This window comes from Cervus canadensis, chromosome 28 (genome assembly GCF_019320065.1).
Source record: "Cervus canadensis isolate Bull #8, Minnesota chromosome 28, ASM1932006v1, whole genome shotgun sequence".
NCBI classification, from domain to species: domain Eukaryota; kingdom Metazoa; phylum Chordata; class Mammalia; order Artiodactyla; family Cervidae; genus Cervus; species Cervus canadensis.
Window position 1 is genome coordinate 25,925,994 of NC_057413.1, and position 72,089 is coordinate 25,998,082.

At 39.3% G+C, this 72,089-nt stretch overlaps 2 protein-coding genes and 1 pseudogene across 2 annotated transcripts in view; all 3 read right to left on the reverse strand.

The window, feature by feature from the left end:
* Positions 1-7,498: 7,498 nt before the first annotated feature.
* LOC122429978 (DLA class II histocompatibility antigen, DR-1 beta chain-like) lies at positions 7,499-23,751 on the reverse strand. Its single transcript, XM_043450722.1, has 6 exons — positions 23,634-23,751; positions 14,736-15,005; positions 12,416-12,697; positions 10,528-10,638; positions 10,044-10,067; positions 7,499-9,732 (listed from the first exon to the last, which is right to left on the reverse strand). Exons 1-6 carry the CDS (start codon positions 23,698-23,700, stop codon positions 9,719-9,721), a joined length of 768 nt encoding a protein of 255 aa, XP_043306657.1. The 5' UTR covers positions 23,701-23,751; the 3' UTR covers positions 7,499-9,718.
* An 11,240-nt stretch (positions 23,752-34,991) lies between these two features.
* Positions 34,992-44,867, reverse strand: LOC122429979 (annotated as a pseudogene).
* Positions 44,868-60,188: 15,321 nt separating this feature from the next.
* The window catches only part of LOC122429977 (DLA class II histocompatibility antigen, DR-1 beta chain-like), a 12,412-nt gene continuing 511 nt past the window's right edge, over positions 60,189-72,089 (reverse strand). The window contains exons 2-6 of the mRNA XM_043450721.1: positions 65,200-65,469; positions 62,758-63,039; positions 61,885-61,995; positions 61,383-61,406; positions 60,189-61,072 (exon numbers count right to left, since the gene is read on the reverse strand). Of these exons, the coding sequence (XP_043306656.1) occupies positions 61,059-61,072; positions 61,383-61,406; positions 61,885-61,995; positions 62,758-63,039; positions 65,200-65,469 (701 nt within the window). The 3' untranslated portion in view covers positions 60,189-61,058. The remainder of the gene's footprint in view (positions 61,073-61,382; positions 61,407-61,884; positions 61,996-62,757; positions 63,040-65,199; positions 65,470-72,089) is intronic.

Here is a 72,089-nt window from a genome sequence, read left to right on the forward strand (position 1 = left end):
ACACGTTTTATCTGGGCCCATATTGAGAGCCAGCTGTGCTCCGTATTTGAGCCTAAACAGCATTCATCTCTCTTGCTTGAGGATATAGATATTTCAACAAAAATACGTGTGAGTGTGTTTGGGAGCTGAAGTGCTAAAGAGCAGATGATTGCAATTTAGGAGAACTTTAATCTGATCCTTTTTGCACTTGTTGTAGATTTGGGGAAATTACAGTTGACATGAAGGTACTGTGACCTTTCTCAATACTGAAAAATGCTATGATTTTGTGGACGCTTTAAGGAACACCATCCCCTGGTAACTGGTGATGTGACAGAATTACAGCTGCTGATTAGAGTATAGTCTGTACTTCCTGACAGGAAACGATGTCTTTCATAAACTAAAGGAAATGGAAATTTAGTCAGTAACTTAACTCGAGTGAAAAAATTTCCCAGGTTTGTCTCCTGATGCTGTCCAAGTTTAGTGGCACCTCCAAAATATTCATAGAAAAAGAGGTTTAGAGTAGGTGATCTGTGTGGAATGGAGGATCTTGAAGGTATCTCTGTAGCATTTAATCTAAGAATATGCTAAGGCCAACTGTCCTGATCAAAGTTTGCAAGAGGCTGAAAGATCAATAAAAGTCAAAGTCAGCTGTTGGTGCACTTTTGCTTTAGAAGAATTAATAGAGAATAGAATCACCATGTTAGGCGCTCAACCATGTCCTACTCTTTGCCACCACATGGACTATAGCCCACCAGGCTCCTCTGTTCATGGAATTCCCCAGGCAAGATTACTGAAGTGGGTAGCCATTCCCTTCTCCAGGGGATCTTCCTGACCCAGGGATCAAACCCATGACTCCTGCATTGCAGGCAAATCCTTTACCATCTGAGCCACCAAGAAAGCCTGTTAATGTTTTATGTAAAAACAAAAAACAAACACAAAAAAATGTGTTCAATTCCTTATTCCTGGCTCCCATTAGGATTTTTCTTATTTTATTGGGAACACGTCCTCTTATTATTCACCTTCTCTTGCTTTATACCAAGAAAATATATAAGAATATGTTGCTAATTAGTAAATAGAATCCTATGAAAAAACTATCAGTTATATCCTTTGATGTAGTCATAAAATAATCCATGGGGTTGCAAAGAGTCAGACACGACGGAGAAACTAACACTTTCATTTTACACAGCAGAAGTTGAACAGGACTACTTCTCCCTTTGTCTTTAGAGCGGAAAAGCCCTAGACTCTGGCCTCCCACCCCCACCCTCTTCCTCCCCTCTCCATAGCAACAGGTCCTGTGACTCAGGAGATCCCCACGCTCCATTCAGAAGTGCCCCAGGTGACATCGCTAGCGACATTGGCAGCAGCGAGGCACCAGTGACCCAGGAGGTACAGATGGCCAACACTTCTGACAGACGCAGTAAAGTTGCCAAATCTCAGATACAACTAGAGGTAGCGCAGGTAAACGAAACCAAAAAGCTGCGATATAGCGCCACCTACTGGAATACACAGAAAGAACTCTAATTTCTAAAGGGAGAATCATTAGAATTAAGGTTTTAAATTTTTTTGAAGTTTTACCTAAAGAAGAAACGTGTTACTTCAGATTCACCAGTAAAGGAACAACCCATCAACCACCATGAGGAACCACTGTTACATGTTATCACAGAGAGAAAATGACAGTTCTTCAGGAACCAAACTTAAAGTCATGGACTATTGTGATCTGATAAGAGAATTCAAAATAGCAAGCTACAAGAAAACCCAGAAAGCCAGTTCGGCGAGCTCAGGAGTGAAATTAATGAACAGAAGGAATATTTACAAAAGAGGTAGAAACTCTCAAAAAAAAAAAAAAGAGAGAGAGATAAACTGAAATTCTAGAGCTGAAGAAATCAATAAATTAGGTGAAGAAAGCATTAGAAGCATTGGAAATAGAGCAGAGCACATGGAAGAGGGAATTAGTTTAAAGAGCGAAATCTAGAAATAATACAAGTGGAAGAGGAAAGAGAATCAAGATCTAAAAACAAATGAGGAAATTCTATAAGAACTATCTGACTCTTTTGCAAGGGAATAATTAGGATAGTGGGTATCACAGAAAAAGAAAAGTGGCGGGGGGGAAAGTAGAGAATTTGCTCAAAGAAATAATAGCTGAGAAATTCCAACTTGGGAAAGGAACTGGATATGCAGGTCCACAAAGCTAAGAACAAATTTAATTATTTCAATGTGAAATCACACATTATATTAAGCCTCCCAAAAATTAATGACAAAGAGAGAATTTTAAAGGAGGCCAAGGAAAAAGGACGGCATATGCCAAAGGAACCCTCATTAGACTCTCAGCAGATTTCTCAGCAGATACTCCACAGAAAGGTGAAATGACAAACTCAAAATTCTGAAAGGTAAAAACTGTCAGTCAAGAATAGTCTAACCAGCAACGTTATCATTCAAGTAAGAAGGAGAAATAAAGGCCTTCCGAGACAAACAAAAGCTGAAGGGGGCCCAACATAATCCTTATACGAGATGTTAAAAGTGCCCTTCTACCTGAGACAAAAAAGGCAAAAATACACAAAACTTTAAGGAAATGATATATTTACAGACAGAATCAGAAAATTGCAACTCTTTATCACACAGATTTTTAAACAGTTATAGTATGAAGGGGAAATGGAGAAAAAAGGCAGTAAAAATAGCTATAGCTGCCTCAATTTGGTAACAAGTTCACCACTTGGAAAGGGACATTTTGAGATAAGAGAAACATAAGAGAGGATGAGGAGAAGGATGGAACCTGTATGGACAAATGGAGATACAATGATATCAGCAGAAAAAGGACTATTTTATCTGTAAGACATTTTATATAAACCTCATGGTAACCATATGATGTAAATCTAGAGCAGAGATATGAAACAAAAAAGAGGAAACTGAGAAAAACAGTATGCAAAACCAACAAGCTAAAATGGCAGACAGAAGCACCAGGAAAAGGAAGTATAGAGCAGCCAGAAAAGATAAAATGTTGGTACTGTGCTCAGTCACTCAGGCGTGTCCGACTCTGTGCGACCCCACGGACTGGAGCCCACCAGGCTCCTCTGTCCATGGGATTCTCCAGGAACAATTCACTAAGAAGACATAACAGTTAATGATATATATGCACATAACATTGTTGTTTTCTAGTCACTAAGCCGCATCTGACTCTTTTGTGACCCCATGGATTGTAGCCCACCAGGCTCCTCTGTCCACGGGCTTTCCTAGGCAAGAATACTGAAGTTGGCTCCATTTCCTTCTCCAGGGGATCTTCCCGACGCAGGGATTGAACCCATGTCTTCTGCATTGGCATCTGGATTCTTTACCACTGAGCCACCAGGAAAGCCCACACAGTAACACAGAAGTACCAAAATACAGAAACCAAATATTAACCTATCTAAAGGAAGGGATTGACAGCAATACAATAACAGTAGGGGACTTTAACACCCCACTTATATCAATGGATAGATCATCTAGACAGAAAGTCAACAAAGAAACAGTGGCTTTAAACAAAATATTAGGCTAGATGTAAAGACATTTCATCCAAATGCAGTAGAATACACATTCTTCTCAAGTGCACATGGAAAATTTTCAAGAATAGACCATATGTTGAGACTAAAAAAAGTCTCAATAAATTTAAGAAGATTCAAATTATAGCACATATGGGGCTTTCCAGGTGACACTAGTGGTAAAGAACCCACCTGCCAATTCAGAAGAGGTAAGAGACACTGGTTCTATCCCTGGGTCAGGAAGATTCCCTGGAGGAAAGCATAGCAACCCACTCCAGTATTCTTGCCTGGAGAATCCCATGGGCAGAGGAGCCTGGAGAGCTATACAGTCTATAGTGGGGCATAGAGTCGGAACTGACTGAAGTGACTTAACGATGGTATGAAAATAGAAATCAATTACAAGAAGAAATCTGGAGAAGTCATTAATATGCAGAGACTGAACAACATGCTGATAATAGCAGATGGGTCACTGAAATCAAAGAAGAAATTTTAAAAATACCTAAAAATAAATGAAAATTTTAAAATGAAATACCAAAATCTTTGGATGCAGTTAGAGAAATACTGAGGGATACTTATAACATTATAGGCCTAACTCAAGAAACAAGAAAAATCTCAACTAAACAATCTAACATTACACTTAAAGGAACTAGAAAAAGGACTTCCCTGGTGGTCCCGTGGTTAAGACTCTGTGCTCCCAATGCAGGAGGCCAAGGTTCAATTCTTGGTCATGGAACTAGATCCCACATGCCACAACTAAGATCGTGTGCAGTCAAATAAATAAATAAATATTCTTTTTTTTTTTTTTTTAAGGAACTAGAAAAAAGAACAAATGAATCCCAAAGACAATAGGAAGCAAATACTAAAGATCTGAGCGGAAATAAATGAAGTAGAGACTAAAAAGGCAATAGAAAGGATTAATGAAACTGAGAGCTGGTTCACTGAAAAGATAAATAAAATTGACAAATCTTTTTTGGTAATTGACAAATCTTTAGCTAGACTTACTAAGAAAAAAAAAAGGAAAGGATCTTATACATAATATCCAAAATGAAGGAGGAGAAATAACATCAGATATCACAGAAATACAAAGGATTATAATAGAATACTATGAACATTGTACGCCAACAAATTGGACAACCTTGAAAATAAATTCCTAGACTCATGCGACTTTCCAAGATTGAATCATGGAGAAATAGAAAATCTGACAGACCAACTACTAGGATTAGAGATTGAAAGAGTAATTAAAAACTTCTCAGAAAACAAATATCTAAGACCAGATGGCTACACAGGTGAATTCTACCAAACATTCAATGATTTAATACCTATTCTTCTCAAATTATTCTAAAACATTGAAGAGTAAAGAATGCCTCCAACTCATTATATGACCCGACATTACCCTGAGAGAAAAACCAGATATGATACACACAAAACACACACACACACACACACACACACACAATTATAGGCCAATTTCTGTGATGAGCATACAAGTAAAAATCCTCCACAAAACATTAACAAATCAAATACAACAATACATTAAAAGGATCATACAGCATGATGTGGGATTTATTGCAGGGATACAAGGATGTTTCAACATCTGCAGATCAATCAATGCAATACACCACGTTAAAAACTGAAGGATAAAACTTATGTGGTCATTTAAAGAATTACATGAAAAGCACTTGACCAGATTCAACACTGTTTTATGATGGGTCTAGAAGGAACAGAGCTGAGCATAATAAAGGTTGTATATATGGCACATTCACAGTTTACCTTATATTCAACTGGAAAATTTCTAGTAATTTTATAAATATGTGCAAATACCACCACAATCCAGTTTTAGAACATTTCTAACACCTCCAAAGGTTTCCTGTTTATAGGTAGTTTTCACTCCATTCCAAGCTCTAGAGACCCACTGACTTGCTTTCAGTCTGGCAGTTCAGTTCAGTCACTCAGTCATGTCTGACTCTTTACAGTCCCATGAACCACAGCATGTGAGGCCTTCCAGTCCAACACCAACTCCCAGAGCCCACCCAAACTCATGTCCATTGAGTCGGTGATGCCATCCAACCATCTCATCTTCTGTCGCCCCCTTCTCCTCCTGCCTTCAATCTTTCCCAGCATCAGGGTCTTTTCAAATGAGTCAGCTCTTCGCATCATGTGGCCAAAGTATTGGAGTTTCAGCTTCAACATCAAACCCTCCAATGAACACTCAGGACTGATCTCCTTTAGGATGGACTGGTTGAATCTCCTTGCAGTCCAAGGGACTCTCAAGAGTCTTCTCCAACACTACAGTTCAGAAGCATCAATTCTTCAGCACTCTGCTTTCCAACTCTCACATCCAAACTTGACCACTGGAAAAACCATAGCCTTGACTAGACAGATTTGCCTTTTATAGACGGCTTGTGTACAATCCTATGACAATTAGTCTTTTGTGTTTGACTTATTTCCCTGATAATAGTTCAGTTGGTAAAGAATCCTCCTGCAATGCAGGAGACCCTGGTTTGATTCCTGGGTCAGGAAGATCCCCTGGACAAAGGAAAGGCTACCCACTCCAGTATCCTGGCCTGGAGAATTCCATGGACTATACACTCCATGGGGTCACAAAGAGTTGGACACAACTGAGCAACATTCACTTATTTCCCTTAGGATATTTTTGAAGGTCATCCATTTTGCAGCATGTATCATAAATTCTTTTAGATGTTTTTCACTTCTTCTTTTTTTATTGCTAAATAGTTTTCCATTGCATAGATACAGTGCAATTTCTAAGATTGTTTCCAGTTTTGTGTTATAACTACTAATATTGCTATGAACAATTTCATGTGTGTGTGTGTGTGTAAAGTATCCATTTTGTTTGAAGGAATGAGTTTGGGTTATTCTTGACAAACAACTTGAAACTCTCTGTATTAATCTAAACCTCAAATGTCCAGGGATCTAATTCTGGACTCATATAACAAATAATAGGGCTTCCAAGGTGGCACAGTGGTAAAGAATCTGCCTACCAATGCAGGAGATGCAAGAGATTGGTGTTCGATCTCTGAATCCTCCTCAAAAAGATCCCCTGGAGTAGGAAATGGCAACCCACTCCAGTACTCTTGCTTGGAAAATTCCGTGGACAGAGTAGCCTGGTGGACTAGAGTCCCTGGGGTCACAAAGAATCAGACATGACTGAGCAACTGAGCACACACGCATAACAAATAATAAATCAATGCAAAAAAGTGCTTAATAAAATAAATGTATAATAGATTTTAGCATTTTAAAAAGTAATTCCTCATTACGTGTCCTTTAAAAAAAAATTCTCCCAAAAATATAGTTTTCCTCATAAAATTAAGAGCCAGCATATACTCTAAAATCAAACAAGCAATCCTGCTTATTTGCTTTTGGGGTGGAAGGAAGTGGCTTATGGCTGGTACTTAAGTCTCAGTGCTAAAAAAAAAAAAAATTCCTGAAATGACACTGTTATTTAAATACCTATCATCCTTCATGAGGCAGTTACAAAAAATACAGTCGAATAGTACCAGACATTGTATTTCCATACGGTAAAACCATCCTCCTCACCTCATGGAACATTTCTTTCTCTTAAAAAAGAAAGATAATTTTAAACGTCTCCTTCCCTTGTGCATCAGAGGAGGCAGACCCACGTCACAAAGGGTGAGACGTGATTTATGTGAGCTGCCATCGTCATCCATGATCCTCCTAATGTATGAGGAAGTGGGTCTGCTGGGAACACTAAGGGAAAAGTTTGGTTGCTTCTTATAAAACCACATGAGAAGCAACAGTTCTCTTTTCCTGGCTTTCAGATCATTGTTGATGCCATTGGCCTGATAAATTGACCAATTCTGGAAATTCCCTACCTTGGTCTATCCGTTATGTGAGATAATAAGTTAAAGTAAAGTAAAGTTAATTAGATTGGATTCTTCTGCTACTAGTAGCAGAAAGTGTCTTCATAGATATATTCATACTATAGACTTTAGTTCTACCTTGTAATTTCACACAACAGGTCTCAAACAAAATGAAACACTTATTTATTCAAATCAGAGAACAAAATGACAATAAAGTTGCAACCTTGGGATCAAATAAAATTTATCCCAACTGTATGCATATGGCAGACATGATTTATCAAATCTCTGCAGGATGATAACCTGTTTCACACAAATAATACATAGTGTAATTAACATACTCAAAACAAACTTTGAATTTGCCTGAAAATAATAGATGTGCAAGACTGTGAAGAATTCAACAATTACTTTGAAATAAACTTCTGAATCTATTACCTACTGTTTTGATTTAATTTGAGTTTGAAATTGACTCTTCAGATGGAATGGGCTTCCCTGATGGCTCAATGGGTAAAGAACCCACCTGCAAGGCAGGAGACACAGGAGACGTGGGTTTAATCCCTGGATCTGGAAGATCCACTGGAGGAGGAAATGGCAACCCGCTCCAGTATTCTTGCCTGGAAAACATGGACAGAGGAGCCTGGCAGGCTGCAGTCCATGGGGTCACAAAGAGTTGGATACGAGTGAGCATACACATTGACTTCAGATGGAATACAATAGCAGAACCCACCATCTTCTTAAGCAATTTAATTGCCTAAGCCTGAGCTAGGAGAAAGGCCTTAATTCCTTCTATCATGGTGATTCCTTGAGCTAGGAGAAACCCCCATGGTTTCTGGGCTTATCCAACTCTTTTATATTATTAAAGTCTTTGGAACTTAAAACTATATACTTACTTACAATTATAGTTCAACAATCTTTCATGCAAGGGTCAAAAAATTTTTTATTTACTTTTCTAGCTTGCTTTCTATCATATACTTTTGGTCAAATCTGTTTGAATCATTCCAGTTTGCTTTTAGTTTTTAAGTAGCACTTTGTTAAACTTTTAATTTAAGCTTATTTTTATTACATAGAATATTTGAAAGTTCCTCTCGTTAAAACTATTAAACGAAATAAATTTTAAAAAGTCTGACTTTCATATTTGTCCCCTTTAATCTATTCTCTCATTTGCCCAAAAGATAGTAATTTTTTAAAAAAGTTCTGCCATTGTTTCTATTTACAAATGTAAGTAGATGATAGATAGATATTCTCTTCCTCTATCTTAATTTTTAAAATGTTATATACTGTACAAATCTCCTAAACCTACTGAAAGTACATTTTGGGAATTATTCTAGAGTAGGGAGTCTCATTTTTCTTCCAGTTGTAGGATATGTTGTTGTTTGGGTGAACATCCCTGTATTCATAAATTTTCTTTTGTTTTTCAGAATTGTCTCTGATTTCTGCTAAGATAAGATCCATACTGGATTTTCCTGTAACAGGCAACAATTTATCACACACTCTGGGAGGACTCAGAAATGCATATTTTCCACTAGAGTTGTGGCTTTGTCTTAGTGACCTTCTGAAACCTACTTACAGGGAAGAATGCACCCCAGCCAAAGCATCAGCATGTCACTGATGTTTATCTGAGAGATAGAAAAAGATTTAAATATTAAAGCCCACTATTAGTCTAATTAAAGAGGAGTTCAAGGAGTGAACTAACCCAGGATTAGATACTTTGTTTAAAAATCATGGCAAAGGAGAAAGAAAGCACTAATATACATTTTGTAACTTTTAAATAATAGCAGATTACTATAAAGTGTGTTTATCTTTGAGGTTGCAAAGATGTAGGAAACCACCATGATAGAGGGAATTAAGGCCTTTCTTCTAGCTCAAGAAAACATGCCTAATGACAGAATGCAGAAAACTCAAGGAAAAAACAGGGAAGGGAGCAAGGAAACCTCCAGATCCACAAATGACCAAATTTAGGAATACATAGGAAACAATAACCATTATTGTTTCGTGATGCCACCCTCCACTTCTGTTTTCTTTCTACTTCTTTCCTTGAAACTGTATAAAGCAGATGATTGCCAGTTCATATTTATTTGAGATAAAAAGTTATATAATCATATGGACAGGAGATGAGATCATAGACACAGGAGGCACTAAAGGTTGAAAACAAAGGGGACCAGGAAAGAATGAAGATAAGGTATGGTGATCAATACTGAGAACGTCCAGGTCAAACATGGGGGCCACGGAAACCAGCAAGAAGGACATTTTCGGCAGGGTCACTCAACCAGGAGCACACAAGATCCTGAGAAGCGCTCTTGTTGTGGAGGAATAGGAGACAAGCAGGAGACCTTTTCAGGTTGTGAAGAAGCTGGAAGAGAAGATTCTTCTTTGAGTGTCACCATCTTCACTTCAGCTCAGGGGTCCTGCAGGAAACAGAGGACAGTGTCATTTCCAGTCTTACTTTACAAGCAACTTTCCCCCTTGTCTCTGCCTCTCAGAGCCTCCTGTTAAAGCATCGCCGTAAGAAAGGGAAAAATTCTTAAGTCTCCTCAAGCCAAAGCCACTTTAGAGTTCAAGCCTTCTGTTTAGTGGACAGAAGAAGCTTCAGTGTAAACTGCGTGGTCAGAAGTCAGATCCACAGTCTTTCTCATTATTTCTGTCTCTTCTCTTGTCACCTCTGCCATCTGCTCTAGGAGACTAAATATGATTCTAAAAGAGAGTTAAAGAGCATTACCTGCAGGCTGAAGTGCAGAGTGTCCTGGGAAAGAGGAAGAAAGTCATATACTTAAAAGATGTGGAGGTAAATCCATCCCCATACACAATGTTCTTGGACCCAGAACACTTTCTAAGATTTCTCTCACACCACGGCCCACATCACAGGATGCCAGGATAGAGAAGAGAGGAGACACGAAGGGCATGAAGCTTCTCTCACACAAACCCAGTGTAATTTCATCAGCCTTAGTGTCTCTTCCTGCATTTGCCCCAGGATCTCCACCCCAAATTTCATGTATGTTAACCTTTTTCTTATCTTTATAGGCCATCACCTTTCATGTTTCAACCATGGCTAACCATGGACTGTCAATTTCTGGATTTTCAGGAAATTTGAGGTCAACTAGGTAATGAGAGACTTCATACAGGGTCACTGAACTACCCAAGCAAAGTCATATTTCTTCTCCCAAAAGCCTGTGAGGAGTATCATCTGCCAACTGGCTCCTCACCTTTCTTACTCCTAAAGTTGATGGACAGCCCCACACCAAGGAAGAGCAGACCCAGAGCAAAGCCTCCGATTCCACTCATCAGCTTCCTCTGAGCAGAGTCAGACTGTGCTCCTGAGAAAAGAGGCTAATTTTAGTCATTTTTATCCCAAATACAACTTCTCTATTTCAATCTCTAAGACTGAGAATTTTTTAATGTATTTTTTTTTAGCTGAAGGGTGATTGCTTTACAGAATTGTGATGGTTTCTAACAAATGTCAACATAAATCAGTCATAGGTATACATATGTCCCCTCCCCATTGAACCTCTGGCCTGTCTCCCTCCCCATCCCACCCCTCTAGGTTACAGAGCCCCTGTTGAGTTCCCTGAGTGGTACAGCTATCTGTTTTACATGTGGTAATATAAGTTTCCATGTTACTCTCTCCATACATCTCACCCTGTCCTTCCTTTCCCCGTTTCGTGTCCATGCAAGTCTGTTCTCTATGTATGTGTCTCTACTGCTGCCCTGCAGAAACTTTCATCAGTACCATCTTTCTAGATTCCATATATATGTGTTAGTGTACGATATTTATATTTTCTTTCTGACCTACTTCACTCTGTATACTAGGTTCTAGGTTTATCACCGCATTAGAACTGACTCAAAGGTGTTACTTTATATGATTGAGTTATTGTATATATGTACCGCAGCTTTTTTATCCATTCATCTTGCTTCCATATTCTAGCTATTGTAAATAGTGCTGCAATGAACACTGGGGTACATGTGTCTTTTTAATTTTTGTTTCTTCAGGGTTATATGCCTAGCAGTGGGATTGCTCGGTCATATGGTGGTTTTATTTCTAGTTTTTTAAGGAATCTCCATACCACCTTCCAAAGTGGCTGCATAAGATTGAAAATTTTTTTATTAAACTTTTTATTTTGTATTGGAGTATGGCCAATTAACAATATTGTGACGGTTTCAGGCAGACAGCAAAGGAACTAAGCCAGACATATACATGCATCCATTCTCCCCCAAGGGAGAAGGAAATGACACCCCATTCCAGTATTCTTATCTGGGAAACCCCATGGATAGAGGAGCCTGGTGGGCTACAGTCCATGGGGCCGCAAAGAGTTGGACATGAGTTAGCGACTAAACAATAACAATTCTCCCCTAAACTCCCTCCCATCCAGGCTGCTACATAACATTGAGCAGACCTACTAAAATACCGAGAGTTTTGAGAAGGGGGAAAGAAGGCTGCCCTGGAAGAACTAGAATAACTAGCAATTCCTACAAAAATTTGTTTTAAAAATCACAGAATAGCTTCAAGATTCAGGCACTGAACTCATTTAAACATTGTAGTGCTGATATAAGGCCACAGGACTTCAATATTTGATAGGTGAGGAACCTGGAACTGAATGAGGTTAAACAGCTTGTATATGGTGACAGAGATAATAAAGGGCATAGCTGAGGTTGAACTCCACTCATGTCAGGAAGGTTTCTACACTGTAAAGGATGCACCTCTTCTCAGATCACAGTGAACAACTCAGAGCAACAGTGTCCGAAGCATAAGCCCAGCCTGAGGGAAGAGACTAGTACCCAGGTCACAGGGTAACCATGACTTGAGATTCATGGAGGTTCAGAATAGGGACATCTCTTTTCTCCCTGTCAGGCAGAAGTGCCTCCTGAGCAGGGTGGGGCATGTAGGTATTTGGAGAAAATATCCCAGGATATCTGTAAACTATCAGAGGATTTCTATCACAGGATAAAGGACTCCCCCAATAACCTCAGCTGAAGGACAGGAGAACAAGGAGCAAATGAACCCATGGTGTAGGAAGAGAGGACACCTGGCACTCAGGAGTAAGCAAGCTCCCTCCTTGGCGGGTGAGGAACTTATGAAATCAGAAAGCTTCTCACTCCATTCCACTGTGATAGGGCTCTTCTGGCTGGGGTGCTCCACTTGGCAGGTGTAGACCTCTCCACTCTGAGGAACTGTTTCAAGCATCACCATGGTCTGGAAGGTCCAGTCTCCATGAGGGATCAGGCCTGTGGAGATCACCCCAACCTCCTCTTCATGGCCGTCCCGGAACCACCTGACTTCAATGTGTCCTGGGTAGAAACCGCTCACAGAGCAGACCAGGAGGTTGTGGTGCTGCAAGGACTGGGTCTTTGCAGGATACACAGTCACTGTAGGCTCCACTAGGAGAGAAAAGGTGGAGGGAATTAGTAAGCAAGACAAAGGGAGTCTCCTTGATTGGCTGCCTTTCTAAACCAATCACCTGAGCAGACTGCAGTCTCAGGTAGGCCAGACTGGCCATTTGGCCCAACTTTAGGAGCTAGTACTGTGAGCCTTGACTTTAATCCTTACAGCATTGGCCCATTAGATTTGAAAGATGGTGAAAAAATATGTGTGTGTGTTTCACAGTGTGAATAGTAATTCATTGTTGGACTGAAGCATTTACAAATCTTTCAAGGCATACAGTGTATTGATTAAAAGCATGATTTCTGAAGCCAGACAGCCTGGGTTCACATCCAGGCTCTTCCTTTCAGTGATTGGGAGAATTTTTACATTTCTATGTGCCTTGGCTTTCTATCTATAAAAGGGGATAATTATCCTAATTTACCTCTCAGTGCTATGTGAGGATTAATGCATGTAAGGTATATAAAACAATAACTGGAATTTAGTCTTCAATATATGTCAGCTATTATTATCCTTGTTAACTGAAGAGAAAATATGAGTCAAAGTGTTGATAAATTAGGGAACAGCAGTGGGGTAAGTGTGGATATAGAGCATGAAGTCTTGGGAAAGCTGTTTCCAGGCACTCACACCTTAGAACACCTCAAAACGGTTCCACCCTGGGAAGAAGGAAAGACACAGGTGATTCTCTAAGTCTATGAGTTGAATCCCAAGAAAAACTTGAGTCCTGAAGGAAAGGTAAAGCAGGAAGGAAAGTCACTAATTAAAAAAAAAAAATTCTTCAACTTTCCTGGGGGTCCAGTGGTTAAGAATCTACCTGCCAATGCAGGGACACAAATTCAATTCCTGATCTGGGAAGATCTCACATGCTTCAAGGAAGCTAAACCCCTGCCAAAACTACTGAGCCCACATGCTGCAACTATTGAAGATCTCACACCCTAGAACCCATGCCCTGCAACAAGAGAAGCCACTGCAATGAGAAGCCCATGCACTGCAACTAGAAAGTAGTCTTTGTTCGCTGCAACTAGAGAAATCTTGCATGCAGTAAGGAAAACCCAGCACAGTCAAAAGTTAATTAATCTTAAAAGAGTAAAAAACTTAAAATTTCTTACAATTGTGTAACCCCAGAACCAGCTCCAAACTGGCCTTATTCTGTTTCAAGCAAGATACTGAGTTTCGTTTCAGAGATGAAAGAACAAAACCATGAGTCGTGCAGCTGAAGCATTAACAAAGGTGAGAATTTGAACCCAGAACCAAAGTTTCTCCCTGACCACAGAAGCAAAAGACTCAGACATGAAGCAAAGGGTCCATCATCCAGGAAGATGAGGTGCTGAAGCTCCCGTACCACAGCTTACCATGAATGTCCAAGTTCCAGAGCCCTTTGTTGGGTAGCACAGTCGCAGACACTTCAATGCCCTCCCCTCCTCTCTAACCACCTACAGTGTTAGTCATTCAGTCATGTCCAACTTTTTGTGACCCCATGAACTGTAGCCTGCCAGGCTTCTCTGTCCGTGGAATTCTACAGGCAAGTATACTCGAGTGAGTGAGGAACCATTCTCTTCTCCAGGGGATCTTCCCCAGCCAGGGATCAAACCCAGGTCTCCTGCATTGCAGGCAGATTCTTTATGTCTGAGCCACGAGGAAAGCCTAACCACCCATCCCAGTCAGCATTCCTCCATATCCCCTTCCCCTTTCTGCCACCTCACTTCTCCCACAGTCTGCTACCATCTTTCCTTCCTGCATCCCCTTTCCAGTCCTCTCAGACCCCCGGGCCCTCCCCCCACCACATGCTCCTTCCCCTCTCACAATCACACACTGACAAAATCACACACTGTCTCCCGACAGCGGGTGAGACTCCCAGTCTCATCCTCTCACAGCAACTTTCCTAACTTGAACTTTCTCACAATCCAACACTCACCTGGACTCAGCCTCTGTCTCTGTCTGTCTCTTTCTCTCACACACACAACCCTGCACACACGCATGCACGCACACACACACATACACACAACCTCCCCGAGGCCACCCACCTGCCTCTCTCACCTCGGCGCTGCCTCATGAAGCTACCAATGCCCAAGTAGTTGGATCTGCACACCGTGTCCACCTTGGCCCGCATCTGCTCCATGAAGTCCTTTTGCTGGTTCCAGTACTCGGCGTCCAGCCTCCCCAGCTCCGTCATGGCCGTGAACTCCCCCACATCGCTGTCGAAGTGCACATCCTCCTCCGTGTTGTAGATGTATCTGGCAAAGAATCGCATCCTCTCCAACCCGTTGGAGAAACGACACTCACACTTAAACTGATGCATGAAAAACGCTGTGAAGACGAGAAAGATCTGATCACTGGGCGAGCTCCTAGAAATGACTGACAGCAACACCTACCAATGGGCGGGGGAGAAGGGGGTCGCTAGGAGAGGAGGGAGCACTAGTAACTCCTTCCTTGGCTCCACTGGCAGCCCCAACTACCAGCACTCATGGTTCATCTTTTTTTTTTTTTTTAATTCTAAAAGATAATTTGTTTATTAATGTCTCTTTGTTTGTTTGTTTGTTTTCATTTATTTTTATTAGTTGTAGGCTATATTTTTACAATATTGTAGTGGTTTTTGCCATACATTGACATGAATCAGCCATGGATTTACATGTGTTGCCCACCCAGATCCCCCCTCCCACCTCCCTCCCCATCCCTTCCCTCTGGGTTTTCCCAGTGCACCAGCCCTGTTGTCTCATGAATCCAACCTGGGCTGGTGATCTGTTTCACACTTGATAATATACATGTTTCAATGCTATTCTCTCAGATCATCCCACCCTCACCTTCTCCCATAGAGTCCAAAAGTCTGTTCTATATATCTGTGTCTCTTTTTCTGTCTTGCATATAGGGTTATCATTACCATCTTTCTAAATTCCATATATATGCGTTAGTATACTGTATTGGTGTTTATCTTTCTGGCTTACTTCACTCTGTATAATGAGCTCCATTTCATCCAATTCATTAGAACTGATTTCAAATGTATCTTTTAATGGTCTGAATAATATTCCATTGTGTATATGTTACCATATCTTCCTTATCCATTCATCTGCTGATGGGCCATCTAGGTTGGCTTCATGTCCTGGCTTTATAAACAGTGCTACGAATGAACATTAGGGTTACACATTGTCTCTTTCAGATCTTGAGTTTCTTTTGGTTTGTGTATTGCCCGAGGAGTTGGGATTGCTGGTCATATGGCAGTTCATTTCCAGTTTTTTTAAGGAATCTCCACACTGTTCGTTCCATGTGGCTGTACTAGTTTGCATTCCCACCAACAGTGTAAGAGGGTTCCCTTTTCTCCACACTCTCTCCAGCATTTATGCTTGAGACTTTGGATAGGCAAGCCATTCTGACTGGCATTGTAATGGTACCTCATTGTGCGTTTTTGATTTGCATTCTCTAATAATGAGTGATGTTGAGCATCTTTTCATGTGTTTGTTAGCCATCTGTATGTCTTCTTTGGAGAAATGTCTGTTTAGTTCTTTGGCCCATTTTTTGATTGGGTCATTTATTTTTCGGGAATTGAGCTTCAGGAGTTGCTTGTATATTTTTGAGATTAATCCTTTGTCTGTTTCTTCATTTGCTATTATTTTCTCCCAATCTGAAGGCTGTCTTTTCACCTTGCTTATAGTTTCCTTTGTTATGCAAAAGCTTTTAAGTTTAATTAGATCCCATTTGTTTATTTTTGCTTTTATTTCCAATATCCTGGGAGGTGGGTCATAGAGGGTCTTGCTGTGATTTATGCCTGAGAGTGTTTTGCCTATGTTCTCCTCTAGGAGTTTTATAGTTTCTGGTCTTACATTTAGATCTTTAATCCATTTTGAGTTTATTTTTGTGTATGGTGTTAGAAAGTGTTCTAGTTTCATTCTTTTACAAGTGGTTGACCAGTTTTCCCAGCACCATTTGTTAAAGAGGTAGTCTTTTTTCCATTGTATATTCTTGCTTCCTTTGTCAAAGATAAGTTGTCTGTAGGTACATGGATTTATCTCTGGGCTTTCTATTTTGTTCCATTGATCGATATTTCTGTCTTTGTGCCAGTACCATACTGTCTTGATGACTGTGGCTTTGTAGAATAGTCTGAAGTCAGGCAGGTTGATTCCTCCAGTTCCATTCTTCTTTCTCAAGATTACTTTGGCTATTCAAGGCTTTTTGTATTTCCATGCAAATTGTGAAATTATTTGTTCTAGTTCTGTGAAGAGTACCGTTGGTAGCTTAATAGGGATTGCATTGAATCTATAGATTGCTTTAGGTAGTATACTCATGTTCACTATATTGATTCTTCCAATCCATGAACACGGTATATTCTCCATCTATTTGTGTCCTCTTTGATTTCCTTCATCAGTGTTTTATAGTTTTCTATATATAGGTAGATATATAGATTTCTTTAGGTAGATACATTCCTAAGTATTTTATTCTTTTTGTTGCAATGGTGAATGGTATTGTTTCCTTAATTTCTCTTTCTGTTTTCTCATTGTTAGTGTACAGGAATGCAAGGGATTTCTCTATCTTTCATCTGCAGGGTCAGGCCAGACCATGGTGGGCAGGGAAGACCCCTCCAATCCTAAGCCATGTGGGATGCAATCAGCTCTGCACTTGGCTGGAGACTTCCAAGCCTGAGCTGGGCCAGGATTTACCTATTACTTCCACCTCCTGAATGCTTTCACCAGAAAAACACTCACTGCTCCTTCCTCTCATCCCACAGCCCTTCAGCAGTTCCTGAGACACTTCCTTACCTGGTGCCGACCTTGTGCCAGGCCTGTGCTATTGCCCCTGGGAATCCAAAGAAGGAAAAACAGACCTGTCCCTTGCCTTATCTAGGCGTGTAACATTTAGTGAAAGTGATGGACTAAACCCAACCACACAAGAGTTAATTACACAGGAGTCAGAAAAGTCAGAAGAAAAGTGTGGAGTCCTAGAAGAGAGAATAATTACATTAGGGTGGCAGAGAAGTTGTCTTGAATGATAGTTAAGATGTAACATGACACAAATTTGTAAATCAACTATAAAAGTGAAAGTTACTCAGTCATGTCCTACTTTTTGCAACCCCATGGACTATAGCCTAACCTCATTCTGAATATAAAAACAAACATTTGATACAATGTGTGTGAGCTCAGTCACTTCAGTCCTATCTGATTCTTTGTGACTCTATGGACTGTAGCCCGCCAGGCTCCTCTGCCCATGGAATTCTCTAGGCAAGAATACTGGAATGGGTATTCATTCCCTTCTCCAGAGGATCATCCCAACCTAGGGATTGAACCCAGGTCTCCCACATTACAGGCAGATTATTCACCAGCTGAACCACCAGGGAAGCCCATAATCAACTATACTTCAGTTTTTTTGTTTTTGTTTTTGTTTTTTAAAGATGTGGCATGAAAGGTTAGGTTTACAAGGGCTGAGGGCAAGAAGTGTATGTATGTCTGGGAGAAAAAGGGGACATATTTAAGGTAAAGAGAGTAGCGTGTGTAAAAGCTTGAAAGAGATGATGAGTTTCTGCAGGAATCCAGAGGAAAACTTCTCACTAAAAGCACAGAGAGTGAGGAAGCAAGGTGAAAGTTTTCACTGGAAAAATCATAGAAGCCAAATTCTTAAAACTCTTATAGCTGATGTTAGGGTTTTGAATTTATGCTACATGGGAAACTTTTGAAGAGTTTTAAGGAAATTAAAACCATGACCCCAATATACTTATACCTTTCCTTTTTGGCATTTCTAAATCCAGATAACTCTGAAAACCAATTTATTTTTCAAATTTGGTGACAGAACTCACTTGTCAAATCTGACCTGATGAGATAAGAGATCAAATATGTCTCTTAGGTGAAGGGGGCTATTCTGCACATTGTAGGCTGTCTACCAGCAACTCTGGCCTCTACTCACTTGATGTCAGAAGAAACCCTCAGTGTAACAACCAAAAATGGCTCTCAGCTCAGTTCAGTTGCTCAGTCATGTCTGACTCTTTGTGACCCCATGGACTTGCAGCACACCAGGCTTCCCTGTCCATCACCAACTCCTGGAACTTGCTCAAACTCATGTCCATTGCATTGCTGATACCATCCAACCATCTTATCCTCTGTCATCCCCTTCTCTTCTCACCTTCAATCTTTCCCAGCATCAGGGTCTTTTCCAATGAGTCAGTTCTTCGCATCAGGTGACCAAAGTATTGGGGTTTCCGCTTCAGTCTCAGTCCTTCCAATGAGTATTCAGGACTGATTTTCTTTAGCAGGGACTGGTTGGATCTCCTTGTATTCCAAGGGACTCTCAAGAGTCTTCTCCAATACCACAGTTCAAAAGCATCAATTCTTCGGTGCTCAGCTTTCTTTATAGTCCAACTCTCACATCCATACATGACTACTGGAAAAACCATATATTTGACTAGATGGACCTTTATTGACAATGTGATGTCTCTGCTTTTTAATATGCAGTCTAGGTTGGTTATAGCTTTTCTTCCAAGAAGCAAGCATCTTTTAATTTCATGGCTGCACTTACCATCTGCAGTGATTTTGGAGCCCCCCAAAATAAAGTCTGTCACTGTTTCCATTGTTTCCCTATCTATTTGCCATGAAGTGATGGCACTGGATGCCATGATCTTAGTTTTCTGAATATTGAGCTTTAAGCCAACTTTTTCACTCTCCTCTTTCACTTTCATCAAGAGGCTCTTTAGTTCTTCACTTTCTGCCATGAGGTGGTGTCATCTGCGTATCTGATGTTATTGATATTTCTCCCAGCAATCTTGATTCCAACTTGTGCTTCATCCAGCCCGGCATTTTGCATGATGTACTCTGCACATAAGTTAAATAAGCAGGGTGACAATATACAGCCTTGATGTACTCCTTTCCTTATTTGGAACCAGTCTGTTGTTCCATGTCCAGTTCTAACTGTTGCTTCTTGACCTCCATACAGATTTCTCAGGAGGCAGGTCAAGTGGTCTGTTATCCCCATCTCTTGAAGACTTTTCCACAGTTTGTTGTGATCCACACAGTTATAGGCTTTGGCATAGTCAATAAAGCAAAAGTAGATGTTTTTCTGGAACTATCTTGCTTTTTCTATGATCCAATGGATGTTGGCAATTTGATCTCTGGTTCCTCTGTTTTTTCTAAATCCAGCTTGTACATCTGAAAGTTCTTGGTTCACATACCATTGAAACCTCACTTGGAGAATTTTGAGCATTACTTTGCTAGTGTGTGAAATGAGTGCAATTGTGCGGTAGTTTGAACATTCTTTGCCATTGCCTTTCTTTGGGATTGGAATGAAAACTGACCTTCTCCAGCTCTGTGGCCACTTCTGAGTTTTCCAAATTTGCTGACATATTGAGTGCAGCACTTTCACAGCATCATCTTTTAGGATTTGAAATAGCTCAACTGGAATTCCATCACCTCCACTAACTTTGTTCACAGTGACGCTTCCTAAGGTCCACTTGACTTTGCATTCCAGGATGTCTGGCTCTTGGTTCCAGATCCAGATAACCATGATAACCATCATGATTATCTGGATCTTGAAGATCTTTTTGGTATAACTCTTCTGTGTATTCTTGCCACCTCGTCTTAATATTGTCTGCTTCTGTTTCTGGCTCTAGATATTGCCAAATACTCGGGGTCAAAGAGTTGGGGGAAGGGTTGGTGATCTGTCACTGGATTAGTTCAACTAGTATAAGCCATCTGAAAATCTGTGGTCAAAAGCCACTGTTAATTATGGAGTACTGAGAATTACATTAAAAGTTTTGCCAATATTGTATCTGTTGAAAATCTTGTTCCTATATGAAATTTCTATTTTTCAAGAATCCACTCCCAGTGAAGAGATATTTTTCCAGCAAAATAAATTTGAATATGACTTACTTATTTCTTTGCCTCACCAGCCAGTTAAAAACACATATAATTTATTCTTCACATCATCTTCCTTCTTAATTTTCCTGCCACTTGTCCACTACTTATCTATATTAGCAAGCTACAACTACAGATATTTCAGTCCTATTCAAAGCCCCAACTAATTCATTTCTAACTTTGCCTTCCTACAATACAAGTATTATTGGTATTAATAATACTGAATTACTAGCCTTGGCCAGATGTAGGACTCTCATTTCTGCAGTCAAGTACCCTTAGAAAAGGAGAATGTTAGAAAAAATAACATTCTCATATAGACAGCTTACAGAAAAAGAACAGGGCCCCAGACTTTGAATACAGACCTTCACTTAGAAATGACGGCAGAGAGGAGTATGCTCTGGGTCAGACTGGGTCCACTTACTATTCAGGAATTCTCTAATACATTCTTGTCACATGACAAAGTTTGAAAAGAGCAAGTCACACAACAATCTACCCAAATCTGTTCACTTTATCCTTACTCTTGTCTTTGTCACCGCCACACTAAGTGAAGCCACAGTACACCTGCCCTGTAGAATTCTACCATGTTTTTAAATGGCATCCTCGACTCCACTTGTGAACCTCTGGAGTCCAGTCTCCACGTGGTAGCTGGATTATTTTAAAAAATAAACAAACTGACTCTCTTTATGATCTCTCAGTAGTTTCACATATATTTATAAATAAAAGTCAAAGTTTGGCCCATGGGGGCTTTCCTGGTGGCTCAGTGGTGAAGAATCTGCTTGCCAATGCAGGAGACATGGGTTCAATCCCTGATCCAGGAGGATCCCACATGTTGTGGAGCAATGAAGCCCGTGCGCCACAACTATTGAGCCTGTGCTCCAGAGCCCAGGAGCCGAAACTATCGAAACCCGTGTGCCCTAGAGCCTGCGCTCACAACAGGAAAACCCACCACAACGAGCAGCCTGTGCACAACTAGAGAAAAGCGCGCTCGGCAACAAAGACCCAGCATAGCCAAAGATAAATACATGAATAATTTTTTTTCTTTTTAAGTTGTCATCTTAGCCACCAAAGCCTAATATGATCTGGCTCCTAGTTTCCTCTCCAGGCTCATCTTATTTCACTCTCCAACCAGCTTGCTCTGCTTCAGCCGCTCTAATCTTCATTCTGTCCCTTAAACACAGCAAACATCTTGTCACACTTCGGCCTCCCCTCTGCACCGTCTCCCTGGAGCACTTGTCCCTAAGATTCCTCACGTGTCTGGCTTCTTCTCATCATTTATGTCTCAGTTGACTGGCACCTTCTCAGGGAGAGCTTCCTAGACGCTTGAACTGAAGTCAAGTGAATACAGTTCTCTCTGTTTTATAACCCTGAAGTGTTCTTTCAGCACATTTATTGCTCTCTGAAATAATTTTCCCTGTTAAATGTTTACTGAGTTGTTGTCTTCCTCTCCCGCCATCAGATAAGCTCATGACTGCAGGGGACTTTCCTAAGTTACTGAAATAGAATTCTCTGAGCCAAGAACAGAACCCAGCATATAATCATTGCTCAGAAAAAGACATTTGAGTTCAAAATGAATAAACCCAGTGTTCTGGAAATTGATCTTTGTGTGACTCCTGGAAGGCAAGAAAGAGCTCAGCTCTAAAACTCTTTTATTCTGTAGGCATATGATATCCTTTCTGTTTCCTGTGAGGTGTTCAGGCAAACTTCCTTTTGCTCCTCCTACTAGTTGGAAGAAACATTCACAAGAAAGGAAAAGGTGATTTTAAGATTCAGGGAAACGTTCATTAAGTTTCATCTCATCCAATTGATCTGTTACAGTGCTGAGGGTTTGTGCAAATTTTTTCTCTAATAGGGATTTTTTTATAATGGTCATGGCATAGCTTGAAGAAAGAATAGGGAAGAACCAGAAAGGAGAGGACACCAAACATGACTAATTAAGGAAATTAAATGGCATTATTAGTGAACCTACAAAATTTGGGGCCAATATCTGATAGGCCAATGAGTTTGCTTGACTTGCTTCTTGACTTTCAACCCAGTAGGAAACAGCCTCACATTCTCAGGACCCTTCTCAGGGTTTATGGTTTGCCATAGGAAAATGCTGATTTTTGACTACTTGTAACTTACAAAAACAGAATTTCCTGTAATTTATCCTCTACTAGCTGAATCCCTTTGCATGTGCTCACACCTGAGAATGGGGAGATGGAGGAAAAACTAATCATGTAGAAAGATTCAAAATAGATTTATAAAGAACACTAACCTGTATCAGGTTTTCAGAAGATGCCATTAAATTCTTTAAGGAACTAAAGAACACCCTATGGATGCTCCTTATCTACAGAGTACATTCCAAGTAGCTTAGCTCCAGGGTGCTTTACCCAGGAAAAAGAGAGAAAATTAATGCCAACTTCTGTCAGAGAAGCTCCAGGGCAGGGATATAGGCATTTTAAACATTGTGGTTCAGGGAGATAGGAAAAGATATAGTGAGGGATGCCCTTTGATACATTCTCACATATTAGGGAGAGACAGCAACATCATAGACTCTGTTAAGGACATACATAGTATCTTCCTAGGAGAAACCATGCTAATTCGATGAGAGTCCCTGTAAATTTTCCGAGAAACTTTTCTTTTTTCTGATATGTGTGTTGAATGTGTGCTCTTTCGTGTCTGACTCTTTGTGATCCCATGGACTGTAGCTCACCAGAGTCCTCTGTCCATGGAATTCTCCAGGCAAGAATACTGGAGTGGGTTGCCATTTCCTCCTCCAAGGGATCTTTGTGACTCAACATAATAAAGGCAATTATTCTGACTTCCTTACTTCTAAATCCTCTTGAGATCCTTAGAGGGATGGATTGTAAGACTAAAGAGGTTTTATTGGAGGAGAGTTGAGAAGACTTATCCCATATATATGGAGTTACCTTAAGCAGCACTCAGAAGGCAGGCATCCAAGGCCCTTTTGTTGTGGAAGGAATGAAGGCTCCATGTGATAAGGACTGGTGATGACCGAAGAGAATGTCACAGTTTTTTAAAAGATGTAGTCTGGACACAGAGACCATGGTAACTCCCTTTCTTCTCCCACCCATAAGAGCTCACCCTCCCCCCAGAGGTGTGCACTTACATTGGGTTTCCCTGGCCCAAGAGAAGGGAGGGCTCAGCACCATCAGTATCACTGTCAAAGCTGCCATCCAGTGAACCTCAAACACATCATGCAGGAGAACACAGAGCGTGAGGGAGCAGCTCAGAGTCACTCAGTGAGGACTAGGACCCTCTTCAACCCACGTGGCCAAACAATACTAACCAATGACCTCTTTCTTCCTGGATTGGGCAATCTCAGTGTTAGAAAAACCAATCAGCATCAGAGATGGATAGCATCATCATTTGCTGGTCAGAGATTCAATAGGAAGGTCCTCTTCTGAAACTTAGAATTTTCTCTATTAAAAAAGATTATTTTAACTTAGTACTTTAAGGGTTTGATCCAGTTGTATCTGAGAGATTTTAATTGGGCCCCTCTTGTGCTCCGGTTCTGTGCTGGTCACTGATGTGTCACTCCTTTGAGCCTTTTAGGAAATCTTTCCTCTTACTTGAGATACTTTGACAAATGTAGGTGTGAGTGTGTGAGGAATTGAGGAAGTGGAGAGAAAATTGTTGCATTTTAAGAGTCCTATGAGCTCATCCTTTTTGCATCATAATTTAGTGTTGGAGATTTGGAAAAATTACTGAACTTGCTGAAAACAAAGCACTTGAATTTTTCAAGTATTTCAATTCTGAAAAATGCTGCGATTCTGTGGACAACTGAAACAACAGTGTCCCTGGTAACAGAATTATAACTGTTGTATGGAGAGTATAGACTATACCTTCTTACAGATAAGACTGTCTCCAATAAACTACAGGAAATTAAATATTAGTCAATAATTTAATGTAAATGAAAATATCTTCAGGTTTGTCCCTGATATTATGATTGACTTTAGTGGCACCTCCAAAAAACACAAAGATAAACAGGGACTTATATATAATGTGACCTATGTGGAATGGAGGGTCTTAAAGGTATTTTTTGTAGCATGTTATCTAACAAGGTAATAAAACCAGCTGCCCACATCATAGTATGCAGGAGACTGAGAGAAGGATAAAGGACTTCAAGTCAGCCGTTGGCATGATAACTCAGCTTCAAAATGTAATATCTTACCTAAAAAAAGTGTTGAATTCCTTATTCCTGTTTCCCATTAGGATTTCCTCATTTTACTGGTGATATGTCTCTTATTAATCAACTTCTCTTGCTTTATCCTAAGAAAAGAAGACTTTGCTAATGAATACATTACAGAGTGTTCAGAAAAGAGAACACTGTGGGAAAACTGTGAATTATACCTTCTGACATAATCACATAATTTTAAACATATAAATCTATATTAGATAATTATTGCACATTATTTTAGAATAAGTGTAATATCTCAGATTTAGAATGGACTTTAGAGGCCAACTATCTGTCTAAAGTTTAGCATTAATTTACACTCCACCCCAGTTCTGATAAGCATTTATCCTTTAGATGCATTAATAGTTCTAGCAATAGTACTCACCACTTGGCAATAAAAATGACTATAACTAATTGAGCAATTTTTGCACTCTTTACCTTGTACCCAGAATTATACAAGGACCTTTTTATACATCTTTTTGAAATATAATTCCCACATCATTTCAGTGATTTTAGTACTCTTTCTAATCCTACAGAAGAGTAAAATTATGGTTGGAGGTTAAATAACCTTTGCAAGGATACAGGGGGTAGAAAATGGTACATTTCAGACTGAACCAAGATATATGTGACTTCAAATAACACAAGCTCAAATATTGGATCATGAGTGAAGTGACGTGAAAGTCACTCAGTTGTGTCTGCCTCTTTGTGACCCCATAGACTATAACCTGCTAAGCTCCTCTGTCCACAGAATTCTCGAGGTCAGAATGTTGGAGTGGGTAGCTGTTCCCTTCTCCAGGGGATCTTCCCAACCCAGGGATCAAACCCAGGTCTCCAACATTGCAGGTGGATTCTTTACTGTCTGAGCCACCAGGGAAGCCCCAGAACTAGAACGTTTTCTGTTCAGTAGTCACAGAGAGATCAACTAGAATTCTCATAGATTTATCCATTAATATCATATGTAGAAAGAGTTTTGTTTTTTTCTCTTTGATTTAGATCTTGGGTTCATTGTGCTTTAGCAAAATATCCACCTCTTTATCCATTACAAGTACTGGCCACATTATTTTTAAAACTCCACCTTGGTTTTCCACTAGCCACTGTCCAGATGCTAGGTGTGCATCTGAAACGTTGTCTGTTTCAAAATAAATAATGAATTATTTTAGCAGTTCTTTTGCCATTAGTTCATCATCGTAGATAAACAAGCTTTTACCTTCAAACATAAATTTACTGGTCATTCTCACCAGGTAGGAAAATGAGCTACTCCCCTTGTCTTGGCATCTCTTTCTAATGTTGTCCAACAAACCTACAGGAGTTACATTAAACCTAAAGATCACTGGGGAAGGGGGAGAATTAGTGTGTTTACTATGTTGAATCTGTCAATACAAGAGCATAGTATGTCTCTCCAAATATTTACAAATTTTGATTATTTAAGCAAGCATCTAAAACATTTTCAGCATACAAGTTCTATATGTATTTGTTAGGTTTGTATGTATTTATCTCATTTTTTAATAATTGGTCATAATATTTTACTGTTAATAATATGTTACTGTTGACTCCATGTATTCACTGCAAGTATATAGAAATAGAATTGATGTGTGTAGGTTTATCTTGCATCCTGTGACCCTGCTAAACTCAGTTGTTATTTTAGAAATATTTTTAAGTCTTTAAATATTTTATAAAACTATCACATGAAACCACCTGGCTCTGGAGATTTCTTTTTCTTGAGTTTAAATATAAGGAACTAAATTTTTTAAATAGTTGTAGAGGTGTTCAGATTATCCAGTTCAGCTTGTGAGAATTTTTATATTTACACTTCTTAAGAAGTTGGCCCATTTTACAGAAGTTATCAAATTTCTGTGTATAAAGCTGTCTGTAGTAACACTTCATTACTTTTTGGTGTCTGTATCTGTGGGTATCTCTTGTTTTATTCCTGATGCTTGTAAATACTATTTTCTTTATCAGTCTTGCTAAAAGCTTGTCATTGTAATTGATCTTTTCAAAAAGTCAGTTTTCATTTTGTTGATATTTTATATTGTTCTGTTATCAATGTCATTAATATCTGCTCATATCTGAATTAATTCCTTCCTTCCACCTGCCTTGAATTTTTTGCTTTTCCTTTTTTAGTTCCTTTAGGTGGGAACTTACTTTATTGAGATTTGTCAACTTCTCTACAGTCATCATTTAGTGCTACAAATTTCTTTCTAAGCACTGTTTTAGCTGTATCTCACAAATTTTGATATGTTGTTTTTACATTTTTATTGAGAGTATAAAACCTCCACTTAGATCTATGGATTATTTATAAACATTGATCTGTAAATATTGTTTGTTGGGGTCCTTTAATGGACTGGAACCTTGTGGTATGGAGTCGACGATAAGAAAGTGAAAGAGAGAAAGAGAGAGAGAGAGAGAAAGAGAGAGAAAAGACCCGGGGACCTAACCTCTGATGGAGCAAAGGTGCTTTAATGATTTTTCTATGAGTATATATAGGCTGTGGTACAAGAAACTTCTTTCGGGAATGATAGAGATCAGAAAACCAAACGTACAGCAACCGTTACCAAGGGAACAAGGGGTAATGTTAGTCACAAGGTCAGGAGGCAATCCATATCTCAAGAAAGGGGAACGAGACTAAGCAGTTTTGTCCTAAAGAAAATGTTTACTAAAGGAGACCCAAGCCTGCCTCACACAATGACCTCAGTCCCTGGGAGCAGCGTGCTGTTCCGCTTGAAGAGGGACAAAGGACTCATGAGAGACAGCACGTAGGAATCCTCCCGTCAAACATTCCCTGACAATTGTTCTCTACATACTAATTAGATCCTATTGTTTATAGTGTTGGTGAGTTCTTTTCCATCCTTCTTGAGTTTCTGTTCAGTTGTTTTGAGAGGAATAGTGAAATCTACAGCTATAATTGTGAATATGCCTTTTTCTCATTTTAGTTCAACCAGTTTTTTCTTCACCTATTTTTTGGCTCCATTGTTGGGTGCAGCACATTTAGTATTGCACTGTTTTCTTGGTGGAGAATATTTTTATCATTATGCAATGCTCCTCCTCTGCTCCTGATAATTTTATTTGTTCTGAAATCTACTTTGTCTTATATTAATACAGACTCTTTTGCTCTGTTTTGATAATATTTGCACACTGTACCCTTTTTTTTTTTTTTTTTTTTTGCATTCAACATACCTATATTGCTGTAATTGAAGAGAATTTTTTCATAGACATTAATTAGTGGGTCATTATCTTATCCATCTAGCAGTTTGATTACAGATTTTCCTCTACTTATGATGGGGTTATGTACTGATTAGTTGAAAATATCAAAACAACAAAAACAACAAAAAATATCACAACATCAAAAACAAGAAAAAAAAGTTGAAAATGTCAAAATTGCATTTAATACATCTAACCTACTGACCATCATAGCTTACCCTAAATTAACTTAAATGTTAAATATTAAGCTAAAGCTGAAACTCCAATACTTTGGCCACCTGAAGCAAAGAATTGACTCATTGGAAAAGCCCCTTATGCTGGGAAAGATTGAAGGCAGGAGAAGGAGATGACAGAGGATGAGATGGTTGGATGGCATCACCAGCTTAATGGACATAAGTTTGAGCAAGCTCTGGGAGTTGGTGATGGACAGGGAGGCCTGGCATGTGCAGTTCATGGGGTTGCAAAGAGTCAGACACAACTGAGCAACTGAAATGAACTTAAATGTGACAGTTATATTAGCCCATAGTTGTGTAAAGTCATCTAACATACAACCTGTTTTATAACAATGATTTAATATCTCTTGTAATATATTAAGCACTGTACTGAATGTGGAAACAGAATGGTTTTATGGGTAGGGTACAGAATGGTTGTAAATGTACTGATTGTTTACCCTCAAGAAAGTGTGGCTGACTGGTAGCTGGAGGTCATTGACACTGCCGAGCATTTTGAGAGGGTATCATACTGCATATTAATAACCCAGAAAAAGATCAAAATTCAATGCACAGTTTTTATGAATGTATATCACTTTTGCACCATTGTAAAAGTCAAAAAATCATAAGTTGAACCATCATTAAGTGGTCAGAGACTATCTCCACTGTTGTAAACATTTACATTTATTGTAGTTGTTAGTTGAGGTTTAAATCTGCCATTTTATCATTGTTTTCTATCTGTTCTTCTATATTTAATATGTATTTTTTCTTTTCTCTGCCTCATATGAGTTACTAGAATGTTTTTTAGAATACATTGATTTATTTATAATGCTCTTGAGTATCTCTCTTTGTATAATTTTTTAAATGGCCTGCTCTTCAGTAAATTTTTTGAAATATTTAAGAAAGAAACCATGCTAATTTAATGAAAACTTGCAAAGAAAAGACACTTCAAACACTTTTATGAAACCTGAATAGTCTTTATAACAAAAACTGGCAAGGACCCTAAACAAAAAGAAATTTACAGACTCATCATTCTTATAAACATAGATGTCAAACTTTAAGAAAATATTAACAAATTAAATCAGGTGCTATATAAAAAGCAAAATGTATCAATGTCATATGGAGCCTATTCCAGGAATGAAGGTTGCTTTAACAATTGAAAATTAATGTAAATCACTATATTAACTGAAAGAAGGAGAAAAGACATATGACCATCTTGATTAAATTGCAAAATATCAATTGACAGAATTCAACACTTGCATTTAATTTTTACTCTAGTATTAAAAACTAGAACTAAAGAGCAATTTTTTTCAGTCTAAGAAAGGATAGCTACCCCACTGCACATATCAGACTCAATGGTGAAATATTTTAAAATTTCCCCATGATATCTAGAGTACTAGAGTTGTTAGACAATAAAAAATGCCAAAAAATAAAAATAAAAGATACAAAGATGTGGCAAAGGAATTAAAATTACCATTATCTTGATCATAAAAATAATAGACAATTTTATAAATTAATTACTAACAATATATCTGGATACATAAAATCAATTATATTCTGCTTTACCAGAAATAAATCAAAATCAAAGTCAAGATGATGATACCATTCGCAATAGTAACCAAGAGTAGCAGGTATCTAGTAATAAATATATCAGAAAGATAAATAAGGCCTCTATACTGAAAATTGGAACACACTATTGGGAAAAATCAAGGGACTTATATAAATGATGAAAATACACAGTTGGAGATTGTAAGAGTAAATATTTAAAGCCCTATACCTCCCTCATCAGATTTCTGTGTCTATAAATTTATCTTTTTCTAGATGCTTCACATAAACGGAATTATGTGACATATAGATTTTTGTGTCTGGCTTATTTCGCTTAGTACAGTATTCTTTAAGCTCATCTGTTTTGTAATATGTATCATCATTTCTTCTAAATACTGCCATTTCACATAATTTAGTCTCCTTCATGGCTGAATTATTCCATTGAATGAATGTGGCACATTTTGTTTATCCACTCACTAACTGATGGATATTTGGATTGTTTCCTGTTTTGATGATTATGAGTAATATGGCTATGAATTTTTGCACACATTTATCTGTGAGGACATATATTTTCATATCTCTTGAGGATATTCCAAGGAGAACTGCTCAATCATATGGGAAATATAGCTTTTAACTTTTTAAGAAACTGCCCAAGTGTCTTTCAAAGTAGTTGTAATATTATACATTCGCAGCAGCTACCCATCAGGAACTATAAAGATTTTGCATCTTCAAATAGAATTATGACAATGAGATTAAGTTCAGTTCAGTTCAGTCACTCAGTCGTGTCCAACTCTTTGCAACCCCATGGACTGCAGCACGCCAGGCCTCCCTGTCCATCACTAACTCCCGGAGTCCACCCAAACCCATGTCCATTGAGTCAGTGATGCCATCCAACCATCTCATCCTCTGTCATCCCCTTTTCCTCCTGCCGTCAATCTTTCCCAGCATCAAGGTCTTTTCAAATGAGTCAGCTCTTCACATCACGTGGCCAAAGTATTGGAGTTTCAGCTTCAATATCAGTCCTTCCAATGAATATTCAGGACTGATTTCCTTTGAGATGGGCTGGTTGGATCTCCTTGCTGTCCAAGGGACTCTCAAGAGTCTCCCCAACACCACAGTTCAAAAGCATCAATTCTTCAGTGCTCAGCTTTCTTTATAATCCAACTGTCACATCCATACATGACTACTGGAAAAACCATAGCCTTGACTAGATGGACCTTTGTTGGCAAAGTAATGTCTCTGATTTTTTAATATGCTGTCTGTGTTGGTCATAACTTTCCTTCCAGGGAGGAAGCATCTTTTAATTTCATGGCTGCAGTCACCATCTGCAGTGATTTTGGAGCCCAAGAAAATAAAGTCTGCCACTGTTTTCACTGTTTCCCCATCTATTTGCCATGAAGTGATGGGACCAGATGCCATGATCTTAGTTTTTTGAATGTTGAGCTTTAAGCCAACTTCTTCACTCTCCTCTTTCACTTTCATCAAGAGGCTTTTAGTTCTTCTTCACTTTCTGCCATGAGGTGGTGTCATCTGCATATCTGAGGTTATTGATATTTCCCCTGGCAACCTTGATTCCAGCTTGTGCTTCATCCGGCCCAGCATTTCTCATGATGAACTCTGCATATAAGTTAAGAAGCAGGGTGACAATATACAGCCTTGACATACTCCTTAAGGAAATAATAATAACCATTATTTTATTAATTTTTACATTCTCTCTCTCTTTTTTTTTTTTTTTTTTTTGCTTTCTCAATTTTTATTTATCAGGGAACCATTTTGTTGAAAGGAATGAGCTCGGGATACATATTACCAACAACTTGAAACTCTCTGTGCTAAACTAAACCTCAGTTGGTCAGTGGTATCATCTGGACTCTATTACTGGTGTTTATAATGAATAATGAAACAATGCAAAAGAAGGTACATCTTACTATAGATATATAGTATGTTTTAGCATCTCATAAAGCTAATCATGTTTCCCAGGTGGCTCTGCAGTAAATAATCTACCTGCCAATGCAGGAGACATGGACTTGATCCCTGGGTAGAGAAGAATCCTGGAGGAGGAAATAGCAACCCACTCCAGTATTCTTGCCTTGGAGATCTCATGGACAGAGGAGCTGGCAGGCTACCGTCCATGAGGTCGCTAAAGAGTCAGACACGACTTAAGCAACCAAACAACAACAACAAAGCTAGTCACTTCTCATTATGTGTCTTTTTTCAAAAATTTCTCTGGGAAATATATCTTTCCTCATAAAGATAAGAATCAGTATATTAAGTTCTAAAACAAACAAATAATAACCCTTTTGCTTTTGGAGTTGGGGGTTTGAGTATGGCTGGAATTTAATATTCAGTGTTAAAAAAACTGAATTGATGTTGTCTTTTAAGAATCTATCATCTTAAATAAACTAAAAATGAGAAAAAGAATCTATTATCTTTCATGAGGAAATAATTTAAAAATATACTCTAATACAGCCAGATATTATAGTTTTCTTACCCTAAAATCATTCTCCCCTACCCCTTCTACCGTTCTTTTCTTTCTAATTAAAATGGATTTGCTCCTGCTCTTCCATATGTATTAGGGGAGACAGGGTCACATGATAAGTGGTAAATCACAGTTTTGTCTGAGCTGCCATTGTGATCCAGGGTCCTCCCAGTACATGGGGAAGTGGGTCTACTGGAAACACTCTAGGAAAAACTCAGTTGCTCCTTATAAAAGTGCAGGAGAAGAAGCAATTCTCTTTTCCCACTTTATTTAAGATTATTGAGGATAAATTAACCACCTCTGGAGATTCCTTACCTCAAATATGTTATGTGAGATAATAAAGAAAAATAAAGTTGATTGGATTTTCTTTTACTAGTAGCAAAAATCATCTTCAGTGAAATGTTCATGCCATACACTTTAATTCTACATTATAATTTCATAGCAAAGGTATTAAATAAAATAATTACTCATTTCTTCTCAGAGAACAACGTGAGAATAAAGTTGCAACCTTGAGATTAAACAGAATTTATCCTAACTGAATGTATATTGGAGATATTATTATCAGCTTATCAAACTCCTACAGAACAATATCCTATTTCACATAAAAACTGTATAATTAATATATGCATAAAATAACCTTTTCTTGAAAATAAAATAATAGTTGTCCCTGACTGTGGAGAAATTGCTTCAAATGACTATTACTTTGAAATGAACTGCTCAATCTATTATCTAGTATATAGATTTGATTTACATTTGGAAATGACTCCTTAGATAGAATACAATAGCAGGACTTAACCATCTTCTCAAACAATACCTGGTAGCTCAGACAATAAAGAATCTGCCTACAATGCAGGAGACCTGGGTGTGATCCCTGGGTCAAGACGATCCCCTGAATAAGGGAAAGGTAACCCACTTCAGTATTCTTGCCTAGAGATTTTCAGGGACAGACCATGGGGTCACAAAGAGTTGGACACAACTGAGTGACTAACACTTTCACTTTAACCAACTGAGTTACCTTTCTCTGAAAGCTATCCAACTCCTTAATATTATTCAAATATATGGAATTTAGAACTATATACTGACTTACAATTACAGTTTCACAATGATTTATTCAAGGGTCAAAAAAATATTGATTTACTTTTCTAAGATCTTTCTAATCATATACTTGTAAAATTTTATTTATTTATTTATTGGCTCTGATGACTAAAGCTTTATTATTTGCAGAAAAGACTTAAGATTTGTGTTTCTCCTGGATAAACCTTTAAGGAGACTATGAATTAGACTTTAGGTGAGGTAGCCTTCCCAGGGTTTCAGTTTAAAAAGACCTCCTCTCCCTTTTTTTCCTTTGATTTCAGGTTCTCCCTGATTGGCTCAGTCTCAAGTTATTGTGGTCTATATTTACATTTCTGATTTGTAGAGATTTGCAAGACAAGGGCAGTTCAACTTAAAATATGAAATAAGATACATACAGAAAAGTCCAATTTTCTTCTCTGTCCCCTTCCTGCTATTCCCTCATTTATCCCTGTAGGTATAAGTTTAAAAAAAAATTCCATTGTTTTTATGTACAAATGTAAGTAGACAGTAGATGGGTGGATGGATAGATAGATGAACGAGAGAAAGAGAGAAAATGAATGCATATAGCTATATATTTCTATTCTTCCCCTCTTTATTATTAAATAGGAAGGTGTATATTCTATAATTCTCTTCAATCCGACTACAAACAAATTTGGGAAACTACTCTGCAGTAAGGTAGTCTCATTGTTAGGCAGGCTACCCAGCATTTCATTGTTGGAATGTACACTACTGTATTCATATATTCTTTATTTCCCAGCATTGGCTCCGATTTCTGCAAAGATGGGTCCATATAGGATTTTCCTGTGACAGACAATAAGCTTATCACACAATCTGAAGGGCTCCCAGATTCATCTTTTCCACTAGAGTTGTGGCTTTTGTCTTACAGCTTGAGATATTTTTATGGGGAAGGAGGTAATCCCAGCCAAAAAGTCAGCCTGTTGCTAGTTTATACTTGACAGAAAATGATTGATATGTTGAAGCCCATGATTAGTCTACTAAAAAAGGAGCTCAAAAAGTCTTCAGATTTCGAAACTTTCTTTTAAAAAATTTTAAAAAGAGACAAAAGAGAAAGATTTTTAAAATTCTGAGGGTAGCATATCCATACAAGGTATCTGCATTTCTTATATTTGTTGTTCCCTTTCTGTTCCCTGGTGGTTCAGGCAGTAAAGAATTAGCCTACAAGCCAGGAGGTGTGGGTTCTATCCCTGGGTCGGGAAGATCCCCTGAAGAAGGAAATGGCAACCCACTCCAATATTCTTGCCTGGAGAATTCCATGGACAGAGAAGCCTGGCGGGCTACAGTCCATGGGGTTGCACAGAGTCGGGCACAACTGAACAACTAACAGTTTCACTTTGTGTATTCCATGGTGTAAAGGAATGTCTGTGTTTGTCTTTGAGAACACAAAGATGCAGGAGACCACAGTGAAATGGGTTCATAAAGGACTTTCTCTTGGCTCAGGAGAAACATACCTAATCGCAGAATGTAGAAAACATAAGTAAAAACTAACGAAAACGAAACGGAAGTCGCTCAGTCATGTCCGACTCTTTGCGACCCCACGGACTGTACAGTCCGTGCAAAATTCCCAGGCCAGTGGGTAGCCTTTCCCTTCTCCAGGGGATCTTCCCAACCCAGGAATCAAACCCAGGTCTCCTGCATTGCAGGTGGACAGTATATAAAGCAAAGAACCTTTCAAATGTGACCAAACTACCAGAAGATAAATAAAAACATCATTAGGTTGCAATGAACTCTTTCTTTACATTTTTCCTTCTACATTTTACTCCCTGATGCTTTGTGAAGCAGAAGATTTTCACTCCATATTTATTGATAAAGACATTTTAAAGTAATGTTGGCAGAAGAAGAGTTCAGATACACAGAAAGCAGTAAAAGCTGAAAACAAAAAGGAGCTAGGAAAAATGAAGATAAGGTGTTGCCTTCAATTTAAGAACTTCCAGGTTAAGACTGGGGACTGAAGAAGCCATCAAGGAGAACATTTTCAACAGGGTCACTGGACTAGGAGCAAACCAGATCCTAAGAAAGCACTCTCTGAAGAAGAGTAAAATCTAATCAGGAAACCTTTTCATGCTGCAAAGAAGCTGGTAGAGGGTTTTTGCTTGAGCATTGCCATCTTCACTTCAGCTTAGGAGTCCTGCAAAAGACAGTGAAGAGGGTTGTTTTCAGATCTAACTCTGCACGCAGGCTTTGTGTGTGTGTGTGTGTGTGTGTGTGTGTGTGTGTGTGTGTGTGCATGTGCACGCGCGTGCACTCATGCTCTTTCAGGACATCAAGTTAAAGCATTATATTAAAAAGGAAAGCAAATTCTTATATCTTCCTGAGCCAAAGCTACCTTAGAGCACAGTCCTTCCAGTTTAGTGGAGAGAAGAAGCTTTAGTATTAACTGCCTGATCAGAAGTCTGATTCAAAATCTTTTCCATTATTTCTCTTTCCAGTCTTGTTACCCCTACCATCTGTTATGGAGAGAGTAAATATTGGTTTAAAAGAGAATTAAAGAGCATTACCTGTTGGCTGAAGTCCACAGTGTTTTCGGAAAGAGAAGAGAAGAGATATATTTATAATAAATGGAGGAAAGTCAGTCTCCAAAACACAATGTCCCCAGACCCAGATCAGTCTTCTAAGATTTCTCTAACACCACAGCCCACATCACATGAGGCCAACCTGGAAGGCCAGACAGGAGAGTAGACATCAAGAGCATTAAGCTTTCCTCTCACAAATGGAATGTGATTTCATCAGCCTTAGTGTCCCTCTGTCCCAGGGTCTCTACCCTAAATCACCATGCATGCTAACCTTTTCTTATCTCTAAATGCCATAATTTCTTGTGTTTCATACATAAGTTTCTAAGTTTCCAAGACCTATTGAATCCTAGACTTTCAAGAAATTGAGGTCAATAGGGGCTTCCCAGGTAGATCTAGTGGTAAAGAACCTGCCTGCCAATGCAGGAGACAAAATAAGAGAAGTGGGTTCGATCCTTGGGTGGGGAAAATCCCCTAGAGGAGGGCATGGCAACCCACTCCAGTATTCTTGCCTGGAGGATCCTATGAACAGAGGAGACTGGCAGGCTACAGTCCATGGGATCACAGGGTCGGATATGACTAAAGTGATTTAGCAGGCATGCACGCAGGGGAAGGAAAGGCTTTAGATGAGACCATTGATATACAGAGAACTAACTGAGCAAAGCCAAATTTCTTCACTCAAAAGTATCAGCTGCCAACAGGTTCCTTACCTTTCTGATTCCTAAAGTATGTCAACAGCCTGATCCCAAGGAAGAGAAGACCCAGAACAAAGCCCCTGACTCTTGCTCCGAGCAGAGTCAGATCATGCCTCTAGAAAAGAAGTCAGTTTTGGTGATCTCTATCCAATCCAACTTCCCTAAGCTTTGAGGATGGGAGAAGAAGGTTGCCTAGAAGAATTAGAATACTTGGTCATTATGAAAAAGAGATTAAAAATCACACACAGTAGCTATGAGGTTAAGGCATTGAACTCATTTAAACATCACAACCCTGACATAAAGCCATGACTTCAACATTTCATGGATGTGGAGCCTGGGACTCAAAGATGTTAAGTAGCTTGCCTAGCATGACAGAGCTAATAAAAGGCAGCACTGAGACTGGACTCCTCTCATATCAAGAAGGTCCCTACATTGTAGAGGATGTACTCCTTCTCAAATAACAGTGAACCCAGAACAACAGCATTAGATGTACAAGCCCAGCCCAACAAAGGGGACTGATGCCTTGGGCCATGGGGTGACCATAAACTGTGATATCATGGAGACTCAGGGCAGGGACACCTTTTCTCTGCCTGCCAGGAGAACTGTCTCACCAGCAGGTATAGGTATTGATAGAAACTATCAAAGCGTATCTGTAAACTATCAGAGGGTTTCTGTCACAAGATACCACAGAGCTACTCCCCAACAATTTGTGCTAAGAAAGAGAAGAGCATGAAGCAAATAAAAAAATATGGTGTGGAGCAAGGAGAATCTGACACTCAGAGGTAAGCAAGCCCCCTCCATGGTGGGTGAGGAACTTATGAGATCAGAACGCTTCTCACTCCATTCCACTGTGATAAAGCTCATCTGAATGGGGTGATCCACTTGGCAAGTGTAGACCTCTCCACTCTGAGGAACTGTTTCAAGCATCACCACGGTCTGGAAGGTCCAGTCTCCATTCTGGATCAGACCTGTGGAGCTCACTCCAGCCTCCTCTTCGTGGCCGTTCCAGAACCACCGGACTTCAACGTGGCCCAGATAGAAACCATTCACAGAGCAGACCAGGAGGCTGTGGTGCTGCAGGGGCTGGGTCTTTGCAGGATGCACGGTCACTGTAGACTCCACTAGGAGAGAAAAAGCAGAGGGACTAAGTGAAGGAGACAGAGTAAGTCTCCCTGACTGGCTGCCTTTCTTCACTTAGTCTGCTGATCCAGATTGCTGACTTGGACAGGCCTCGCTAGAGCTGGCCATGTGACTAAACTGCAGTTAGTGCCATGAGCCTTGTCTTTAATCCTTACAGCATGAACCCATTAGATCTGAGAGATGTGGAGGAAATTTGTGGGTTTCTTTATCCAAAGAACCATTTATTCATTATTCAATTGAAGTGTTTACAATTTTTTGCAAAGCAACTGTGTATTCATTAATAGCACAACTTCTGTAGCCATGCTGCCTGGGTTCAGTTCCAAGCTCTCTCTCTTACTGATTGATCCTAGTGTAATATTCACATTCTCTGTGCCTCAGCTTTATGACCTACCAAGGAGGTTAATAATACAAAGTGATCTCTGAAGGTTATCTGAGGATGACTGCACCTAAAGTATGTTAAGCCACAACTGGAATTTAGCCTTCAATATGTGTTAGCTATATATTATTTTTGTTTCATTAGAGAGAAAATATGGTTCAAAGTAGTGTGGATAACTTAGGAAAGATTAGTAGGGTAAGTGTAGAGACAGAATATGAAATCCTGGGAAAGCCATGTCCAGGCACTCACACTTTAGAACATCTCAGTTTAGGGCAGGGTTTGGAATTCACTGATACATGGTCTTAATGCCTCATTCTTAACTCCACCAGCCACAATAAACACAGTTTACAAAAAAAAGAAGAACAACAACAGAAGAAGGAGAAACCTGGCGAAAAACATTTTTACAGTTTCACAAAAATAGTAGATTTAAGATCAATGGTAAACCATTACTAACATTTTCTCAGTCTATTACATTAAATTAAAATATTTAAATTTCTAAAATTGAAAATAATTAACTGAATCAAAATATAACCCACAAACTGGAGAAAATCATCAATGTGTTAATCTTAACACATAGAGAACCCATAAAATCACAGAGGAAAATACTAGGACCATAGAGATAAGAGACAATAGGTAATTCTTAAGGCAGTAATAACAATTAGCCAATAAATATGTGAGAAATGTTCAAGAACCTTGGAAACAAAATATTTTTAATTAAAAATTTTAAAAAGTAAATTTTAAACTAAGTATTTGGCAATAATGAAAGAAATATCTAACAAAAGGGAATTTAATGTATATTTTACCACTATAAAACTAAATAATATGTAACCACAGAAATACTACTAACATTCATTATAGAAAAAAGTAACAGTGTGTTAAGTGGCAAAGTTATCAACATAATTCAGAAAGCTGGTTTCATAAGCATTTCAACTATGTAAAAGTACATATAAAGAAAACCAAAAAAGCAAGAAACTTAGACATAAACAAAGCCTTAGAATAATCAGAAGTGCTTCGGAAGTTCCCCATCTCTCAAGAATTAGTCTGCTAGCTCTTTGTCAATGAAATGCTTCTGCACGCAGACGCCTGCACACTTATTTCTGGGGGGTCAGTATTAAAAAGGTGTGTACCTAGAGCAAGTTGTGACTCTCCTCACATGCTCCCAATCCTTGAACATTCCTCACCTCTCCTCCCCCAAACTCTCCCCCCAACCACAGACACCTTGAAGTCCCCTCCCACATCTCTAACCACCCACCCACCAGTGTTGACTCCCCTCCTGCACCTATTTTCTCCCACAAGGACCATCAAGGATACCTGGAGTCTCCCTTCTTCATCACTCCCTCCCCACACACACACACACCCACCCTCTTGGTCCTCCCAGATTCCAGGGTACTCCCCCCACCACACACACTGTCTCTTTCCTTTCACAATAACTGACTAAGTCGCACAGGCAGATGAAAGAAGAACCCGTGGGAGTTGAGGGGTGCCTGTGGAGCCAATGAGGCAGTCCTAGTGGCCCTCCTGCGCTTGGGCAGCCCTCATTGGTGGCCATCACGTCAGTTCCTTCCTGGGAGCCCACCAGGGTGACCAGATCCTTCTGTTCCCACAGAGCATTTCATGGTGCAGGGCAAGCCAAGTTTCATTTCTCCAGGCAACATGCTCTCACAGGAACCCTCCTTAAGCATACTTGCTCATAATACAACACATTCACTGGGACTCAGTCTCTCTGTCTCTTTGTCTCTCTCTCTCTCTCACACACACACACACACACACACTGTCCCCAGTCCCCTGGTTGCCCACCCCCACACTCACCTTGCCGCTGCACCGTGAAGCTCTCACCAAGCCAGTAGTTGTGTCTGCAGAACGTGTCCACCACAGCCCACGTCCACTCCACAAAGTCCTTCTGGTGATTCCAACTCTCAGCGAAGAGCCTGCCCAGCTTGGTCACTGCCCTGAACTCACCCACGTCGTCGCCGTGAAAATGCGCCAACTCCTTCTAATTATAGAAGTATCTGGCCAAGAACCACACCTGCTCAGTCTGGGTGGAGAAATGATACTCGGACTTGCCCTGCACCATGAAATGTGCTGTGGGAACAGAAGGATCTGGTCACCCTGGTGGGCTTCCAGGAAGGAACTGATGTGATGGCCACCAATGAGGGCTGCCCAAGCGCAGGAGGGCCACTAGGACTCCCTCATTGGCTCCACAGGCACCACTCAACTACCACCCCTCAACTACCACGGGTTCTTCTTTCATCTGCCTACAGTGGAGGGAGGCGAAGGTGGGCAGAGGAGACCCCTTAGGTCTCCAAGTGGCTTCACTGGTTGACTAGAACCCTTCGAGCCTGAGCTGGACCAGGATTTTCCCCATCACCACTCTTCCCTGAAGCCCCGACAAGAAAGACACTCATGACTCCTTCCTCTCACCCCCACAAGTTCTTTAGCTCTTCCTCCAGAGTACTTACTTCTTTACTGGTGAGCTTCAGGCCTGTGCTGCCCCTTAGGAATCCAAAGAAGCTCAATATTTAGTAAAAGTAATGGAAAAAATTCAACCATACAAGGATTTAAATGAGAGTGAGAAATGTCAAAAGAGAAATGTGAAAATCTATAACAGAGAATTACAGGATGATCTAAATTACATTAGGGTGCCAAAGAAGTAATCTCTAAAGGAAGATGCGATGATGTGATATGAAAGGTTAAGTGGATATGAGCTAGAGGAAGAGTGGGTATGAATCTCAGTTTTGGGGAAAAGGAGTCACATTTTAGATAAAATAATACAATGAACCAAAATATGAAATAATTGATGAATTTCTTCATCAGTTCAAGAAATGACAAGAAAACAGTTCACTGGAGCACTGAGAATGAGAGGAAGGAGAGTAAAGATGAGAAATCACAGGGAGCTGGGTGTGTTAGGATTTTGGATTTACAGAATCAATAAAGAGAAACTACTGAAGAGTTTTGAGGATATTAAAAGCAACATCACAATACAGGTCCACAATCCCACAACAACATTTCTAAATCAAAAAATTCAGAAAACCAGATTTTTTTTTAATTGGTGCAAAAATCCATTTGGAAGATCTGACCTGAGGTTAGATGTGTCTCAGTTCTTATCATCATATGTGCTTCTATATTTTCAATATTTTAAACATCATACATATATGTATGCATATATTCAGGATTTCCCTGATGGCTCAGACGGTGAAGAATCTGCCTGCAATACAGGAGACATAGGTTCACCCCTGGGTTGCAAAGATCCTCTGGAGAAGCAAAAAGCTACCCACTCTAGTATTCCTGCCTGGATAATTCCATGGACAGAGAAGCCTGGCAGGCTGCAGTCCATGGGGTCACAAAGAGTTGGACCCAACTGAGTTACTAACACACACATGCATAAATACACCTTTATATCATATATATGTATATATTTTTGTTTTATCTTTCTGTTTAATTGAACTGTGAAAATGTCAAAACAGAGTTAAAGAATAACCCTGTGATTAAGATGAATAAATGAAAAAATTTAGCAATTTCAATATGTGGATTAGCCACTAAGTTGTGACTGAGTCTTTTGTGACCCCATGGACTGTAGCCCACAAACCGTCCTCTGTCCATATTTCCCAGGTGAAAATACTGGAGTGGGTTGCTATTTTATTCTCCAGGGGATCTTCCTGACACAGGGATCGAACTCGTGTCTCCTGCATGGCAGACAGATTCTTTACCATTGAGCCACCTGGGAAGCCCTTTCAATAACATAGAATATACAAATGCCACAGAAGATTGAAGCATTTTACTGAAAAATTTGTGCAGTCACTAATACTTATGACTTACAAAAGCAAGTTGTTGAAAGTTAACAGACTGTGAAGAACTCTTGCAATATTGAAAAACATTACATAAAGTAAAAAATAAAAATGCAGAGAGTTCCAGAAAAACATCTACTTCTGCTTTATAGACTATGCCAAAGTCTTTGACTGTGTGGATCACAACAAGCTGTGGAAAATTCTTCAAGAGTTGGGAATACCAGACCACCTGACCTGCCTCCTGAGAAATCTGTATGCAGGTCAAGAAGCGACAGTTAGAAATGGACATGGAACAACAGACTAGTTCCAAATAGGGAAAAGAGTATGTCAAGGCTGTATATTATCTCCCTGCTTAATTAATTTACATGCAGAGTACATCATGAGAAACACTGGGCTGGATGAAGCACAAGCTGGAATCAAGATTTCCGGGAGAAATATCAATAAACTCAGATATGCAGATGACACCACCCTTATGGCAGAAAGCAAAGAGGAACTAAAGAGCCTCTTGATGAAAGTGAAAGAGGAGAGTGAAAAGGCTGGCTTAAAACTCAACATTCAAAAAACTAAGGTCATAGCATCTGTTCCCATTACTTCAAGGCAAATCGATGGGGAAACAGTGACAGACTGTATTTTCTTGGGCTCCAAAATCATTGCAGGTGGTGATACAGCCATGAAATTAAAAGACGCTCCTTGGAAGAAAGCTATGACCAACCTAGACAGCTTATTAAAAAGCAGAGGCATTACTTTGCCAACAAAATCTGTCTAGTCAAAGCTATGGTTTATCCAGTAGTCATATATGGATGTGAGAGTTGGACCATAAAGAAAGCTGAGCACAGAAGAATTGATGCTTTTGAACTGTGGTGCTGGAGAAGACTCTTGAGAGTCCCTCGGACTGTGAGGAGATCCAATCAGCCCATCCTAAAGGAAATCAGTCCTGAATATTCATTGGAAGGACTGATGCTGAAGCTGAAGCTCCAATACTTTGACCACCTGATATGAAGAACTGACTCATTGGAAAAGACCCTGATGCTGGGTAAGATTGAAGGCAGGAGGAGAAGGGGACGACACAGGATAAGATGGTTGGATGGCATCACCGACTTTTGGACAAGAGTTTGAGCAAGTTCTGGAAGTTGGTGATGGACAGGGAAGCCTGGTGTGTTGCAGTCCATGGGGGTCACAAAAAGTCAGACATGATTGAGCGACTGAACCGAACTGAACTGAACTTGCATTGATTGAACAAGTTCAAGAAAATGGTGAATGTATACAACTGCCTAGGTTTTTTGGTAAAAACATGGTAAAGTAAACCACAAGGAACTGAACTGAAAGGTGAGTAAAAGTGTGGGTCCAGACTTTTTATATACAACACAGTGTAGTCCAATGTTTTTAACTTCAACACTGCTGACATTTTTGGATCAGGTAATTCTTTGTTGTGAATGTGATGTTTTATACATTTTAGTCTGTTTTCCTGCATCTCTGGCTTCTACACACTAGATATCAGAACAATCCCCCAGTTGTGACAATAAAAAATAGCTCCAGATATTGCCTAAAGTTGCTTTGGCAAAGGAAGGAGATGAAACGGATGTACTGCCTCTGGATAAGAATCATGAGGTAAACCATCTGAGAAATCAATGATTAAAAAAGAAAAACACTGTTAATGATGGTGTGCTGAGAATTGCATTTCAAATGGAATACTGTATCTGTTAAAAACATTGATGTTACATGAAATATGTTTTTTAAAAATCTGGACCCAGTGCAAAGCTATTTTTCTAGCACATTTGTTACTGCATTTGTTTGAAAGGAAGGTTTACTGATTTCTTTGCCTTGTCAACAAGTCAGTGCATGTGTGCTAAGTTGCTTCAGTTGTGTCCATCTCTTTGCCACACCATGGACTGCCTGCCAGGTTCCTCTGTCCATAGGATTCTCCAGGCAAGAATACCGAGGTGGGTTGCCATGCCTTCCTCCAGGGGATCTTCCCCATCCAGGGGTCAGTCCCACACCTCTTAAGTCTCCTCACCACTAGTGCCACCTGGAAACCCCAACCAGTCACTAAGCCATGTTAATTTATTCCTCACATCATCATCCTTCTTGATTTTCATTCCACTGAGCCATTACTTATATTTAGTAGCAAATTTCAGCCATAGCCGTTTCATCCAGTACAATGGCCCAAACTAACTCATTTTCTAACTTTTGATTCCCTGCTCTCAATAATGCTAGTAGATATCAAATTGACAGCCTTGGCCAGATACAGAACTCTCACTTCTGTAATCAAGTTCCCTCAGCAAGGGGGAAACAAAGAAAAGATGACTTTCTCAATTAGACAGTTTACTAAAACTGAACAGACCTTCCTAATCTCTGGCCCTTTAGGTATGATTGTAGGGAGGAGAGGAACCTGGATCAGACCATCCACGTCTTACTATTCACAAATCCTCTGAGGTCCTACTTGACAGACAAGAAGTCAAAAAATAAAGTGTGAAGTTGCTGCTCACTATAGCTTGTATGTATCAACCTACATGGTTGTGGTTAACAATGTTAGTCCACAGTCATGTTCTGTCTATATAGTAATCATCCCTCGGCCATGTGTCATTTAGCAAATAAAAATACAGTGTGCCCAATTAAAGATTCTGGATAAATTATTTGTTGCTTATTTGAAATTCAAATTTAAATATAACTGACGGTCCTATATTTTATTTGGCAACCAAAGCTCAACTTGATAATAAACTCCAGAGAAGAATTCATGTTCCTCAACACATGGCCATCATGTCTAGTACATAGTGTAAATCTTTGTGAAAATTTTCAAATAATAAATGTGAAATGAATTAAAATTTCCCCTATATATTGACATATACCATAAGGCACACTAATGTTACATATGAACATCAGAAATGTTACCAATTATTCAGACCCAACTTAGCCACTATATATAGGTATGAAGAATATGTCACAATTTCAAGGGACATGGCCTGAACACAGTGACAAAAGCTAGCTCCATTCCTTCCCCCATCCCATGATAGCTCACCCCCCTGCAAGATAGGCACTTATGTGGGGTGTCCCTGGCTTGGGCCTGCTGATGGGTTCATCACCATCAGTATCACTGTCAGAGCTGCCATCTAGGAACCTCTGGGGAAACACAGTCACATCATGCTGGAGAACAGGAAAAGACAAGGTGTAGAGGAGCAGGGAAGTCTCACTCAGTAAAGACTTGAGCCCTCCTCCACCCACTTTCCAAGTGATACCAACAAAGGGCTCATATCTGTGCTCCTGGATTGGGTGATCTCAGTGCTGGAGAACCAATCAGCACCAGAGACGAGAAGCATCATCAGTTGCTGATCAGAGAATTAGTATGAGAGTCCTCTTCTGAAACTTTACAATTTCCTCCTTTAAAAGGATTGTTTTCATCTACTGCTTCAAAGGTTTGTTCAGTCACATATGAAATGTTTTAATTGGGCCCCTGTTGTGAGCCACCTGTATGCTGACCAGTGTATTATTAACATACACAAGTTTGACTTTTAGGATTGTTTCTTTCCTCTGCATTTGGAGAAAGAGCTATTTTGGCAAATGTATGTGTAGACGTGTTTAGAAGTTGAGGTGGTGGATAGAAAATGATTGCAAGTTAGGAGACTTTTAATCAGTCCTTTGTTGCACTGCAACTTAGTCTTACAGATTTGGGAAAATTACTTACCCTCTACAGTTCAAATGAAGGCACTGTGACCTTTCAGTTACTTCAGTACTGAAAAGTGCTGTGATTCTGTGGACTCCTCAAGGAACAGCATCTCCTGGTAACTGATGATACGACAGAATTATAACTGTTGATTAGGCAGCAGCCTGTCCCTCCTAACAGCTTAAGATGTCTCAATAAACTAAAGAAAGTTTAGTCAATAATTTAACCTGAGTGAAAAGGTTTTTCAAATATGTCTCCTGATGCTGTCATTGACTTTATTGACACCTCCAGAAAACACATAGAGAAAGAAGCTTAAAAGAGACAATCTCTGTGGACTAGAAGGTATTAAAGATACCTTTGTAGAGTGCACAATCTAACAGTGTGAAAAGGCTAACTGTCCAAATCAAAATATGCAGGGAACTGAAGAATTGATAAAGGACTTAAAGTCAATCTTTGGCACAATAACTCAGCTTTAGCATAATTATTATTTGTATGAAAATGTGTTCAATCTTATGCTCCCAGTGCTCATTATGATTTCCTCATTATACTGGAAATATGTCCCCTAAATACATCTCCTTTTGTGCTTTATCCTAAGGAAAGAGATGAGAAGACCTTGCTATTAAATTTATCATGGTGTGTTCAAGAAATAGAACACTATGAAAGGAGACAAAAATATAGAACGAAGAAAAGACAGTTTCTTCAATAATTAGTGCTGGGAAAACTGGGCTGCTACATGTAAAAAAATGAAATCAGAACATTCTCTAACACCATACACAAAAATAAACTCAAAATGGATTAAGGCTTAAATGTAAGACCAAAAACCATATAAGTTCTCGATGAAAACATAGGCAGAACATTCTTTGACATAGATCATAGCAGAACTTTATGGATCTGTCTCCTAAAGCAAAGGGAATAAAAGCAAAAATAAACAAGTGGGACCTATTTAAACATAAAAGTTTTTGCACAGTAAAGGAAACTATTCACAAAATGAAAAGACTGAATGGTAAATATTTGCTAATAGCATGAATGACAAGGAATTAATATCCAAAATATATAAACAGCTCATAAAACTCAAAATTAAACAAAAAAAAACAAACAACCCAATTTGAAAATGAGCAAAAGACCTGAATACATATTTTTCTAAAGAAGACATACAGATGGCCAGCAGGCACATGTAAAATATTCAACATCATTGATCATCAAAGAAACGCAAATTAAGACCACAATGAGATATAATCTCACACCTGTAGGAATGGCTATCATCAAAAAGAACTCGTGTTGGAGAGGATGGAGAGAAAAGGGAACACTCATACACTGTTGGTGGGAATGTGAATTGGTATAGCCACTGTGGAAGATTTCATGGAGATTTTTCATAAAACTAAGAATAGAACCCAGCAATTCCATTCCTGGCTATGTATCTAAAAAGAAAAGAAAACACTAATTCAAAGAGATTCACGCAGCATTAACTATAATTGCCAAGGTATGGAGGCAAGTTTAGTGTCAATCAACAGATGAATGGATAAAGAAAATGTGATATATATAGCCAAGGAAATAATGAAATTTTGCCATTTGCAGCAACAGGGATGGAATTGGTGTGGTGTTATACTAAGTGAAGTCAGGGAGAGAAAGACAAATATTGTATGATAGCTCTTCTATGAGGAATCTAAAAACTAAAACAAACTAGTGTGTGCTTGTATGCTAAGTCGCTTCAGTCGTGTCCAACTCTGTGCAATCCTATGGACTACAACCTGCCAGGCTCCTCTATCCCCAGGATTCTCCAGGCAAGAATACTGGAGTGGGTTGCCATGCCCTCCTCCATGGAATCTTCCCAACCCAGGGATCGAACCTGTATCTCTTATGTCTACCTGCGTTGGCAGGTGGGTTCTTTACCACTAGTGCCACCTGGGAAGCCCAAAACAAACTAGGAAATACAGCAAAAAAGCAGACTCACAGATACAGATAACAAATTAGTGGCTACCAGTGGGAAGAGGGAAATGAGAAGGGGCAACAAAGGGAAGGGGGTTAAGAGGTACAAACTGTTACATACAGAATAAATGAGCTACAAGGATATATTGTACAAGAGAGGAATGGAGCTAATATTTTATAATGTCTATAAATGGAGTATAACCTTTAAAAACTGTGAATTACTATGTTGCATACCTGTATCATATAATATTGTATATCAACTATACTTCAATTTAAAATAAAACAGAATGCTATTGAAAAACTATCTTACAGCCCTTATGATAGTTATATAATTTTAAACAATATAATTCTACTTTTAGGTTTATTACACTTTATGTGAATATAAATGCAATCTCTCAGATGCAGAATGAACTTTAAAGTACAACTCCCTGTTTAAAGTTCTGTGTTACTCTCCGACATAAATCACAGCAGGATCCTCTATGACCCACCTCCCAGAATATTGGAAATAAAAGCAAAAATAAACAAATGGGACCTAATTAAACTTAAAAGCTTTTGCATAACAAAGGAAACTATAAGCAAGGTGAAAAGACAGCCCTCAGATTGGGAGAAAATAATAGCAAATGAAGAAACAGACAAAGGATTAATCTCAAAAATATACAAGCAACTCCTGCAGCTCAATTCCAGAAAAATAAATGACCCAATCAAAAAGTGGGCCAAAGAACTAAACAGACATTTCTCCAAAGAAGACATACAGATGGCTAACAAACACATGAAAAGATGCTCAACATCACTCATTATCAGAGAAATGCAAATCAAAACCACAATGAGGTACCATTACACACCAGTCAGGATGGCTGCTATCCAAAAGTCTACAAGCAATAAATGCTGGAGAGGGTGTGGAGAAAAGGGAACCCTCTTACACTGTTGGTGGGAATGCAAACTAGTACAGCCACTATGGAGAACAGTGTGGAGATTTCTTAAAAAACTGGAAATAGAACTGCCATATGACCCAGCAATCCCACTTCTGGGCATACACACTGAGGAAACCAGATCTGAAAGAGACACATGCACCCCTATGTTCATCGCAGCACTGTTTATAATAGCCAGGACATGGAAGCAACCTAGATGCCCATCAGCAGATGAATGGATAAGGAAGCTGTGGTACATATACACCATGGAATATTACTCAGCCATTAAAAAGAATTCATTTGAATCAGTTCTAATGAGATGGATGAAACTGGAGCCCTTTATACAGAGTGAAGTAAGCCAGAAAGATAAAGAACATTACAGCATACTAACACATATATATGGAATTTAGAAAGATGGTAACGATAACCCTATATGCAAAACAGAAAAGAGACACAGAAATACAGAACAGACTTTTGAACTCTGTGGGAGAAGGTGAGGGTGGGATGTTTCAAAAGAACAGCATGTATACTATCTATGGTGAAACAGATCACCAGCCCAGGTGGGATGCATGAGACAAGTGCTCGGGCCTGGTGCACTGGGAAGACCCAGAGGAATCGGGTGGAGAGGGAGGTGGGAGGGGGGATCGGGATGGGGAATAAGTGTAAATCTATGGCTGATTCATATCAATGTATGACAAAACCCACTGAAATGTTGTGAAGTAATTAGCCTCCAACTAATAAAAAAATTAAAAAAAAAAAAATTGTGAACTATGAAAAACACAGAAGGATAAAAAGAATCAGTCCTATAGGAATTGATTCTGCCATCTGGGCAAAATACGTAGCAATTGGCTTATGTCCTTCTGGAACAGGAGTGAAACACTAGCTGCTTTTAACTGTCATCATCTCCTTCGGTGCTACTGCTGTTCTTAACTGCAATAATTGCAATATCTCCATTCTGACCATGATCCTTTTCCCACCCTAGAGTTCTATAGTCATGTCTTTTCAGGCTCTGCAAAATAAACTCCTTGTTATGCTCCTATATGGACAAATCACTAGAATGTTTATCTAGATGGGCATCTAAGAGTGCCTCTCGTTGTCCCTCTTTGTTAAAGATACAGTCACTATGAGAAGAAGATTCACACTAAGTGTGTTGTGAAATTCTTGATAGTCTCGATAACACTGAAGTAAGCCGTGATATATTGGGGAAAACTTGTGGCCCATGTCCAGTAAATCACTGTTAAGATATCATCGGTGAAGTCTAACTATAAAACATCTTGGGAAACTGAAGAGATGTAGTCAAATTCTCCACAGCTTTCCTAAGCAAGAAGTGTTGGAAATTGTGACTGCACAAATCTGCCCTGAAACAAAACCAGAAACTTGGATAATTCAGACTTATCTCATAGGGCAGGGGTCTCCAACCCCCAGGCTGTGGACCACTGGCCTGTTAGGATCTCGGCCACACAGCAGAAGGTGAGCAGCCAGCTAGTGAGCAAAGCTGCTTGGTCTGGCACGGCCCATCACTCGATTTACCACCTTAACCATAGCCCCCTCCCACTGCCCTCATGCGTGGAAAAACTGTCTTCCACAAAACTGGTCCCTGGGGCCAGAAAGGCTGGGGACTGCTGTCATGGGGCACAAATTAATATGATCGTCCTCTCTTTATTGAATAGACCTCAAGGCATGATTTGTTATACAGAAATAGATCGTGAAATTTGCTCTTTCAATGAATTTCACCTAAAATAGCAAATCTGCTGGCACAAAATTCTTTATAATATCCTCTTGGTATCTTTTTAATACCTATAGAATCTGTAAGAATGGCATCTTTTAAATTCCAAATGTTCATTATTTGGATTTTTCTTTTTTTTCCTTATCAGTCTTTCAGGTTTATTAAAAAAAAAAAAATCTGACTCTGGTTATTTCTTTTTTTTTTAATAAATGTCAATTTTCAACTGTATTTTCTCTCTTGCATTATTTTTTCTTCCACTTTTACTTCTACATTATTTCTAATTTTCTTTTAAAGTTAAATTCAATTTTTCCTGATTATCTTAAGCTTTTGTATCTCTGATTTTTAAATATTTCTCCTTTTATAACTTAAGCATTTACACCTCTAAATTTCTCTTTAGGAACAGTTTTGGTTTCGTATCACAAATCTTGAAAACCTGTTTTACTATTTCTTTAAAATATTTTCTTATTTCTCATTTGATTTGTTCTTTCATAAGCCATATATTATTTAGAAGTGTATTACCTCACTGCCAAAGGTTTGGCTATTTTCTCAATGTTATTAATTATAATTTAATAAGATTGTTGTCAGGGAATATATTCTATGTGATTTTATTCCTGTGACCCTTTGTGCAACTTGTTTTATGGCCATAGCATATGGTTTATTTTGTAGATATTCTTTGTAACAATTAAGGAAATACATACCCTGTAGTTATTGGAGGTAGTCAAATTCATGTCAATTATATATAAAACATTTTAGCTTCTTTACATCTTTGATTTCTTTACTTATATTTGTTTGCATGAATCTACAGAGATGTTTTTCTGCCTTCTATCTACTTCCTCTGAAGAAGGGAATGACAATCCACTCCAGTATTCTTACCTGGAGAATTCCATGGACAGAGGAGCCTGGTGAGCTACAGCCCATGGGGTCACAAAGAGTCGTCCTCAGTTGAGCAACTAACACTTCATTTCATCTACTTTCCAATTTCTCACGCCACCACAATGAATGTTGCTGAACTCAGGTTTGGCTGTTTACTGCTCCACAGTTAATCAATACTTTGAATGCCAGCAGTCCACCACCTTCTTGGGCTGCTGGTTTTCTAAATAAAGTCCCTATGCCTTGTCCTAACACATTGTCTCTCAATTCACTGGCCTATTGCATTGTGTGAGGATTAATGCACCCAAAGTATGTAGAGTGGTAACTGGAATTTAACCTTCAGTGGATCACAGCTATTTATTATTCTTGTTTAATTTGAAGGAAACTATGATTCAAAGCGGGGTGGCTAAATTAGGGAAGAGCAGTGGGGTAAGTATGGAGACAGAGGATGAAGTCCTGGGGGAAAGCTGTCTCCAGGCACTCACACCTTAGAACATCTGAGAAATGGTTCTACCCTGGCAAGATGGAAAGACACGGGTGAATTTCTAACTCTGAGCTAAATTCCAAAAAAAGCATGAGTCCAGAAGGAGAAGGAAGGAAGGAAGAAAAGTCATTAATTTAAAAAATAGAATTCTTGTAATTAAACTCTGCTGATCAATCCCTCTCCTTTGCAAAACAAGTGAATTTACTATTGGAATTATTATCACTTTATAATTTTCTCTCTTTTCAAGAGCTTCCCAGGTGGAGCTGGTGGTAAAGAACCTGCCTACTAATGCAGGAGACATAAGAGATGAGGGTTCCATCCCTGGGTTGGGAAGATCCCCTGGAGGAGGGCATGGCAACCCACTCCAGTATTCTTGCCTGGAGAATCCCATGGACAGAGGAGCCTGGAGGGCTACTGTCCGTAGGGCTGCAAAGTGTCGGACATGACTGAAGCAGCTTAGCGTGCACTTTCTTTTCAAGCTGACACTTGAGTTAGGGGCAGGGTCTGGGCCTCATGAGTATGTGCGCCTAGTGTCTGAGACAATCTCTGACAATATCAGCCTTAATAAATACAATTTTAAAATAAAATAATGGAGAAACTTGGAATACAATTTTAAATATTCTAAAATGATAAGTTTAAAATTGATGGTAAATCATTCCTAGCAAGTTTGCAGCATATTTCATTAAACAAAATGTTTAAATTTCTGTCACTGAAAATAATAAACTGTCAGAAATATAAACCACACTTGAGAAAAAGATGAATCAAACATCAATAGTGTTAATTTTTCAGTCGGAGACGTATCTGACCACACTCCGCAGCAGCTCCGTCCAGTTGGTGAAGTAACACAGGCCCTTAAACTGGTGCACGAAATGCTCTGAGAGGAGACAGCCTCTCGGTTAGGCTGTCTGACCCACAGCCCCACGCGGCACCCGGCATTATATTTGATGAAAATTTTGGACCCACTGAAGCTTGTATTTTTTAAGAATCTGGACCCAGTGAAGAGCTGTTTTTCTAACAAAGTTAGTTTGTTCAGGACCAAAGTTTATTCATTTCTCTGCTTGCCAACCAATTGCAATGTCATAATTTATTTTCACATCTTCTTTCTTCCTATTTTCTCTGTCTCTGGTCCACTACTTCTCTACAGAAGTAAGCTACAGACACAGGCATTTTATTCCTATTCATGCTTCCCTGATTTCATTTTCTTTGTTTCCTAGTTCCCACAATACAAATAGGCATCAAACACTACCATTGGTCAGGTGAAGAACTTCTGTTTCTGTAGTCAGGTCCCCTCAGAAGGGGAGAAACTAAGAAGATGATATTCTCATATGGATAATTTACCAAAAATAAGCAGGTCCTCAGACTTTAAGTAAAGACCATCACCTAGAAACAACGGCAGAAAGAAGGGTAGACCAGATCTACTTTACTATTCTGAAATTCTTAAATATCTTCCGGAGGCATGACAGCCTTATAAAATTAAAATGTGTGACATTACTGTTCACTGCAGTTTGTATGGTTAACACTGCTTATCTGGTTCGTGTCTCTGACTTAAGGTTTCCAGATTCAGCAAAAAAAAAAAAAACAGGATTCCCAGTACTTTTGAGAAATTGCTGTTGTTTATCTGAAATTTATATTTAATTGAGCCTCCTGTTTTTAATTTGGCAACCTCAGCCCAATTTGTTAATCTCAGAAGAAGGAAGATAATATTTCTGTGTATTTTTCAACACTTGCCCATGACCTCCTGCTCATGTGAACCTACTATATGAACGTTGATTTCAAATAATAAATGGAGAATGAATGTAAATTTCTCATTTATATTGGATTTAGCAGCTCTTATAGCACCACTGCCTCACAAATATACACATGACCAAGACACTATATGTATGAACATCAGAAATTTTATCAATAATTCAAACACAATCAAGCCACTGTTCACTAATGGTAGTTAGGACCACAAGCTGTAGAATCAGAGTTTCTGAATTTGAACATGAACTCTTCTACTTGGCTCCATTTTACCATCCATGAGCCTTTTTTCTTAATCTCTAAAACAAATTTGATGATAGTATATTCCTCACAGGATATTATTAAGTATGAAATTGAAGAGCAACACTTCCTGGTGCTGATCACAAAATAGGTACTCAATAGATATATTGACATTTTTTTCTTTTATAACCCCTATGAATGTAACCTCACAAGGTCTTTCTATCACTTAACTTCCTAAAGCAAGAAATATCTTCATCATTTGGAAATTGTCTTCAGCTAATTTTATCACTAATTACCATTTTGAGCAAATAAGAAATTAAACATTTTATATATCATAATGCAGTATGTGCGAATCTAATGTAAAAGGGGTTTGCTGACAGAGAATAAAGGGAATTTCTATGTACTCATTTTAGATATGGAGAAGGCAATGGAACCCCACTCCAGTACTCTTGCCTGGAAAATCCCATGGACGGTGGAGCCTGGTAGGCTGCAGCCCATGGGGTCGCTAAAAGTTGGATGCAACTGAGTGACTTCACTTTCACTTTTCACTTTCATATTTTGGAGAAGGAAATGGCAACCTACTCCAGTGTTCTTTCCTGGAGAATCCCAGGGACGGTAGAGCCTGGTGGGATACCATCTATGTGGTCTCACAGAGTTGGACATGAGTCATGTATGGATGTGAGAGTTGGACTGTGAAGAAAGCTGAGTACCGAAAAATTGATGCTTTTGAACTGTGGTGTTGGAGAAGACTCTTGAGAGTCCCTTGGACTGCAAGGAGATCCAACCAGTCCATCCTGAAGGAGGTAAGTCCTGGGTGTTCATTGGAAGGACTGATGCTGAAGCTGAAACTCCAATACTTTGGCCACCTCATGCGAAGAGTTGACTCATTGGAAAAGACCCTGATGTTAGGAGGGATTGGGGGCAGGAGGAGAAGGGGACGACAGAGGATGAGATGGCTGGATGGCATCACTGACTCGATGGACATGAGTTTGAGTAAACTCTGGGAGTTGGTGATGGACAGGGAGGCCTGGCGTGCTGTGATTCATGGGGTCGCAAAGAGTCAGACACGACTGAGCAACTGAACTGAACTGAAAGTGACTTAGCAGCAGCAGCAGCAATAGAAAAAGCGTTCTAAAAACTTAACACAGTAAAAAAGACAAGAAATATTGTTGAGGACAAAAAATACAAAATTAAAAGGATAAGGAACCACAGTGGATTAAGTAATTTAGCCATATATGTTATAAAAATGAAATAAGTTAATGTTCTATTATTTATTTTTAAAACTGAAGTATAGTTGATTTACAATATTATATTAGTTTCAGGTGTACATAGTTGTTTAATATTTTTATATATTATACTCTGTTCAAAGTTATAAAATAATGGCTGTATTTCCCTGTGCTCTACAATGTATCCTTCTAGCTTATTTATTTTATACATAGTAGTTTGTACCTTTTAGTCTTTGTCTTGTCCCTCCCCCTTTCTTTCCCTTATTGATAACCACCAGTTAGTTTTCTATAGTGAAAATCTGTTTCTGTTTTGTTATATAAATTCATTTTTTGTTTTTTATATTCTCCATATAAGTAACAGTATGCAGTATTTGTCTTCCTCTCTCTGACTTATATCACTAAATATAATACCCTAAGAACCATTCATATTGTTGCAAATGGCAGGACTTCACTCATTTTTATGACTAATATTCCACTGTGTATTTATTATATATGTATACATACATGTAAAACACCGTCTTTATCTTTTGTTGGACACTTAAGTTGCTTTCTTATCTTGGATACTGTAAATAATGCTGGTGTGAACATTAGAGTGCATGTATGTTTTTAAATTTGAGTTTTTGTTATTCTTGAGTTGTATGAGTTCTTTATCTGTTTTGGATATTTTATGCAGATATATGATTTGCAAATATTTCCCCCATTTAGTAGGTTTTTTTGTTGATGTTGGCCTTTGATGGGCAGAAACTTTTTAATTTGATGTAGTTCTATTCATTTACTTTTGCTTTTGATTTCCTTTCCTAAGAAGGCATACACAGAAAGATATTACTAAGATTCATGTCAAAGAGCACACTGTCTATGTTTTCTTCTAGGAGTTTTATGGGTTCACTCTCTATGAATGTGGGAGTCTCTAATTGATTTTGAGTTGTTTTTGTGTAAGGTGTGAGAAGGTGGTTTAGTTTCATTATTTTGCATGTGGCTGTCCTGTTTCCCAACATCTTTTATTGGAGAAACTATTCTTTCTCCATTTTATATTTTTTGCTCCTTTGTTGTAAATTAATTGTCCATCTAAGTATGGGTTTATCTCTGGGTTCTCTCTTTTCTTTCATAGCTGTTTGTGTCTATTTCTCTGCCAATATATAGCTTTCTATTATATTTGAAATCAGGGAGTTTGTAGGGAACAGCAGTTCATTTGGAAAGATTGTTTTTATTATAGGTGAGAATATTGAGAGACTTTTCCAAAATCAAAGGATGAAGGGAGAAGAGGAAGGAATCTAAACGTGAGAGCACAATATATTCAATTTAAACTCCATAGTAACTCTGCAACTGTAAGGCTTAATTTTGAATCCATACTGGATCTGCATCTCTGACTTTAATTCTTATTTTGCTTTTCTTCTTATAGGCATACATAATGGCCTGCCTCAGGGAGCCCTGCCCAGCTCCTTCCACTTGACCCTTGGCCTAGGGAGTTTTGTTTGGCTAACAGGGAGATCGCTTGACCCTGCCCACTGTAAACAGCTAGCTATAAGAAAGTGAGGCTAACATAGTTCCTGCTGGAGGCTTGCCATTCTAGGAGTATTTGCAAGAATTAAGTGGTCTTTTTACTTTGTTTCCTCGCCTCCACCCATCTCTGAAAAGAGGCCAACACTCACACCCTGACAAAATGGTTATTTTCAGGCACTAGCCTGCTTTTCAGTCAGCTAACTTTCCAAATAAAGTCCCAGTTTATCAGGGCTCAGTGTCATTCAGAGGATCTGCAAGCAATCCAGTTGCTGTGGTCCAGTTCTCATTTGGAAAAACCTAGAGCAGTGTTTGTTTGTTGGGAGATCTCTACTTAGCTCTAGGTCCAGAATTTGGTTTTGGTTCTTGATTCTCCAGGTCAATGAAGTATTTTCACCTTCAGTAGAATGAATCTGAGAACCTAGGGTTTGGCCTCTGATAAGGGGTAAGACAGATGGTGAGGAGGAAATGGAGTGGGGAGCAGAATAGAAGAGTATCTATTTATATACAATAGAATTTATACATCAACATCACCCACTCCAGACTTAATGAGGATTGAGATTGGACACTGAGGATTGACATTACCCATTTCATTCATATATACTTGGATACCTGTTTCATTACCAAGAGACCAGCCTGCCTGTTTCTTGGAGACATCTTGTTTTTGAAGATGTGTTCCTGAGTGAAAAACCTGAGTAAAAGATGGGGGAGATACAGCTTAAAGTGGGGGCAAAGAATGTTTGAGTCACAATGAGCTATTTCTCATTTATCTTTGAAATTCTGACTTGATTAATCTATTTCCAAAATGATCAACAGAGCCTACCCCAAATCAAAGGGATTAAGTCACTCTGCTTATTTAATCTATATGCAGAGTCCATCATGTGATGTACTGGCTGGATGAATCAAAACCTGGAATCAAGGTTGCCAGTAGAAATACCAGCAACCTCAGATATACCTCATATATACAGATGATACCACCCTAATGGCAAGAGGGCAAAGAGGAACTAAAGAGCCTCTTGATGAGGGTGAAAGAAGAGAGTGAAAAAAGCTGGCTTAAAACTCAACACTCAAAAAACTAAGATCGTGGCATCTGGTCCCATCACTGTATGGCAAATAGATAGGGGAAAAATGAAAACAGAGACAGATTTCATTTTCTTGGGCTCCAAAATCACTGCAGACGGTGACTGCAGCCATAAAATTAAAAGATGCTTGCTCCTTGGAAGAAAAGCTATGACAAACATAGACAGCATATTAAAATGCAGAGGCATCATTTTGCTGATAAAGGTTCATCTAGTCAAAGCTATAGTTTTTCTAGTAGTCATGTATGGATGTGAAAGTTGGACCACAAAGAAAAGTGAAAGAAAGTGAAAGTGAAGTCACTCAGTCATGTCCGACTCTTTGCGACCCCATGGACGTCGTAGCCTACGAGGCTTTGACATCCATGGGATTTTCCAGGCAAGAATACTGGAGTGGGCTGCCATTTCCTTCTCCAGGGGATCTTCCCAACCCAGGGATCAAACCCGGGTCTCCTGCATTGCAGACAGACGCTTTACCATCTGAGCCACCAGGGAAGACCCGAAAAAAGAAAACTGAGTGCCAAAGAATTGATGCTTTCAAATTGTGGTGCTGGAGAAGACTCTTGAGAGCCCCTTGGACAGCAAAGAGATCAAACCAGTCAATCCTAAAGGAAATCAGTCCTGGATATTCATTGGAAAGACTGATGCTGAAGCTGAAGCTCCAAAACTTTGACCACCTGATGTGAAGAATCAACTCGTTGGAAAAGACCCTGATGCTGAGAAAGATTGAGGGCAGGAAGAGTATGGAGCAACAGAGGATGAGATGGTTGGATGGCATCACTGACTCAATGGACATGAGTCTGAGCAAACGCCGGGAGATAGTGAAAGACGGGGAAGCCCGGCATGCTGCAGTCCATGGGGTCACAAAGAGTGGGACGCAAGTGAGTGACTGAACAAAATTCTCCCTGACAGTATGGTAGACTGGCAAATTAGTGCTGTTGAAATGAGTTAAACTTGGGCTTCATCTTGATTCTGTCATTTGCTAGCTATATATTCACTGGTGTCTACTTAAATTAGCCTGATTCCTCTTAGGATAGCATTGATGAATTGCAATGAGAATTAAAAGAAAAATTTAAGCAAAGTAATTTGGTACCTTGCTTAGTAATAATAAAGTTGCAAAAAATATAATTCCATTATATTTCTCAAAATTTTTACAGCTTGATGATAAAAATACAAGATAAGTAAAATAAAACCACAAAGCAGAAAGCAAGGCAGTCTGGCCTTGAAGGGGTGCAAAGTATGCTACCCCAAAATATGCCTATAGGCATAAGAATTATTCTGAGCTTATAGGGGGTTAGATTATAGAATTGCTTTAGATTATTTGTTGGCTGAACAAAGAGGAGTCTGTGCCATCACAATTATCTCCTGTTCTACAAATATCTCCTGTTATACCTGGTTTAATAACTCTGCTATTAAAGAAATACAAATATAAGTAAAGAACTAACAAGCTACTTGATGAGATTAATGTCTCTTTAGGTACATTCTTTGATTTATTTGGTACAAAATGATTTGGTTCATAGGGGCCCTGGCTAAAATGCATATTTCTGCCTCTTGGTATCATCTTCTAATAACCATTATTTTAATCTCTGCTTCAATAGGTTTATAAACCCTGCAATGGTCCAGTTGTTCTCCTCAGTGAAGACAACCATCTTTCAGCACTCTGCAGTCTTTTAGCTACTCTAAATGTAGTAACACCTTCCTTCCATGAAAGCACAGGAGAAGAAACAGTTGTCTTCTCCTGCATTTCAGATAACTGGTGATGCAACCAGCCTGATAACCAACTCTGCAGATTCACTACCTTAGGTCTATGTGTTATGTGAGATAATAATTAAAAGTAAAGCCAATTGAAATGGATTTTCTAACAGAAAGCATCTTAATTCAGATATTCACACCATTCAATTTTCTACATTATTTTTCAGAACACTGATCTCAAACAAAATGAGACAACTTATTTCTTCATCTTAAATAATAAAGCGAGAGTAAAGCTGCAAACTTAGCATCAAACAAAATTTACACCAAATGTAGACATAATGCAGATACAACTGTCAGCTTATCAAATTTCTATAAGATGATAACCTGTTTCACACATAATCAACATATGCATAAAATAAATTTTGAATATGGTTGAAAACAAAATAATAGTTGCTTCTGACTATGGAGAAAATGTGTTCAAATTACCATTACTTTGAAATGAGCTTCTGAATCTACTATCAGCTCTTTAGATTTGACTTATATTTAAAGCTGACTCTTCAAAAGGAATATAAAAGCAAAACCCACTATCTGCTTATCCAATGTAGTTACCTTTCTGGGAACCTATCCAACTCCTTTATACAACTGAAGTCTATGGAATTTATAAATAAATGCTGACTTACAATTATAGTTCCACAATGTTCTATGCAAGAGTTAAAAAATGCTAAAAAAGAAAAGTAAAAAATTACTTTTCTAGCTTGTTTCTCATCATATATTTTTGACAAGTCTGTTTCAATCATTTCAATCATTATAGCCTGTGTTTAGTTTTCAATATCACCTTTCACATATTATTTAAATTTTATTACACAAAATATTCAAAACTGCCTCAAGTTAAAATATTAAATAAGATTTATTTCGAAAAGTCCAGCTTTCATCTTTGTCCCCTTCAACATATCACCTCATTCTGCTGTGAAAGCAACATTAAAAAAAAAAATCCTACCTTTGTCTCTACTTATGAATATGAGTAGATGATATGTAGATAGATTGAATGAATGGGTTTAGTTACATGTTCTTATTATCCTCTTCTACCTTATTAAACAAAATGCTGTGTATGGTACACACACTTCTGTACATACTGAAAGGGAATTTTGGAGATTACTCCATAGTAAGACAGTCTCATTTTTTTCTAAAAATGCAGAGTATTCCATTGTTGGATGTACATCACTGTATTCATATAACCCCTTTTGCTTCCCAGCATGGTCTCTGATTTATGTGAAGACCCATATGGGATTTCCCTGTGACAGACAGTAAGTTTGTAACAGAAATTGGAGGGCCTCAGAATGCATGTTATTGACTTGTGGCTTTGTCCTCATAGACTTCTGAGAACTATTTACAGGGAAGAATGCATTCCAGTCAAAGAATCAGCACATCAATGATGTTTATTGGAGAGACAGAAAAAGATTGAAGCATTATAGCCCACTATCAGTCTAACAAAAAAATAGTTCAAGAAGTACCCTAGTTTACATAACTCTTTTTAAAAATCAGTGAAAAAGAGACAAAAAGAGCATGATTACAAAAATATTGAGGGCATCACATCCTTACAAGTTACCTGCATTTCTTACATTTGTTGTCCCAATTCTATATCCAATAGTGTAAAGAAACTTGTCTTTGAAAATGCAGAGATGTAGAGGAGGATCATCATGAAATGGGTTCTTTAAGGGCTTTCTCAGGAAAATGGGTTCATTAAGGGCTAGCTCAGGAAAATATGTCTCATAACAGAATGCAGAAAACCCAAGAGAAAAATAAAGGAAGAAAGGAAACTTTCTAGATCCACAGGTGACCAAAATTCAGGAATATAAATAAAAACGTTATTGTGGTGTGATGTAATCTTCCCTTTATCTCTTCTTTGACTTCTTTGTTTGAAGATGTATGAAGCAGATGATTTTCACTCCGTATTTATTTGAGGGAACACATTATAAAGTAAAACGAACAGAAGATGAGCTCAGATGCACAGGAAACAGAAGTTGAAAAACAAGGGAACCAAGAAAGGAAGAACATAAGGTACTGGAATCAATATTGAGAACTCCCAGGTCAAAGGCTGAGGGCAGGGGGGTAAGGGTGACTGAGAAAGCCATCAAGGAGGACAGTTTCTACCGGGTCACTGAGCCAGAAGCAAATGAGATCCTGAGAAAGTACTCCATTGTGGAAGAGTTAGCGCTAAGCAGGAAACCTTTTCATGCTGTGAAGAAGCTGGGACAGAAGGTTCTTCCTTGAGTGTGACCCTCTTCACTTCAGCTCAGGAGCCCTGCAAGAGACAAAGCAGAGGGTTGTTTCCAGACATAACTCTAGAGGCAGCTCCTTTTCTCCTCTCTCAGGGGAATGTTAAGGGTAATATTAAAGTGTTAAGGTTAGAAGGGGAAAAAATTCTAAAGTTTCCTGAGCCAAAGCTACTTTAGAACACAAGCCTTTTATTTAGTTGAAAGAAGAAGCTTTAATGTAAACTGCCTGACAAGAAGTCAGGTCCAAAGTCTTTCATTATTTCTTCCTCTGTCTTGTCACCTCTACCATCTGTTCTAGGGAGACTAAATACGATTTTAAAAGACAAAAAGCATTACCTGTTGGCTGAAGTGTAGGGCGTCCTAGGAGAGACAAAAGAAGATATATACTTGAAAGATATAGAGGTTGATCCATCCCCAAAACACAATGTCCCAAGCCCCAGGGCCCCACCAGAGATCTTCCCAACACCATAACCCACATCATCTGATGCCAGGGTTTATATGAGGGCAAACACTGCAAGCATGTGACCCATGAAGTTTCTCCCATACCAATCCAATGCAATTAAGTCAGCCTTATTGTCTCTTCCTGCATTTGTCCCAGGATCTCCACCCCAAATCCCGATGCCTGTTAACCTTTCCTTATCTCTACAAGCCACAAACTCTTATGTTTCACCCATAAGTAACCATGGACTACAGATTTCTGGATCTCTGGGTTATTAAGGTCAGTTGGAGAAATAAACTTTAGAAGCAGCCATTGATATACAGAGAACTCACCTGAGCAAAACCATATGTCTTCCTCCAAAAGTCAGTGAGGAAGCTCAGCTGCCTAAAGGCTCCTTACCTTTCTGATTCCTGAAGTAGATGAAGAGCCCCACTGCAAGGAAGAGCAGACCCAGAACAAAGCCCCCAACTCCACTCATCATCTTGCTCTGAGCAGAGTCAGATCGTGCCCCTGAGAAAAGAAGCCAGTTTTAGTCATTTTTATCCCAAATTCTCTTCTCTAATTGCAACACTGAAATTGTGAACTATGAGAATGAGGAAAGAAGTCTGCCCTGGAAGAATTAGAATAATTGGCCATTTCTGGAAAAGAGATTAAAAATCACACTGAGTAGCTACAAAGTTCAGACAGTGAACTTATTTAAATTTCACATCCATGCTATTAGGTCATGCTATTAGCATGCTATTAGGTCACATGACTTCAACATCGAATGGATGAGGAGCCAAGGACTCAATGAGGTTAAGTAGCTTGTCTGGGGTGACAGATGTAATAAAAGGCATAGCTGAGGTTGGACTCCACTTATGTCAAGCACATCCTTACACTGTAGAGGATGCACGTCTTTTCAGATCACAGTGAAGAACGCAGAGCAACAGTGTCAGAAGCCCAATCGGAGGCAGGGGACTGGTGCCCAGGGCCATGTAGTGTCCATGACTTGTGATATCACGGGAACTTCAGAACAGGGACACCTCTTTTCTCCTTGTCAGGCAGAAGTGCCTCTCCAGGGGGTGTAGGTATTTGGAGAAACTATGCCAGGATATCTGTAAACTATCAGAGGATTTCTATCATAGGCTATCTCAGGGCTCTCCCAATATCCTCAGCTGAAGGACAGGAGAACAAGGAGCAAATGAACACATAGTGAAGACACTCAGGGGACACTCAGGGAAAAGCAAGCCCCCTCCACGGTGGGTGAGGAATTTATGAGATCAGAAAGCTCACTCCATTCTACTGTGATAGGGCTCGGCTGGCTCGGGTGATCCACTTGGCAGATGTAGACCTCTCCACTCTGAGGAACTGTTTCAAGCATCACCATGGTCTGGAAGGTCCAGTCTCCATTAGGGATCAGGCCTGTGGAGATCACCCCAGCCTCCTCTTCATGGCCATTCCGGAACCACTTGACTTCAATGTGTCCTGGGTAGAAACCGTTCACAGAGCAGACCAGGAGGTTGTGGTGCTGCAGGGGCTGGGTCTTTGCAGGATACACAGTCACTAAAGGCTCCACTGGGAGAGAAAAGGTGGAGGAAATTAGTGAGGACAACAGAGTAAGTCTCCTTGGTTAGCTGCCTTTCAGCCCCCACTCACAAGTTCAGACTGCAGCCTTGGGTAGGTCTCCCTCATAGCTGGTCCACTGGCACAAGAGGAATTAGTGCCATGAGATTTATCTTTAACATTTATACATTGGACCAGTTTGAAAGACGTTGAGAAAATGTGTGTTTTCTCCTGCCGTGAAATAGTTATTCATCGTTGAATTGAAGTGTTTACACATCTTTGCAAGGCATATAGCACATTAATTAAAAGCATAATTTCTGAAGCCAGACTGCAGGGTTCAAATCCAGGTTCTATTTTTTACTGATTGACCCTAGGAGAATTTTTACATTCCTCTGTGCCTTGACTTTCTCATCTCTAAAGGAGGATAATAGTACTAACTTATCTCTTAGCATTCATTACTGAGGATTAATATACCTAAAGTATGTAACACAATAACTGGAATTTACCCTACAATATATGTTAGCTATTATTATCCTTGTTTAATTCAAAGCCATGTGGATAAATTGGGGAAAAGCAGTGGGACAGGCGTGGAGAGAAAGGATGAAATCCTGGGAAAGCTCTCTCAAGGCACTCATATCTTAGAATATCTCAGAAATGGTTCTACCCTACGAAAGATGCATGTGATTGTACTCTGTGAGTTAAATCTCAAGGAAAAGATGAATCCTGAAGGAGAGGGAAAGTCATTAATTTTTTTAAAATTTATATAAATTCTTACATACCACTGATCAACCCATCTCTTTTGCAAAACAAGCATATTTACTATTGGAACTATTATTATTTTATATTTTTCTTTCTTTTTAAGCCCATATTTGAGTTCAAAAGAGGATGGGAGACTCATTAATATGTATGCCTAGTGCCTGATACAATCCCTAAAGCTAACGGGTTCAATAAAGACATTTTCTTGAAAAAATAAAATGAAATCTGAGGAAAAGACATTTTTACAATATCATAAGATTTAAGATTTATCTAAAGCATCTTTTCCAACCACAACACTGTGAGATTAGAAATCAATTACAGGGGGGGAAAAAACTGTAAAAAACACAAACACATGGAGGCTAAACAATATGTTACTGAATAATCAATGGATTAATGAAGAAATTAAAGAAGAAATCAAAAAATACCTAGCAACAAATGACAAGGCAAATGCAACAACCCACAACCTGTGGGACACAGCAGGAGCGGTTCTAAGAGGGAAGTTTATAGCAGTACCATCTTAACTCAGAAACAAGAGAGATCCCAAATAAACAACCTAACCTTACAACTTTAGAGAAAGAAGAACAAACAAAATGCAAAGTTAATGGAAGGAAAGAAATTATAAAGATCTGAACAGAAATAAATGAAATAGAGATGAAGAAAACAGTAGCAAAGGTCAATGAAATTGAAAGCTGATTCTTGAGAAGATAAATAAAATTAATAAACTTTTGGCCAGACTCATTCAATTAAAAAAAAGGGGGGGGGGGAGAGGAGTCAAATCAATAAAATTAGAAAACAAGAAAGAAGTTACAACAGACACCACAGAATGCAGAGGATCGATCATAAGAGACTACTACAAGCAACTATACACCAATAAAATGAGCAACCTGGAAGAAATGGACAAATTCTTAACCTCCCTCCTGCACCCCCCCCCCCAACACCTTCCCTCCCTCCAGGTCCATCCACTCAGACCCCAGGGCACTGTTCCCACCACACACACTCTTTGTCCCACTTCACACACACACACTCCCCTCAACAGTCACTGACAGATTCACACACTGTCCAACACACTCTCACCGGAACCCCAACTTCTACTTGCTCACATCCTACATATTAATACTTACCCTGGACCAGTCTGCCTCTGTCTCTGGCCCTGTCTCTCTCTGTCTCTCCCGTTTCACAACCACACACTGACAAAATCACAGTGTCTCCTGACAACACGCTCTCACAGGAACCCTCCTAACTTGTACTCACTCACAGTCGTACACACCGCCCCGGATTGAGTGAAATATCTCTGTCTCTGTCGGTCTGTTTCTCTCTCTGTGTCTCTTTGTCTCTCTCTCCCACTCCTTCTCTCTCTCTCACACACACACACACACACTTTCCCACAACCCCCCGGCCGTCCACCCCCGCACTCACCTCGCCGCTGCACAGTGAAACTCTCACCGACCCCGTAGTTGTGTCTGCAGTACGTGTTCACCGCGGCCCGGGACCGCTCCAGGTACTCCTTCTGGCTGTTCCAGAGCTCGGCGTCCGGCAGCCCCAGCTCGGTCACCGCCCGGTACTCGCCCACGTCGCTGTCGAAGCGAACGTACTCTTCCCGGTTATAGATGTATCTCGCCAGGAACTGCACCCGGTCCGTCCCGTTGGAGAAATGACACTCGGCCTTGGGATGCAGCAGGAAATGTGCTGCAGAGACGGGATAGATCAGGTCACAGGAGCGGACTCCTGGGGAGAGGCTAATGAGGGATGGAGGGCAGGGGCGACACCCACCCATGCGGGACGCCCAGGCTCAGCTGGGGCCGCTAGGACTAGCCCTAACCCCCTCACTGGCTCCACCGGCACCCCAACTACCTGCACGCCTTGAGTTCTTTCATCTTCGCTCTACAGACGGAGGCTGCCTGAGGCCAGGGGAAATCTCTCTCATCCAAGCCTTTCCCGACCTAGTCCAGCTTTCATGCTTGGCTGGAGCCTTCTAGGCCTGAGTCCTCTAAACCTGAGGACTTAGAGATTCGCCCCTTCACCACCTCTTCCTAAATCCTCCGCCAGAAAACCGGCGCTCTCCCGTCATCCTACAGCTCTTTTAACAGTTCCTGAAACATGTTCACCTCGTTTTGCAAATGTTTGGTTGGGGCTGATCTTGCCACAGGCCTGTGCTACTCTCTGAGAATCCAAAGAAACAAAAATAGACATGTCCCCTCCAATCATGGAGCTTAAATTTTAGTGAAAATGACAGACAAAATTAAACCATAAAAGAATTTATACAAGAGTGAGAAATATCAGAAGTGTTAGAGTTCTGTAACAATCAATTATAGGATGACCTGAATTACATTAGGTGCCAAAAAGTGGTCTCTAAGAGTGACATTTAATGTAACGTGAAAGGCTAAGTTGGCGTGCACTGAGGGAGGAAACTGGGTGTGTGTGTGTCTATGTTTAGGGTAAAAGGGAGACGCATTTCAGGTGTCTGTATTTTGTATGTTAATACCATGTACAAAAGCTTGGAAGAAGTGACGGACTTCTTTAAAGAACTGGAAAAAATATTTCAGAGAGTGAGAGGGAGGAGGTAAAAGACTATACTGGAGAAATCAAGTACTTGAGCCAGTTACTTAAAAGTCCTGTAGGTGATGTGAGGATTTTGACTTTAATACTATATGTAAGGAGAACTGCTGAGGAGCTTTAAGGAAATTAAAGCCATAACTCTTAACACAGTGCTACAATCTCTTTACTGCATTTTCAAATTAAGAAAGCTCAGAAAAACAGATTTTTTTAAAACTGGTAACAAATCTCAATTGGAAAATCTGACTTGATGAGTTAAGGGGTCAAATATGGCTCTGAGGTTTGGGGTGGGGTCTGTTCGATAGATGGTAGGCTGTTTACCAGCATCCCTTAGCCCCTACACAGTGGATGTCAGAAGAAACCCTCAGTGTAACAACCAAAATGGCTCCAGATATTTCCAAATGTTAGGAGTCAAGGAGTAGGGGTAAGGAGTGGTGGTCTGTCACCAAATGAGCTCCACCAGTATAAACTATCTGAAAAAATCTACGGTGCAAAAACCATTATTAATTTTGGAGCAGCGAAGAATTACATTGAAAGTTTTGCCAATAGTCTGCCTTGGTCCTATATCAAATCTATACTTTTTAAGAATCCAGCCCCAGTGGAGAGCTACTTTTCCAGTAAAACACATTTATTCAGTACAAAGCCTTATTTGTTTCCCTCACCAACAAATTACAAAGTCATGTAATTTATCCTTCACATCATCTTTCTTCTTAATTTCTCTGCCACTGGCCCACTACTTGTCTATAGTATAGGAGTAAACTATAGTCACAGACATTTTATTCCTATTCAAAGCCCCAAATAATTCATTTTCTAACTTTGTCTCCTACTCCCAGTAATACCAGTAGGCATTAAATTATCTGCCTTGGTCATACAAAGAATTCTTATTTCTGGAGTCAAGTCCCATTGGAAAGGAAGAAAGGAAGGGAGAAAGTGACCTCATTTAGACAGTTAACAAGAAATGAACAATTTCCCAGACTCTGAGAAGAGACCTTCACTTATAAATGATGGCAGAAAGTGCACTGTGAATCAGATCAAGTCTATCTTAATATTCAGAAATTCTCTAATATCTTCTTGTCAGTGACAAAGTTAAAAAATAAAACTGTGTGAAGTCAATTTTTTTATGGTAGCTTATATGGTTAGCACTATTACTGCAACTCATGTGCCCGATTTAAGATTGCCAATTTAGTAAATAAAAATATAGGTTTCCCAGTTAAATTTGCATTTCAGAAATTATTATTGTTTAGCTGAAATTTAAATTTAACTGGATCCTGTGTTATATTTGGCAACCTTAGCCCAACTTGCTAACAAAATTTCAGAAGGAGTACAATTAATACTTCTTTTTCTTCTTCTTCACATGCCCATGACAGCCTGCACAGAGTGTGAACCAATATGAAACTTGTAAAACAAATGCGAAATTAATGAACATTCCTCCTATTTATTGCTTCTAGCGGTCTTTCTAGTGCTGTTCATATCATAAGTACTCAATAAATACATTGTCATTTTAATATTTATAAACTCTGTGAATGTAGCTCATAAGATCTATTTGTTTACTTTCTAAAGCAAATGATATCTTCATCATCATTTGGCAATTGTCTTCAATTAATTTTATCACTGATTACCATTTTGAGCACAAAAGAGCAGAAACATTGCTTTCTACAAAATAATGATGTATATATGAATCTAACACAAACGGAGTATGATGACATAAAAGAAAAGGAATTTCCATAAACTCAGTTTCACACTATATAATCTGGGCTCTAGCAGCAGCTATGTGACACTGGGTAAATTATTGAAACTTTTTGAATATTAGATTCCACAGATATATTTTAATTGCTACAGATTTGATAGGATAGTTATAAGAATTACATACTGAAATTTATGGACCTGGTACGTAACAACTATGAAGTGTTTTGATGTTCCATGCTGATAGAGATTGGGTTGTTTTGTTTGTTACTCCATCCTCATCAGCTAGGGGAATAACTGTTATACTCTAGGTCACTAATAAATATAAGGTTGTATAAATCAATGGCTTTTTCCATAACCAGTCACCCCTGCATACATACAAGGGCATTCTAATGCTTTTTGCTGGTGACTGAACCTCTCTGGTTCTCAAGTCCTCCCAGCGTTTCTTCAGGTTCTTTTATTCTTATACTTTAGGTCCAGCTTACTCTCTGATTCTAGGGCAGAGTTTCCCCCTGATTTAAGCTACTCAAATGTGGCATCTGTAATCCATTCCTCACTTCTTCAGCTCTCCTTCTTTCTTCAAAGGGTCCAATCTAGCTCCTGTCTTGTATGTTCTGTTGACTAAACATCAAGTCTGCCAAACCCAGTGCTGATTTCTCTGTCGTGTTCTCACCTGACCCTCCTTAGTCAAACTCACCACAACTGCCACTCCTTGCCTTCCTGAAATATCTATTTTCTTCACATGCATGCATCACATTCTCTTGGTTTTCCCCAACATCAATAGTACCCCTTCCCAGGCTCTTTTACAGACTCATAAGCCCTTGGCCCTCTGGACATGGCCCTTGCTCTCTTTTTCTGATCTGCACACACTCTCTCTTTCCCCTACTTTCTTATATTTTAACATAGTGCATATGTCAATGACCCTGATACGCATACCTTCAGCTCTGGCCTCCCTTTGAATTCCAATTTGATGTTTTTGACTGGCTTCTTGAAGGCTCCACATACATGTTAACAAATTATTTCAAACTTAACATAAACAAAACTTATTCTTCTATCCACCCACTTCAAATTATTTCCTTCCAAAACTTTTCCTGTTTCAATAAACAGCACCACCACGTGACTTTCCTCCTAATCCCTCAGTGCTGTGCTGTGCTCAAGTCGGGTCTGACTCTTTGTGACTCCATGGACGGTAGCCCGCCAGGCTCCTCAGTTCACGGAATTCCGCAGGCAAGAATACTGGAGTCGGTTACCATTTCCTCCAGGTGACCTTCCTGACTAGGGATCAAACCCAAGTCTCTTACATCTCCTGCATTTGCAGGCAGATTCTTTAACACTAGCGCCACCTGGGAAGCAATCCCTCAGTAGCATTCACGTATCTTTTTAAAGAAAATTTAAATGTTTTACCACAGCCATCAGGACCTAATATGATTTGTCCCCTGACTTCATCTTCAACCTCATCTTATTCCACATGACAACTTGCTTTCTGTGCTTCAGCCACTTTCTTGCCTTCTTTTTGTCCCTTTAGAAAATCAAATACCTTCCTCACTTCATTCTTTCCCTGTTCCCTTACATCCTTCACATGACTGGCATTCCATCATTCATATTTCAACTAAATGTCACTTTCACTAGCCACCTGAACTGAAATCAGGTGAATGCAATTCTCATTGTTCCATGACCCTGACATATTTATTCCAGAGTACTTATTTGTCTCTGAAATGTTTTTCCTTTGTTAAAGTTTATTGGGTTGTTGTCTTTCTCTCCTGTCATTAGTTTCATGATAGCAGGGGGTCTCTTCTTCCTTATTCAAATAGAATTTTCTGGGCCTACGACAGAGCCCAATATATAATAGTTATTCAGAAGAAAAAAAAAACAGATTTTTGATTTAAACAAATAAACCCTGAGTTTTGGAAGTTGATTTTTGTGGGGATCCTGGAAAGCATCCAGAAGGGACTCCAGCTCCAACACTTTTATTCTGATGACACATTAAATTTCTTCTACCTTCTATGACAAATTCAGACAAACTTCCTCTTTCTCCTCCCACTAATTGTAAGAAACATTCAAAGTTAAGTAAAAGGTGATTTTTAAGAAAGAGAGAAATTTTCACTAAATTTCATCTCATCTAATGGACTGTTATAGTGCTGACGGTCTTGTGTAAACTTGGGGATTTTCAATAATGGTGATGACATAACTGGAAAAGGAGTAGGGAATAACTGGAAAGATTTATTAACATGAATAATTAATGAACAGAGACTACATGATAAATGAAGCTATGAAATTTGAGGCCAAGATTTCAACAGGCCAATGAACCCTCTTGACTTGCTTTTTGACTTTCAACCCTATGGGATGGAAGCAACCTTCATACTCTGTACCCTGCTCAGGGTTTATGGTTTGAAGAATATGAAATTGCTGATATTTGATTGCTATTGACTTACAAAAACAGAATTTTATATATTTTGTCCTCCACTAGTTAAATCCCTTCTTATAGCTTCAGGGCAGAGAATGGGGAGATGTAGGAGAAGCTGATTGTGCAGAAAGATTCAAAATAGATTCGTGGTGAATACTAACCTATGTCAGGTTTTCAGAATTTATATGACTTCTTTAAGTGTCATAGGACATCCCATAAAGTGCTCCTTATCTATAGAGTCATTCCAAGTACTAAGAATCTCTGCTTAAGCTTTAGGGTACTTTCCACAGAATAGAGAGAAAAACCAACACCAACTTTTGTCAGAGGACTTCCATTACAGGGACATAATCCTTATAAACACTGGAGCTCGGGAGAAAGGAAATGGCTTAATGGGGAGAGACCTTTTGCTATAGTCTTACATATTAAGGAGAGACAGCATAGGTCCTATTGAGGACACAACACAGGATCTTCTAGGAGAGATCTATCTAATTCCTTTTGAATCCACAGAAAACTTTTGGTGAAACTTTCCCTTTTTTGGCCTGCATGCTAAATCGCTTCAGTTGTGTCTGTCTCTTTGTGACCCCATGAACTGTAGCCCACCAGGCTCTTCCATCCATGGGATGCTCCAGGCAAGAATACTAGAGTGGGTTGCCATTCCTTCTCTAGAGGATCTTCCCGACCCAGGGATCAGACCCCATCTTTTATGTCTCTTGCATTGGCAGGCAGGTTCTTTACCCCTAGCGCCACCTGGGAAGCCCTTTTTTGGCATAACTGGTAGCTAAGACCATAAAGAATCTGCCTGCAATGTGGGAGACCCAGGTTCGATCCCTGGGTTGGGAAGATCCCCTGGAAATGGAAATGGCTACCCACACCAGTATTCTTTTTTTTTTTTTCATTTATTTTTATTACTTGGAGGCTAATTACTTTATAATATTGTAGTGGTTTTTGCCATACATTGACATGATTCAGCCATGGGTGTACATGTGTTCCCCATCCCTATCCCCGCTCCCGCCTCCCTCCCCATCCCATCCCTCTGGGTCTTCCCAGTGCACCAGCCCTGAGCACTTGTCTCATGCACCAACCCGGGCTGGTGATCTCTTTCACCCTTCATAGTATACTTGTTTCAATGCTGTTCTCTCAGAACATCCCACCCTCGCCTTCTCCCACAGAGTCCAAAAGTCTCTTCTGTACATCTGTGTCTCTTTTTCTGTTTTGCATATAGGGTTATCGTTACCATCTTTTTAAATTCCATGTATATGCGTTAGTATACTGTATTGGTCTTTATCTTTCGGGCTTACTTCACTCTGTATAAAGGGCTCCAGTATCATCCATCTCATTAGAACTGATTCAAATGAATTCTTTTTAATGATTGAGTAATATTCCATGGTGTATATGTACCATAACTTCCTTATCCACTCACTACTAATGGGCATCCAGGTTGCTTCCATGTCCTGGCAATTATAAACAGTGCTGCGATGAACATTGGGGTGCACGTGTCTCTTTCAGATCTGGTTTCCTTGGTGTGTATCCCAGGAGTGGGATGCGAGGTCATATGCCACGCCAATATTCTTCCCTGGAGCATCCCATGGACAGAAGAGCCTGGTGGGCTACAGTCCATGGGGTCACAAAGAATCAGACACAACTGAGTGACTAACACACACACACA

Bases quoted from the DNA above. Each gene is read 5' to 3' on its own strand.
- LOC122429978 (XM_043450722.1), bottom strand. From the start codon at position 23,700: ATGGCAGCTTTGACAGTGATACTGATGGTGCTGAGCCCTCCCTTCTCT. The intron at 10,639-12,415 runs GTGAGAAGCTTT...CTCTTTTCTCAG, and splicing joins CCCTATCACAGTGGAATGGA to GAGCACAGTCTGACTCTGCT. The intron at 10,068-10,527 runs GTGAGGAGCCAG...CCTCTTTCCCAG, and splicing joins CAACTTTAGGAGTAAGAAAG to GACACTCTGCACTTCAGCCT.